The sequence below is a fragment of the Anabrus simplex genome, chromosome 2, assembly GCF_040414725.1.
Source record: "Anabrus simplex isolate iqAnaSimp1 chromosome 2, ASM4041472v1, whole genome shotgun sequence".
In the NCBI taxonomy this organism is placed as follows: domain Eukaryota; kingdom Metazoa; phylum Arthropoda; class Insecta; order Orthoptera; family Tettigoniidae; genus Anabrus; species Anabrus simplex.
The window spans coordinates 1230179998-1230252086 of NC_090266.1; positions in this window are offsets into that span (position 1 = coordinate 1230179998).

The following is a 72089-nucleotide window of genomic DNA, read 5'->3' on the forward strand; positions in this document are numbered from 1 at the left end:
TGCGTTTCGAGCGAGTCATTGTCGAAAGAGCTCACCAATGCAATCAGTAGACTTCTTTACGCACAATTTTACTCCACTATTTGTTTCGTTTGCCTTCCTTGGATTGTGACAAATTGTTTTAAGGGCCCAACCCTCAGAGCCATCACATAATAAAACGCCGACGTCGCTGTTCACGTTGAAGAAAAATGATCGCCATGCATTACAGTCTGGGCTCCAACAGTCTCCTCCCTTCCTTAAGTAATGGGCTCGAGACGAGGACTGGACTGAACTGTCCCGCATGAGTAAATCTACCGACACGAAGCAGGCGTAATTGAACACAGGACTGAGCCAGGATCGAACCTGCGAATTTTAAAACCATTTCGGACATCAACAGTTTTCCTGTTTGTTCCTTTCTCTTTGCGATTCGCTTTACGTCCCACCGACGCAGATAGGTCTTATGACGACGATGAGATAGGAAAGGTCTTGGAGTAGGAGGAAAGCGGCAGTACAGCCCCAGCAATTTCCTGGTATGAAAATGGGAAACCACGGAAAACCATCCTCAGGCCTGCCGAAAGTTTGGTTCGAACCCACTATCTCCCGAATACAAGCTCACAGCTGCGCGACACTAACCGCACAGCCAACTCACTCAGTAATAATAATAATAATAATAATAATAATAATCATAATAATAATAATAATAATAATAATAATAATAATAATAATAATCTCCGCCTCTGTGGTGTAGTGTTTAGTGTGATTAGCTCTCACCCCTGGACGCCCGGGTTCGATTCTCAGCTCTGCCACGAAATTAGAAAAGTGATACGGGGCCTGGAACCGGGCCCACTCAGCCTCGAAAGGTGAAATGAGTAGAGGGATAATTCGATTCCCTCCTCAGCGATGCTCGAAGTGGTTTTCCGTGGTTTCCCACTTATAATCCAGGCAAATGCCGGGATGCTACCTAACTTAAGGTCACGGCCGCTTCCTCCCCTCTTCCTAGTCTATCCCTTCCAATCTTCCCTTCCCCACCACAGGGCCCCTGTTCAGCATAGCAGGTGAGGGCACCTGGGCGAGGTAGTGGTCTTTCTTCTCAGTTGTATCTCCCGGACTCGAAGTCGCACGCTCCAAGACACTGGTCTTTTGGTGGTAGAGGTGGGATCCCTCGCTGAGTCCGATGGAAAAACCATTCCTTGAGGATAAGCGGATTAAGAAAAAAAAGAAATCGTTAATAATAACAATAGTAATAATAATAATAATAATAATAATAATAATAATAATAATAATAATAATAATAATAATAATAATAATAATAATAATAATAATAATAATAATAATAATAATAATACTGTACGTGATTGGCACGGGTGCAAGAACGCTGACCAGAAGTTGGGAGGGTTCGAGAGCGGCCCAGTACGGTGGTGTTCGAAGGGGTTCAATTACGACCATTTTAGGAAGGCACAAATACGACCAGCCCTCTAAGCGCTGCGACTTTGAGTTCATTGTAAAGTTTTATTAATAGCACGGCCCACACACTACAACTCAGCGCCAGGGTCATGACTTCTTAACATTTATTTATTTATTTATTTATTTATTTATTTATTTATTTATTTATTTATTTATTTATTTATTTATTTATTTATTTATTTATTTGGAAGTTATGGTATTAAAATTAACGTAAATAGAATTTCTGTAATTTTATATGGTGGACTTCAAATTCTGACCGTATCATAAGTGTATATGGTATGAAACTCTTCAGAAGATGAAGAGGCATTACCAGTCAGCTGGCCAAATATGAGATGGTTTGGAATCATACAATTTCTTGAGTGAGAATTGCTCGTTTCGTTCATGGCCTATAAAGACTAAGAAGTAGGAGTATAATGTTGCCACACTCGTGACCCAGGCCTTTCTAAATACGGCAGAGCAACACTAAGGTGAGAACACAGAACAACACAGAAAGTAAATACGGTAAACTCTCGCTTATTGGATGAAAAATCGAAAGACACGGATAATCCAATTCAATAAACATTCACGGAAAACTTGAAATGGTACCGGTGATGAAAACTTTTTCCTGGAGAAGTGCGATATCTGAACTTTCACTGTCCTCAAGCTTTACAGATTCACAGAGGGGCTGCGAACCGCGGTCACTTTGATGAGAATCTGACATCACCCGGGGGAGGAAGAGGAGCCTAACAGCGCATGTTTCCTTTACTTTCTCTCAGCAAGTATCCAAAAGGGAACAGGCTCTTCTTCTGATCACATACCAAAGCTATAGTGTGATGGACCTGACTTCGATTAGAGAACGTTATCTTTTTCTCCGCTTCAACGTGTAATGTATTCCGAACACTCAAGCTATGAGCAGGGAGCTTGTTTTCTCACTGACACTTCGTAAATTTCATGCACAGACATTGGTGTCAATGCCACTCATCTACCACGTCCTCCTCGTACGACCAATTAAGGAGCTCCTCGATACGAAAGGCAGCGGACCCGGATATAAAAGGCACGCAAAATAGCTTAAGATATCGTCACGGTACTCATACCTACACACTATCTGACAGTTATCCTGGCAGGTAAAGGCCTGTAATACGACCGTCAGATAAACATCCAGATTAGTAGGCTACAGTTTTGTAATCTGGAAGATATATATTTACGTCAGTGCTCCCAACGGATTTTAACTATGGTATTCTTAACAAAAAGAATGCAGCAACATATTTAATGCATAGGAAATAAGGTTACTGAAAAAGTAGGGAAATTTAGGGCGGTGGTATAGGCTACGTGTTCCCGGGTGTTCCGTTTGTTTAGACTACTAGCGTGCAGTCGCGACTTGACCCGCGTTTGTTAATTTAACCTTTAAATGTTTTAAAACCATTTTAAAGGCAAAATGAAAAATAGCACACATCGGTTCTACATAAATTACATTAAATACATTATTTTAATTAGGATACCGGGTTGGTGGTTCGTTTGTTTCCAACTCTTGAACAACCCATGTACCGGTGCCATGGGATAAGGTCTATGTGGCTTGTAGATGCACATAGCGAAACTCAAACGAATGGGGAAATGCAGATGTCTAAACTGAAACGGTATGCTCGAAGGGATGATTTGAATTCGAAGAATGAATTCTACTTCGCCCGCGGCATGTCCAGTCATCATTGTGGCTTCAGATTTTAACTGACGGAAATGAATATCGGGTAAATACAGGGTGATTAATTTAAAAGTTCAGAGCGGAGTGCCGAGGATTAGGCGCGCTGGGAAGCGGAGACAGTGAGCGCAGTGCCCGCAATGACAAGAAGGCATAGACGGCTCAAAGAAGCGGCATGATTACGCCTATAGGAACTAAACGAAACTGAACTCATCGGCTACATAGATGCTCTGGACTAATAAGTAAATGAATAAAGATCTCCCCATCGGTAAAAATCGTATGTGCTTAAATCAGGCGAACGCGGGGGCCATAAGCCTTTACTGATTATCTGATCATCTAGGAAATTAAACTGAACTCGCCAGTAATAAATAAATAAATAAATAAATAAATAAATAAATAAATAAATAAATAAATAAATAAATAAATAAATAAATAAATAAATAAATCAAATAGGAAATTAAACTGAACTCACCAGTATTTACATACGATGCTGAAAGCGATCTCCTTCAACTGCAATGCAAGCTTCACATCTTGTAATGAGATTTCGAAACACACTTTGTAGTTCATGGACACCGATAGAACGCACAATGTTCCTAATTTCAATTTTTAATTCTTCTGCAGTTCGAGGATTATTCGTGTAAACTTTTCCTTTAAGATTTCCTCATAGATAAAAATCGCATTTGCTTAAATCAGGCGAACGCGGAGGCCATAAGCCTTTACTGATTATCTGATCATCATCGAACACTTCCCGTAACCGTCGCATAGAGCTACGCGCCGTATGGGCCGTTGCACTATCCTGCTGGAATAAGCCGTACCTTTTCTCTTCTTCAGTCAGTTCAGCAAAAAATGGTTCCAGAATGTTGTGAATATAACGGTCAGAAGTAATCGTGTCCTGAAAAAATATTGGACTGATAATTCGTCGGGCACTGATAGCGCACCACACACCCACTTTCACATCGTGCAGAGGTCTCGGCTGTAAAATGTGCGGGTTGTCTGTATCCCAGATTCTATTGTTCTGTGAATTGACATATCCACTCGAATGAAACCAGGCTTCGGCGCTCATAAAAGGAAATTTCGGATCCACAATGCCGTCGTGGACACTATTCATCAGCCAATTGCAAAATCGTATTCTTGCATTGAAATCTGTAGGCAGCATGTTATGGACTGAATGAGTCCGATAGGATCCTAAATGTAACAATTTTGTTGCATTACGTGCTGAAGAAGGTAAAACACCACTTTCCTGAGCTAATCTCCGAAGCGACTTATGTGGACTGACCTGGTGTCTTGCCTGTATATCTTCTAACCTCTCTTGTGTGAGAGCTTCTTGTTCTTATTTATTACGGAACCAGTACTACGCCACTTGTAAACGAGCTGAAGCACGTAACGTTTTGATGGTACTGTCGCACCGGGAAATTGTCTACGGAATTTTCCAAGGCACCTTTTAACTGGTTTTTTCTTTTTGTGCAAATAACACTCGACCAAAAATATTCTTCGCTCTGTAGTGTATTTAACCATCGTGATAACCTCACAACACACCTTAAAAGACCAATAGTTTCTAGCGAACTGAGGGACAGAGTGCTAAACAGCTGCGCGCTGGCAGTGAACACTTCTTATCTAGCCGTGTTGACAGAAGCCATATGGCGCTCGCTAGGGACTTCCCACGGCATGCGAGCAGAAGTCTGAACTCTTAAATTATTTTCCCTGTATATGAAATGACTAAATAAATAATTAGAACGATTAAAAGTGAAATCTATGCATTTAATCCTGGTGACAGCACGTCGGACTATCATATCCTAACACAGATTTTCCGCTGGTTTTGCGTTCGTAACTCACCAACGAAATTGAAAATCAAACATCCAGCGTCAGACCTCTGCGTGCCGCACATTTCTTTGGGCAATGCGCAGAGACAGACAGACACTTCATTTTATTATTTAAGATTATTAGACTATAGTGTAGACATTCCATCCAAGAAAATAATTAGGACCGAAATCTACAGATATGAGGAAACTTTAACATTAATTCAAATTAACTGAATATGTAACGAAATACAGAAACTGTTGTAGAAATTAAAAAGATTGAAAATGTTACATGGACGCAAAGATTAAGATACAATTTTAGTATATATTCAAATAAAACATACCATATGATATAATTTTGGTTATCCTCTAATACTAATACGAAGATGCGCATTATGACGAAAGTAAAATTTATCTTTGTAATCAATGCCGCAAACTTTGTCAACATATAAAATAAATTGGAAAACCTGGATATCACTAGTGTGCGGTGGAGGATCAGCAAGATATTAATTATTCGGTTTATTGTTGCAAATTTAATAAGTACCCTTTTCCAAAGACAGTGTTAAAATAGAAACTGGGAATCATTTATCTCACCTTGAAGTAGTAAGTAGTAGTAGTTTTTAATGAGTTCAAAGAAATATAACCTTCTTAACGTCCCTGTTCGACGAGCGGAGAGGTCTGGAACAGTGATCACCCTGCCGTCTAGCATTTAGATGGTAAAGAAAAAACTCAACCAATGGAACTCGGACCGTCAAATCATGGTGTGACAGCATCAAGAGACGACACCGTAACATCCATAGGTACAAACAAACTCGTCAATGTACTTTATAAGTCCAAATCATATAGGGCCTAGTTAGTGGGAACAACTTGCCGGCTTTCGAAAATTAAAAATTTGCGATAGCTGAACATAACGTGTGATTTATAAATGTGCGCATAGATAGGATTATAAAACGTTATTTTTCGCGTACCATCATGCAGATGCAGATTGATCAGTCACATGTTGTAGAGCCATCTTGATTCTTAAGCCGAGTCTCAGAGACGAGTTTCAACCGCATAGCTAAACTAGAAAATATTCCTCCAAATGCCATGAAAGTCGTAGCACGCGTTTCCAACCCAGCTACCGAAGAAACTGCACATTTATGTGGATGTCGTAGTACAGGCCTTAAGTATCATAATGATCTATATATGGCACGGGCTGTAGGGTTCAGAGTTCGAAAGGGCGTTGGGCGAAACCTAAGTGGCAGATACTACCGGGGCATTCGCCGGGAATGAAGGGGAGAATCCACACCTTGGATTACTGGAAGAGAGGGTTCGAACCCTATTGGCTTGCCCACACTTATGTATTGATTAGGAACATATTTACCGGGCGAGTTAGCCGTGCGGTCAGGAGCGCGCGGCTGTGAGCTTGCACCCAGGAGATAGCGGATTCGAATCCCGCTGTCGGCAGCCCTGAATATGGTTTTCCGTGGTTTACCATTTTCACACCACGCAAATGCTGGAGCTTGAACCGCACCCCACCTGACGTAAATCCCCGATAACAGAAAAAAATCGGCGGAATATAATACGTGAGCACAAAACCGTGAATCGTGACTGGGAAAGGCCGAAAGGCTAAGACCCTGAGCTGGAAATAGGGCTCTCAAAATAGTACTAATAAGAGTCCAAATGCTACTCGAATGAAATGGAAATGTCCCCAAAACAAGGTTTATTCAATCAAAGAAAATCAAATTAAAAAGGACTGAATTAAACTGAAACTAGAATAGAAATTGTGGCAAATACATACATAGCTCAATCGTCGAACTTTGGGTAGTACCCACGACAATTCTCCAGCGAACATTCCAACATATTTCAAAATCGTATTTTTAACTTATCAATGTAATTGCCCTCAGGGTTAGAACATTATTAAAATCAATTTCCTTGTAATTACGGAACAGATCAACGAAGGTCACACTTCCCCGCGGATATGTCATTCCTCAAGAACGTACAATTTCACCCACCCGCATATATTGAGATCAGCAGTATTCTGTAAGAAGGAAGTCAGCTCCCAGACAAAACTATATTTACATCTGTCTGTTTACAGACCAACATTACTTTACGGGAGCAAAAGCTGGGTGGACTCAGGATATCTTATTCATAAGTTAGAAGTAACAGACCTGAAAGTAGCAAGAATGATTGCTGGTACAAACAGGTGGGAACAAAAGCAGGAGGGTACTCGGAATGAGGAGATAAAGGCTAATTTAGGAATGAACTCGATGGATGAAGCTGTACGCATAAACCGGCTTCGGTGGTGGGGTCATGTGAGGCGAATGGAGGAGGATAGGTTACGTAGGAGAATAATGGACTCTGCTATGGAGGGTAAGAGAAGTAGAGGGAAACCAAGACGACGATCGTTAGACTCGGTTTCTAACGATTTAAAGATAAGATGTATAGAACTAAATGAGGCCACAGTACTAGTTGCAAATCGAGGATTGTGGCGACGTTTAGTAAATTCTCAGAGGATTGCAGACTGAACGCTGAAAGGCATAACAGTCTATAATGATAATGTATGTATGTATGCATGTATCTCCTCCCCGTCGTTATCCGCCCACGCGCCAAGGAACAAGCAGAAGTAGTATTTGTTCTGAGAGCGCCAGGAAGTTAAAAAGGGCTAAACGAGCTCGTTCGGCAAAGACAAAAGAAAGTACATGACTGTGCGAACAACGTAGGGACCGAAGGAATTAAACATGTTGACAATGAAAATGAATAATATAGTAAGAGGCCAACACGGGCACGAAACTACAAGCCTCGAACCGGCATCAACACACAGATGAAGTGGAAATGAATAAACGAAACAGGCAATCGCATATGACACATGTTCTGCGCACTCATCCACAGGGTACACAGATCCAATTACCGTACCCCAAGGACTCAAACAGGAAAATGAAGGTAGTTACAGACACACTTCAAACGTCATAAGTCAAAAACGATGCTCAAATGTGCAGGGAAGCCGTATTTTTACAGTCCCCAAAATAACAACCAACAAAACAGTCAAGGAGATAAAAGATTTGCAGGTGGCAGGAAGTTTGACCTTCGGCGATGAACACCGAGATGTCCGCCATCTCTCGTACACACATGGTACTATTAAACTCATATTAAGTGAAGTGGCAAGACGCCATTACAGTAATACTTTGTTCGGAATAAACCGAACTGACAGGTCGACACGATAATAGTCAATGCAAGGTGGCTCAGGCTGTACCTTAATTAAGGCCACGGACGCTTCCTTCCCACTCCTAGCCCTTTCCTATTTCATCGTCGCCATAAGACCTATCTGTGTCGGTGTGACATAAAGCTACTAGCAAGAAAAGGAACACATTTCCTGATAGATACCTCAAGTCTGTGTTGGCTTTGCTCCAAATACAGGAGTCCAGACAAATGTAGGCATAGTCAATATTAAATGGAACAAAATGACATGCGTTGAAATTGACCTCCATTAGCAGCCACACAACTGCTGACCGAACTGCGGTTGTCAGTGTAATAGCCGATGTTTTCTCGTTCAGTCGATAAACTTCATTTTCAAGAGATGTAAGGTCTGGAGACCGTGGTGTGTACTCAAGAGCTCCATCGTCACGGTAGGCTCTGACATCTCTGTGGTAGTGAGGCGAAGCGCCCTCTTATTTTAGGTAAAATCTTTCTTATCCAAACACCTCTTAAATGGCAGGTAAAATCGATGTTTGCAGCATATAATGATACACCTCACCAGTTACGGTACCTTCAAAGAAGAATGGGCGAATCGAAGCTCGCGATGAGGATGTTCAGTTTGAATTGCAACTCGTCAGACCAGATAACCATCCACTCGCCCTCGTTCATGTCGTGCAGCGATCATGGAATATACACTTTCCACTTTGAGGCCTTCAGAATTCAACGTACGGTTGATCGGCTACCCCGCTTTCACGTGTACCCTGATTCACAGATTTTTTAGGTGACCTTGCAAAATGTTGAAACACAATAGCGCTGGATGGTGGCATTTTCTATGTTTTTGGTCGGCCGGACCTTTTCTCTACATCCTGAACAGTACCTACGGCTTCAAATTTATCCTGAATAAGATAAATTGTTGTGTGTTCCGTACACATTACGCCATTACCGTTGTACCTCCATCATTTTTCGTATCTCCAGTTGCTCAAACGACGATCTTACTTCATTCATTGCTGCACTCTTATCTGCTGGGAAACGCGCACCAACATTGTCGCGCCATTCACGTTACCTTCATCATCTGTTGAGAAAACAATGGACTACGCCACTGTGCAAGAATTGCAACGATATGTCTGTCAACTTGTTCCAAAAATATTAAAAATCAAAGAGTGTCTACATTTTTATAGACCCACGTGTATTCCTGTCTTTCTTTACCGTCCAACCTCTACCGCCTCAAGGGAAATGGGGGACCTCCTTGTGTGGTAATGGGAAGATTGGAAGCGATAGACAAGGAAGAGGAAGGAGGCGGCCTTCGACTTAACTTGGTATTATCCCTGCAATTGCCTGGAGGAAACGAGTTCGGGGTTGGCTGAGGTGGGAATCGAACCAACTCTACTCAGTTGACGTCGCGATGCTGTGTGGACATCCCATTCCAGCCCTAGCACCACTTTTCGAATTTCGTGGCAGAGCTGGGAATCGAACCCGTGCCTCAGGGGGTGGCAGATAATCACACTAACAACTACACAGGGATGGACCGCTATTTAAGCATTAGCTATTAACATTAAAAAGTTAAAAATTTCAAAGTTATACACATCGAAAAAAAACGTGACTGCCTCCCAAATCATACAAATGTGTACGTCGTAAATTTATGAAAAGGAAAATTGCGTTAACCTGCAGTAATTGTTTTTTTTACCCTCGGGTATGGAAAGCTTATACAATAATCTTTATTTCTTTGAACGGGAAGCAGGCTCGTACGTCCCGATCTTCAAAACAAGAGAACGAATTTTGAGTTATTTCACTAACGAGATGACTTCGATGTACTCCCCGTTCATGCTGGTTAGAGTCTGAGGCGTGAGGAACTTCCCAAGAAGTAGGTACAGTAGTTAGCTTGCGAGGCGAAACATGAGTACAAAGGTTTCCTTCCCCTGAGTACAGCTCGGACTTTTCAATATACGTATACTTTATTCAGCTTCAGTTTTAAGTATTTATAAATTAAAACACAATTTTTATTCATCTTAATGTACAATAACTCTTTGGACGGTAATATGAAAAAAGTCTCCCTCACATCTTTGCTACAAACGTCACAACTCGTGTAACCTTTTAATTAAAGACGACTTGGAACCTGACACAGACACTCGTGGCAGGGAGTTTGGTTTACAGGTTCTCGACTTTAGATACTGATACTGACAGGTACTGAAAACAAGTCAATAAAAATTGTAATTTCTCGGAATAACTTTAAAGTATTTTTAAATCGATTTAGGGATACAAAAATATGAATTATAGGGAAAAAGACAAATATAGTCAAACCGTACAGTGTTCTGCACAGCTCATTGGCAATACATACATACTTCCCTCTCATTAAAACCAAGCAAAAACTGGCGGTGTTTGTAGCACATTGGGTAAAAGAACGTCCCCGGGATTCGATCAGCCTGTGGCCAGAACCGGGCCCGCGAAAGAGAACTCTCTCACTCTCTCTAATACGCTCAGAGGCGGAGCTAATTTAAAGTGTTACACGCTAAAGGGGGCATCTTCCCAATTTTCCCTCGAGTTTCACTGTGCCAACGTCAAATTTCGGAGCGCAAAATTATGAAATATTCCGATACAGACATAGGAAAGTCATGTAGGGCACATCAATGAATAGAGCTGAATTTTCTGTGTGTTCCAAACTGAAAATATAGAAAACTTTAATCGCGAGGCGAATTTAGGTCACGAGTTGTCCAGGTATAATGGGTGGGAAGCAGATGTGTGGTGACAGCGTCCAGAAGCCAGGAAGTGCGCCCAAAAACTGAGTATACCCACTGAGGAACGCGAATGGTCCAATTAAAGGTGGGAGCGTGATTATATAAAAATTGCCGATCGATTTGAGTTGCATTTAGCTCATGTGAAAGAGGAAGACGAGCTATAAAATGCACCTCATAATGTTTGAACTCCAGTTATTAAAGAAGCCTATTTCCTTAATTAAGCGATATAGTGTCATCAGGTTATCTTTTTCTTTATCTTTATTATCTTTATTCGGGTCTCCTGTTCAAACCCAGTAAGGGTACAATAGGTTCTAACTATATGAGGTCGTCGCCATAAGACCTATCTGTGTCGGTGCGACGTAAAGCCCCTAGCAAAAAAAAAACTATATGAGCACCGTTCTTGTAAAGTAACAAAATATACTTCTTTTTCTCTTCTTTACAATTTCCCTTACAGATAGGTTCTATGGCGACGATGGGATAGGAAAAACCTAGGAGTGGGAAGGAAGTGGCTGCGGATATATTTATGGTACAACTCCAGTATTTGCCTGGTGTGGAAATTGGAAACAACGGAAAACCATCTTCAGGTTTGTCGATGGTGGGACTCGAACCCCGAAACTACCGACAAAGGCCTACCTTCAAATACCACCGGACTGAGCCAGGATTGAACCTGTCAACGAGGGTTCAGAAAGCCAGAGTCTTAACCGTCTGAGCTACTCAGCCCGATAAGACTGGCTTCCACCACACTATAATGGTGAGTACGTGAACAGAGCTTGACTGTTCATCTCCCGATCATTACACCTCAGATTTAAGGCAAAGAAATAAAAATAATACCCGGTGTGTTGGCCGTACAGTTAGGGGTGTTCAGGTGTGAGCTTTTAACAGGAAGATATTGCGGCTCTAGTATGAGTAGGCCTACCGTTCCCAGTTTCAAAACGTCAGGTGACCTGCAGGCGAGATTAAGACGTTATTATGACATGTTAACGTTACCATGCGCACGAACGCTAACCTAACCTCACACAGGCTCTGTACCGGCTCCCATGGAAGTGTGCACATGGTTAGCTGTCATGTAGTCAATGTTACGACATCATGATAACATAACCTCGCTAAGAGGAATGCTAACCTAACCTCACACAGGCTCTGTACCGGCTCCCGTGAAAGTGTGCACATGGTTAGCTGTCATGTAGTCAATGTTACGACATCATGATAACATAACCTCGCTAAGAGGAATGCTAACCTAACCTCACACAAGTTCTTTGCCGCCTCTGCTTGGAGGAGTGACGCAGCTGTTACGTCACAGCGCAGGTGATTTCAAATGCAAACTGCTCGATATGAGTGCATGCTTCAAGGCTTTATAACTTGTTGCTTGTCGTTTAAATGGGCCTAATATCTAGATCATCAGCCTACGTCAAAACCTAACGCTGGCTACCTTTGAAAATATAACCTTACAGGCCCTGGGTTTGACCCCTTTCTCATGCTCAACTTTACAACTTACAGACCTCAAGTTTCATATCGAAGTGTGGAAGCTTAACTTAACAGGCTTAACGTACCTTGACAAGATGGTAACTAGACAGGAGGAACTGTGGAGGTAAATACGCTCAATTTTAAATTTGAACTTTAGAGCTTATATATTTCAACACTTGAGACTTATAGTAGCCGACAGTATTGTTTACGTCACTCTGAGACCAAATTCTTCTTGACTGAAAATATTCGACTTCTATAGGAATGAACACGTTCGACGTTTCATTATGTCTATAAATAGACACAATGGGTACATGGTTGATATCGTTAATATATCCACAGGATTCAAAACCACATTACTCCATTCACTTAAAAAGTCCTACATGCACCGTTCGGAATATCAACCGTGACCACCTTACTGAGAATCCAGTGACGATTGTTGTTATTAAGCTGCGGTGAGTGGCTCAGACCGTAGAGCACTTTCTTTCTAAGCCCAAGCTGACGGGTTTGATTTCCAGTTCAGTGGTCCTCAAATACACCAGCCTCATATCGGCAGATTTACAGGCACATAAAATAACTCATATGATGCAAAATTCTGGCAACGCAGTGTCTCCGAAAGTAGTTAGCGTCTCGTAAAACCAACAATAGTACATTAGTAATAATAATAATAATACTAACAATAATAATAGTAATAGTAATAATAATGTCCGTTAAACGTTACTGGTCTTAAATGCCCAGCTCCATGGTTAAATGGTTTGCATGCTGACCATTGGTAGAAATGGTCCCGGGTTCGTTTGCCGACCGTCTTGGGGATTTTAACCTTAATTGCTAAACTTGTCAAGCCTTGGACTTATGGGAATAAGGGTGTCCCACTCCCATTTGACAGGCTAGGAACTCCTTGAAAGCAACTTGGCGAACGAAATGGAATTCGACGGAGTATTCTCAATATTAATGGGGCTTATGGAAGAAAGAAAGTGTAACTGGCTGAGTCAGCACAGAGAATGAGTCTGGATGTACTAGGAGTAAGTGATATTCGAGTAAGGAGAGATAACGCGGAGCAGCTAGGGTATTACACACTTAAGATAATTGAAATTGCAGCACCATGAAGGCATTGGTTTTTTGTGTTGATTTTCAAGATATGGAACGATGCTGTGTAGGTATGTAAACAATCAAAATTTCAGACCCATTGGATTGTTGCTACAGGTCTCCCCACGTGATTGGTCGCGAAGGAATCAACTCCAGTATACGGACTCTGGTGTAGCGTAGTTGACTTGCAGTCTGTGCAGTGAAGTGTTCCCCGTCAAACATGCCTCGACGACAGAGAAGAGCACGCTATCAACAACTGTCGCGTTTGAGAGGGCTCGGATAATTGGGCTGTGTGAGGCTGGATTATCGCTAAGGACTGTCGCTGCACGTGTTGGCCGACAGGCATATACGGTACAACGTGTATGGCAGCAGTGGTCAAATGAAGGTACCCACACTCGTAGACCTGGAACAGGCCCAGCGTGACGGAAAACTGTGAGAGAGGATCGCCGCATCATCCGGATGGCCCGAATGGAACCCCATTCAACAGCAGCGCAAATTCGAGCAGCTGTGGCACCCCACGTTACACGACAAACAGCTGGTAATCACCTGAGTGCAGCTGGCTTACGAGCCCGTGTCCCTGCAGAAGGTGTTCCATTGACCCCACAACAGCGACGTGTAAGGCTGGCCTGGTGTCGAGAAAGATCGACGTGGGTCGACGAATATCATAGGGTAGTATTTAGTGATGAATCGCGCTTCTGTCTTGCCTGCAGTGATCGCCGGAATCGTGTGCGCCGGCGTACCGGGGAGAGGGGCCGCCCAGATCTTATTGTCGAGAGGCACACAGGGCCAACACCAAGCATTATAGTGTGGGAGCTATTGGCTTTAATGTGAAATCACAATTAGTGCTTGTTGAGGGCACTATGACTGCTCGATAGTACGTTGATAGGGTACTCAATCCAGTGGTTGTCCCTATGATGGCGAACATTCCTAATGAGATGTTTTGGCAGGACAATGCCCGGGTTCACACTGCACGCATCTCCAGAGAAGCTCTCTACGACATCACAACCTTAGAATGGCCCGCCAGATCCCCGGACCTCAGACCTATTGATCATGTGTGGGACATGATGGGTCGACAACTGGCCAACCGTCGTCAGCCACCCACAACTCTGGAACAACTGACCCGTGCAGTGCAGCAAGCATGGGCCACAATTCCTCAGGAAGCGATCCAGGGCCTCATTGACTCCATGCCTCGACGAATTCATCAATGTATTGCAGCTCGTGGAGGGCACATCCCGTATTGATTGTTGTCCAAACTTGCAGTCAGAGGGACCTGAAAGTGTAACCATCGAATCACAATCGAACATTCGTCCTGAATGTTCAATTGCAGAAATGTAGCCCCACTCCTTCTGGGTGTTGCAATTTCCATTTTCTTCAGTGTAAAGTGTACTTGGCGGGTGTTATAAAGGGAAGGGCAGAGTGTGGGGCAGGGCTCCTCATCAGTATTACTATTGCACGCAATATAGTTTCTGTTAGACACGCAAATGAGCGAATGATGTGGGTAGATTTGCAGTTGGAGGAATTAGGACGAGGATTGTCTCAGTGTATTCACCATGTGAGGGTGCAGATGAGGATAAAGTTGACAAGTTTTGTGAAGCATTGAATGACATCGTGGTCAGGGTCAACAGCAAGAATAGAATAGTGCTAATGGGCGATTTCAATGCGAGAATTGGAAATAGAACAGAAGGATAGGAAAGGGTTATTGGTAAATGTGGGGAGGATATGGCAGCTAATATGAATGGGAAGCGCCTTCTGGACTTCTGTGCTTGCATGGGTTTAGCAGGTACGGATACATTCTTCAAGCGTAAGGCTATTCACCGCTAGACGTGGGAGGCTAGGGGTACAGATCCATAGTAGACTATATCTTAACCGACTTCGAATTCAGGAATTCTGGTAGGAACGTACGAGTTTTTCGTGGATTTTTCGATGAAACAGACCACTATCTGATCTGTAGTGAATTAAGTGAACTAAAGAAAGTGAAATCTGCCTGCAAAGGAATAAGGGTAGAAAATCTCCAGGACGAGGAAATTAGACAGAAGTACATGGATATGATTAGTGAGGAGTTTCGAACAGTGGACAGTAAGCAGGTTCAGGATATAGAAAGAGAATGGGTGGCATAAAGGGATGCTGTAGTAGAAACAGGAAGGGAATGCCTAGGAACAGCTGTGTGTAAAGATGGGAAAAGGCGAACTTCTTGGTGGAATGATGATGTGAGAACAGCTTGTAAACGTAAAAAGAAGGCTTATGAGAAATGGCTCCAAATAAGGGCCTAGACAGACAGGGATTTGTACGTAGATGAACGAAACAGAGCGAAACAAAATGTTGTTGAATCCAAAAAGAAGTCGTGGGAAGAGTTTGGTAATAACCTGGAAAGCCTAGGTCAAGCAGCAGGGGAACCTTTCTGGACAGTAATAAAGAATGTTAGGAAGGGAGGGAAAAAGGAAATAACAGCGTTTTGGGTAATTCGGGTGAACTCATAATAGATCCCAGGGAATCACTGGAGAGGTGGAAAAACTTCCCAACTTGAGACGAAACCTTCATGATGGTTTCGCAAACAACCAAGCTCGTGGGGAGGAAGAAAGTTATGTTGGTGAAATTACGCTAGAGGAAGTGCAAAGGATGGCAAATAAGCTCCATTGTCATAAAGCGGCAGGAATAGATGAAATTAGACCTGAAATGTTGAAGTATAGTGGGAAGGCAGGGATGAAATGGCTTCATAGAGTAGTCAGATTAGCATGAAGTGTTGGTAAAGTAACCTTCAGATTGGACAAACGCGGTAACTGCACCTAGATAGGTAGTTAGCGTGTCGTAAAACCAATAATATTACATTAATAATAATAATAATAATAATAATAATAATAATAATAATAATAATAATAATAATAATAATAATAATAATAATAATAATTGTACCGGGAGATACACTTCAACACCGCACATTCAAACGAAGCACCTTAAAGATCTCTATCCATCAAAAAGAAACGTGAAACAGCTACTGCATAAAGTTGGGACATTAAACAGATATCACTACTGAATAACTGAGTTTCCTAAATTGATTGGACTTATCTTGTTCTCTTTTGGTGAACATCAAGAAGTTTGAACATTTTTCCATAGATGTCCCTAAAAAACTGAGATCACGCAGTCTGGTGCAAGGTGAAATAATTTGTTATTGAAAGAAATTTTGTGTTTATCGGTTTTTCTCAAGGAAATTAACTTTAATTAATTTTTTATATACTTCAAGGTTTGCGACACTTCCTTCTCTTCCCGCCAGCTTTGGTGTCTGACAATCAAATATTTTTCTAATTATTTTTCAGCCTATCACAGGCTTTTTTTGTTGGTTTTTGGGTGCAACTTTTGATTCTGCCAATAAAAATTAGAGGGTGTTTCCGGATTTAGTCCAGAATCCTCTCGAACAATCCCTCGGGTATATAAGATGAGGATTTTCTGGCTACCTTGTCTAATTGATCGTCGACTTTCTGAGTGTGGATGTAAAAACAGGAGGCAAGGTGCCTCATTCTTCGGCAGGCATAACAGCCAGGTAATGGCCACCAACTTCTATCTTTGTAGTTGTCTCCGCAAACATATCCGAGGGAAAGTTTCTAAACTTTAACTATGTAACCATCTCATTCTGAAATGTAATAGTCTTCTTTTCTAATGTAAACTTCATAAAAGTCTTTAACTGTAAATCGTGGATAGAAAGTTCATTGCCCTCTCGAGTCCCCTTTCAGCTTGGTTTGAGGTGACTACGATTTTGTAACTGTTTCTCTTTCCTGTAATGCATTAAATTAACATTAATTCTAGTCACCTCAGTAGCTTGGGATTTGCCTCTGTTTCATCGGGCCGAGAGACCATTTGGGTTTGAATTTTAATTTTCTAGGAGCGCAAGTGTACCTCTCCATTCATTTTGTGTTCGGGCCTGAAATCTAACTTGTTTTTCTCTTCCACGAAGGCCCAGTGGTTTGGGTATTAGTTACCCCTGTATACAAATTGTAAAATTGTAGGGTGGGCCCTGAGAGGCCAGAAATTTGTAAACTTTTTGTGTAATGTTGCCTTAAGTGGGCTGTAAGAAATCAGGAACACAGTCTCCTTGGTTAAAGTGGGAGAGTATGTAAGCTCTTTTCTGTGATTACTAATTCAACTGTAATATTGAGGGGTGCCTCTGGAAGGCTGTAGATTTCTTGGAGCAAAGTGCTCTTGTTTTCGGAGATTTCTCCTGGTCTATGTAAGCCATAATTGGCAATATTGTAAACAGGAATTTAAGGACTTGAAGCCCAAAATTGTTAAATTCTCTAATCTTGGGTTTTCCAATTCTTGTTTCAAGATTTCTATTTGTACATGTCACTCTATCATTTCACCAAGTGAAACGTTTTTTAAGTTTGTGATTAAAAAAGAAATATAATCTATGTTAAAGTTTAAACTTAATCTTTGATACAGTAGATAGACCCATTCCCACCAGCACGTTCTTTTAACTCTTTATGTGCCACGGAAAATCCGTAACAAGAACAACAACAATATTAATAATAATTGTTCCGTGAGGTACACCTCAACCCCGTAATTTTTAAAGAAGTGCCTTAATGAACGCTATCTCTCTAACAAAACGTGAGAAAGCTACGGCATGTAGTTAGGACATTGACTAGAAAATGTCACCAGTGAATTATTGATTAATGTGTTATTTTGAAGCTACCTAAACTGACTGGATTTATTTGGGGGTTTTTTGGTTTACGTCAAGAAATTTGAACTTTTCTCCATAGATGTCATTACAAAATATGAGGTAATGCACTCTGGTGCAAGGTAAAAGAATTAGTGATTTAAAGAAGTTTTGTGTTCTCATTTTATCTCAACTAAATTAATGTTAATTTATTTTGTTACTTCAAGGTTTGCAACAATTCCTTCCCGTTCCGCCAGTTTTTGAATCTGGCCAATCATGAATTTTGTGTAATTATTTTTTAGCCAATAATACGTTTCTTGTACCTTGTGAATTTGCAGTTAAAATGAGAGGGCGTGTCCGGATTTCGTCCAGAACACTCTCGAACCGTCCCCTCGGGTATATAAACTGCGGCTTATTCCGGCTACCTTGCCTTTGATCGCCGTATTTCTGAGAGTGTGTGTATTAAGACAGCAGAGGCGCGCCTCATTCTTCGCCAGGCCGTTCAACAGCCAAGGTAATGGCCACGAGTCATATCTCTCTGTAGCTACCTCCGCAGACTTACACGAGGGGAAGGTTCTAATTTCTAACTTATGTAACCTCCTGTTTTCTAAAATATAAACCTTCTTTCGGCTAATGTAAGAATGTCATAAAGACTTTAATTGTAAATCGGGGATAGAGAGTGCTTTACCCTCTCGAGTTCCCCTTCAATTTATCTTGAGGTGACTACGATTGTGTAACCGTCTTTTTCTCCTTTAAATTTCCAAGTAACTTGTTCATTCTAGTCACCTTATTACTTTGGGATTAGCCTATGTATCATCGGACCTCGAGCTCAATTAGGGTTTTGTACTTAATTTTCTAGGGGCGCAAGTATACGCCTCCATAAATTTTGTGTTTGGGCCAGTAATTTAACCTATTCTTCCTTCCACGAAGGCCCAGTAGTTTGGGTAATAGATACCCCTGTGTTAGATTTTGTGTAATGTTGCCTTGAGTAGGCTGTAATAAATTGGGAGCGCAGATTCCTTAGTTAAACGGGAGAGGATATAAGCTCTTTTCTGAAATTGCTTAATTTTACTGCAATATTGATGGGTGCCTCTGGAAAGCTGTAAAATTGGTATCGGTTGGAGCAAGGTGCTCTGTTTGGGGAGATTTCTCTTGTCTATGTAAACGCTAATTGGCGATATCGTAAAGTGGCAAATTAGGAGCTTGTAGCCCAAATGTTTCTACTTTTATATCAAAACTGTCATTGTACCTGATACATTGTCGTTAACTTTGCGATTTGAAAAGAAATATAACCTTCATTTTTAAAATATTATCATTTAGACTTTCACTATTCATGAGGTATATTTTTGGGCTTATGGAAACGCGTTGAGCGTGTTTTATAATTAATTACACGGCATAAGCTAAAGTCTAAGTCTATTACAAACCTCTATGAGGAGGATATTTTTCGATCAACGTCTAAATTTAGTAGATTACGACGCAAGAAGGTGTGTCTTATTTCCTCTCTCACTTTTCTCCTAAGATGCCGGGACCTCGATATACTACCAAATTTTGTTATGTTTAAGCATACCTTCAGAATACCAAAAGCTATGCGAATCTATCGTCGAACAAGCAAGGCGTTATGGATAGAGAGGATACAAGACTCGTCAGGAGTTGGATTTAATCTCGAAGGAGTTGCTTCAGCTGCATCTACATCTCTCAAACTTCGTAAATGAGGAATTATGGAATGCCTTTGATCGTATTACTGCAGTGCAAACCAACAGCATACTAAATCAGGTAAGGGGCAGGCATATTTTCAAATGCGGTATGAAAGGTTATGTCAGATGCAGAAACCACATGCCATTAGACTCGATGCAAACAAAGTTGTTATAAATTTGTCCAGTATGCCTCTGACTGAAATCCAGCAAGCAGTTCTTACTTATTACATTTATTACACTTATTACACCTATAGAATCCTCGGTACATAACCAAACACCTGAAGAAGCTGGGGAAGTTAGACAAGAATGTTCCAGAGTTCTCAAGACCGCTAATCCACCGGTCGAACTTAAAAAGGCAAAATCCAGGAGATAAATGATCTAAGGGACAATTCTGATATAATCGTTCTCCCCGCTGACAAGGGCAACGCGACAGTGATGGATAAGGATGATTATGAAAACAAGATCCTGTCTTTGTTAGTTGATCCTATATACAGGATTAACAGTCGTGATCCCGCAACTCGCTACTCAAATGCGACCCTCAAATTGGTCAAGCAATCTTCTATTCCAGAAGATACAGCGAAGAGTCTCCTTCCAGGGGATGCTATTCCTCCGAGACTATATGGGCTTCCCGAAATACGTAAGGAAGGTGTTCCTGTTAGGCCTATTGTTAGTACGATTGGTTCCCCGACATATGCCCTTTCTAAATATTTGGGCAATCTACTTCAACCACTCCTGGGCAACACCCCTTCCTATATTAAGGGTTACACACATTTCATTGAAAAGTTAAAAACTATATCACTTCAGCCAGGCGATATCTTGATGAGTCTCGACGTGGTGCCTCTGTTTACGAGAGTACCTGTTGATGGTGTTATGTCTCTCATTAATGATATTTTCACTGAAGAGATCGTAAGGCTTTTCTACCACTGCATGACCTCCTCCTACTTTCTATGGAATGGGAAATATTATGAACAGACAGATGGTGTGGACATGGGAAGTCCTCTCTCTCCTGTTGTGGCTAATTTCTTCATGGAAAACTTCGAAGAGAAAGCTTTGTCGTCGGCACCTTGCAAACCGAAGATCTGGTGGCGTTGTGTGGATGATACGTTCGTCGTATGGACGGAAGGTGAAGACAATCTTAGTCACTTTCTGGATCACCTTAATCGCCAGCACCCTTCCATTTGTTTCACCATGGAAATGGAATCTGACGCAAAATACCATTTTTAGATGTTATCGTCATCAAGAAAGAGGATGGATCTTTAGGACACAGCGTTTATCGTAAACCTACACACACCAATAGATATCTCCACGCAGATTCTCACCATCACACTGCCCAGAAACGTGGTATCTTTACAACTCTGACAACCAGGGCCAGGGGGATTTGTGAAGTGTCAGCTCAACAAGAGGAAATTAACACCTTGAGAACCACCTTTGAGAGCAACGGTTACAGCAGAGCTTTGATCTCAACGGTTCTGAAATCGACACATAATCGGACGTCTGTTAAGGAAAAAGATGTAAAAGGAACTATTTATCAACCTTACATACATAACACGATGGATAGAGTTGCTAAAATCTTACATAAGTACCATGTACGAACTGTTTTTGGAACATCAATTACGATTAGGCAACTCCTGCGACCAACTAAGGACAGTTTGCCTAAATTGCAACCACCTGGTGTCTACAGAGTTCCCTGTACTTGTGGCAAGGTTTATATTGGGCAGACTTAAAGAACGGTATGTATTCGCATCAAAGAACATACCAGATGTATCGGACTCAACCAACCTGATAAATCAGCTGTTGCTGATCATGCCTTAACACCTGGTCATGATGTCTTGTTCCAAGAAGTGGATGTTCTTGCAGGCATAAAGCAATATCGCCCAAGAATTATTAGGGAGGTGGTTGAAATACGTAAACACCCAGATAATTTCAACCGCGATACAGGCTACAACCTCAGTGAATCATGGCTACCTATTATCAGAACCATTAGAGAGTAATACTCTACTGTTGCCATTCGTTGTCTCTATCTGGGGCTAAAATGGCGTCCCGTTTACACCTTAGGGCACCATTTCAAGTTCCTTCTTGCTTTCTCCTAGCAACCTGTTATGCGTCGTTTCATTTCTCTCTTGTCTCCTGATGAAGAAAGGCAAGGTTCCTTTCAAAACGCGTTGAGGGTATTTTATAATTCATTTTTAAAGTTTTACAGTAAGTTAATCTTTGATATTGTAAATAGACAAATTCCACCCAGCACCTACTTTCACCTCTTTCTGCTCCAAAAAGAACACGGAACAATATTAATAACGAAGATAATAATAATAACAATGTCCGTTAAACGTTAATGGTCTTAAATGTACAGATGCATGGTCAAATGGTTAGCATGCTGACCATTGGTAGATATGGTCCGGGTTCGTTTCCCGAACGGGTTGGGGATTTTAATATTCATTGCTTACCTTGTCAAGCCTTGGACCTATGGGAGTAAGAGAGTCTCACTCCCATTTGACAGCAAAGGAAAAGGACGAATTGCAACAACTGTCGAGGTATCTCATTGATTATTATATAAGGCAAGGTGTTCACTGGCATCTTGGAAGAGAGTGTGCAATCAGTGGTTGAGGAGAAGTTGGATGAAAACCAGTATGGTATCAGACCACAGAGGGGCTGTCAGAATCAGATTTGCACTATGCGCCAGTTAATTGAAAATGCTACGAGAGTAATTGACAGTTGTGTTTATGTTTCGTAGATCAAGAGAAAGCATATGACAGGGTACCGAGGGAAAAAATCTTCGCCATACTGGGGGACTATGGAATTAAAGGTAGATTATTAAATTCATTCAAAGGCATTCATGTTGACTGTGCCGGGAGGTACACCTCAACTTCGCGCATTCAAAAGAAGGACCTTACTGAAATCTATCTATCCAACAGAACGTGAAACTGCTATTGCATGAAGTTGGGACATTAATCAAAAGATGGCACTACTGCATAATTGAAAAGTTTGGCATTTCTAACTTTCCTAAACTGATTGGAGGTATTTTGTTTTGTTTTTGCTGTACATCAAGAAGTTTGGACATTTCTCCACACATGTCATCACTAAAAACTGTGGCCATGCACCCTGGTGCAATGTAAAGAAGTTGTTAATGAAATAAATTTTGTGTTTATGCGGGTTCTCAGGTAAATTAACTTTCATTTCTTTTCTTTATATATTACAAGGTTTGTAGCACTTCCTTTCCGTTCCGCCAGTTTTGAATCTGGCCAATTGGAATTTTCTGTAATTATTTTCCAGCCTATAACAGGCTTCTTTTTGGTTCTTTGGGTGTAACTTTTGAATTTGCTAATAAAATTGAGAGGGTGTGTCCTGATTGGTTCAGAATCCTCTCGAACAATCCCCTCAGGTATATAATCTGATGCTTTTCTGGCTATATTGTCTCATTAATCGTCGTCTTTCTCTCTCTCTGTGTGTGTGTGTGTGTGTGTGTGTGTGTGTGTGTGTGTGTGTGTGTTAATATACAAGGCGGGGCGCCTCATTCTTCGCCAGGCAGTCCAGCATCCAAGGAAATGTCCACCAGGCTTATTTTTCTGTAGCTACGTGCGCTTACTTACACGAGAGGAAGGTTCAGATCAAGATCAAGATTTCGGCTAATTAAAGTTTCATAAAGTCTCAAAACTGTAAATCGGGGATAGAGAGTTTGTTACTCTCTCGAGCTCCCCTTCAATTTAATTTGAGGTGACTATGATTTTGATTTACAAGTTCCAATCTTGAAGCACGGTTGTGGCAGATATTGAAAAACTCAAATACTTCTTAGAATTGCCTATTTGTATCCCATTCTTTGGGGTAAAGAACATTGATGTGACTCTATCCACTATCACTGACAATACCACCCAGCTAGCATCCGTAGTGAGTTTTTTAAATAAGCAATCCATCTGCTAACCAACGTAATAGAGTACAGGCAGGACTTTTCCATTTCTACAACAGGGCTAGGGACATATTTTCTCTAGAGTTGAAAGAAGATCATCTATCAGAAACGTGGAATACGGTTACATCAGTTGTTGACTGGGGATGCTGCTCCCAAAACGGACCAAGTCCCTTTAATCAACTTGCCTACTGAGGAGGATTCTAGTAAATGTGTAGAAAGTAGAAAATCTGTTGCTACTAAACAAACTTCGGCCCCAATGGATACTGAGTCTGGTCATCCTAGACAAATTCCACCTTTCGTCTTGAACAATGCTGTGTGTGAGACCTTTCCACCCTCTATAACGTCGCCTATTATGTCACCTGTTTTCAGTAGTTTGCCTCATCCATTGACTATGTTGCTTAAGGGAATTTCTAAATTTTCAGTAAACTCCACTAACGAAGTCATTTCATGCCTCAGGTTCTTAGTTGAATTTCAAGATCACGCACTAGTGTTTTCCCTCTCTCATTCTCAAATTCTTCAACTCATGTACCCATACTCCGTAGGCGTCCTCTCAGACAAAATAGTTAAGGCCATAGCCGATAGATCATTCATAGAAGACATCCACGCCCATCTGTTGGCAAACTTTTTTCCGACTAGGGCAATGTCAGCTTTGATACAAAAGTTTTATTTCAGAGTACAGCGATTGGATGAGAATCTTGCGGATTTTATCCTAGACATTAAATTTTACACCCGGGTGTTTGCACTCCATTTTTCGGAAGACCAAATGGTGCAAACTATTATCGAAGGCATCTCTCCGCCCTATAGGTCTTATTTATGTTTCGCGTCTCGTCCTCAAACTTTTGCAGATTTAGCGGCTTTGGCTGTATCAGCTGAAGTTGTAAGGTATGCCGACAGCTTACGAGTTGCGAAAGAGCCCCTCCATCTTCTAAAAATTTTCGGCCTCCACCTCGCCGAACCTTCACCACCCGCAAATGCTCTGCTTGTGGGTCAACGGAACATTTGCGCAATAAGTTCCCATTGATAAAATCGAGTGGGACAAAGAATGGAGCAGGGTCATCCCAAGGTTGTTTCAAATGAGGGCTCATTTACTCACCTCGCCAAGAAATTGCAACAATGTCAATAGCAACCCCTCCTGCTCAACTACTGGTTCAAACTCCGCGAACACCAATAATAGGAAGTGACTCTTGTCATCGGCTGAGTCGGTATGTTCATCTTAACAAGGCTCAGCCCTTGCTGAGCCCAGTGAAAGCTCTGGTAAGGTTAAAGGTTCTTCTAATTTATCGTTTGAAGGCCCCAAAAGATGCTTCAGAATTGCGGCGGAGACACCCGCTTGTGTGCCATTCCTTAAAATCGAAGTGAACAATGAACTCGTCACTGCTCTATTAGACTCAGGGAGCGTGTGTTCTATAATTTCGGCTAAATGGTATTGTAAATTAAAAAGTGTTTGTAAGTTGCCTGACGTTTGTTCGTCTTCTGTCCAATACGTTTCGGCTAACTCTTTTTCATTAGGAATTTTAGGTTTCATTTTTGCAAAAATCCGTATTTCCAAATTTACATGGAGAATAAAATTATTCGTCGCTAAACACTTGTCTTGCCCTGTATTATTGGGGGCTGATTTCATGTCTTCTACTGGTCTGGTGCTCGTCATTCAGAGTAAGTCGTGCACTTTCAAATTTGCTATTAATTGTGATCCTCTTTTAAAGTGTGATTCTGTACCATGTTCATCTGTTTCGCCTACCCAGACTGAAATTATTCGTAAATTGTGTCAGTCTTTCCTGATGTATTTTCTGATACTCTTGGTGATACTGACTTTATCGAATATATGATTGAGGTCACGCATTCAATTCCAGTTAGGTTTCCGTCTTATAGGCTTTCTCCACCTCAAATGAAGGCTCTTAAATACATCATCGATCAAATGTTAAAAGATGGTATTATTCGACCTTCTAAGTCGGCGTATTCATCGCCCATTTTCTTGCGCCGAAACCTCAAGGTGGCTTCAGGCCTGTGATTGACTATAGGGCTTTAAACCGTAAGGTGGTGTTACAATCGGTGCCCCTTCCTGATCTTAATTCTTGTTTTTCGTGGTTTCGGAATGCCAAGTTCTTTACCATTCTTGACCTTAATCAGGCGTACAACCAGATCCTTCTAGCTGAAGAATCGAAACATCTAACAGCTTTTGCACGGATTGGAATTTGTATGAATACAACCGCGTGCCTTTCGGGCTCCCCACGGGGGCAGCTGCACTTACTAGACTGCTAGATAGGGTCTTCTTGGACACCAAATTTGAATACTGTGTCACTACCTTGATGATGTTGTATTTTCCGTGACCTTTGAAGAACACCTAGATCAAATAAAGGAAGTACTTAATCGCCTTCGTAAGGCTGAGTTAACTGTGAAGTTATATAAGGTAGCTTTTGCTAAGCCTTCCTTGTCATTCCTAGGGCATATTGGGTCGCTCGATGTTTCCATTGATCATTCTAGAATACAGGCCATCCGTGATTTCAAACCTCCTAAGGACATCAAAGTTATTGCCATGTTCATAGGCATGGTGTATTTCTTCAGGAAATTTCTTCCTAACTTCGCTAACAGAGCGATGCCCTAGAACTTACTTCGTATGAAAGGCGTCAAATTTGAATGGGGGCCGTCTCAACAAGCTGCTTTCAAGGATCTGATGTTTGCTCTTTGTAACGCCCCTGTACTACCTATGCCTGATTTCTCAAAGAAATTCATTGTCCAAACCGACGCCTCGTCGTCTGCGGTTGCTGCTGTCCTTCTTCAGGAAACGGAACTCGGAAGGCGACCCATCCCCTATGCTTCAAGAACCTTATCGGCTCAAGAGTCCAAATATTCCACCTATGAAATTGAGGGTTTGGAAGTTTTGTTCGCTCTGGAGAAGTTCAGCCTCTATCTGGAACGTGTCAAATTCGACTTGGAAACAGATAACCAAGCTTTGAGTGGGGTATTAGCTAGACCGCGTCGTACTGGTCGTATAGCCCGCTGGCCCATCAGAATTTCTGCCTTCCAATTTGATGTGAGGCATATTCGAGAATCTGAAAATGTAGTTGTGGATGGACTAAGGCGCATGTTTTATCTCAAAGTGGAGACCACCAACCAGGAAGATAGTTCTTCTCCTCCAACGCCCATACTTTCGGGCATTAATGCCATTCTATCTGTTTCCCCCTTGGTATTTCGGAGTATTGAAAAATACCAACGTGAAGATCTTGCGCTTGCTTCTATAATGGAAACCCTTTCTTCTGGGGAACATGTAGTCCCTTATGTGTTGAGAAACGGGGTTTCGTGTTACCCGTCGAGGCATGATCAAATGATGAAAGTAGTAGTTCCAGCTGTGCTTGCGCCTATGATCTTCAAGTACTATCATGAGACCCAATTAGGGGGGCATTTAGGGATCTTCATAACTGGGGAAAAGATCCCAGAAATGTTCATTTGGAAAGGTATGGACGGCGAAATTCGAGAAATGGTGCAAGCATGTAAATCTTGCTTGCTTAGTAAGCCCACCTTGTCCACTAAGCTAGGTCTATTGTCATCTCATCAAGCGTCTCACCCCATGGAACGGCTATATATAGGCTACGTCGGACTTTTCCCACAATCAAAGGGGAACGCAAATAAATTTATTCTGGTGTGTGTAGATGGTTTCACGATATTTTCCTGGTTATTTCCGATTAAGCTGGCAACCATATTTGCTTCTATAGGCCCCTGTCGATATATAGTTTCTGATAATGCTAAGGCATTCACATCCAACTTATTCTGGCTATATCACATATGACTACTTCAACTTATTACCCTCAATCATCTCTGGCTGAGCGGGTGAATCGTAATCTTAGATCTGCTTAATTGCATTTCATCATGAAGATTATTCCAGGTGGGATACTTCCCTGCATTGGCTGTCTTTCACTCTGAATTGAGAGTTCATGAATCCCACAAGTTCACTCCAGCATCTCTTATGTTTAAGTTTGTTCCTAACACGCCCCTCTCTAATCTTTGGTCACTTAATGACATATTACCAGAGACAATAGATCCCGAAAATCTTAGAGATCTATGGAAGAGGGCTAAATACAACTTAAAGGCGTGTCATGAAAAGGCTTGGGAACGATATGATCGTGGACGGAAGCTCAACAATTTAAAAGTCTGAGATCATGTCATAGTTAAAAATTTTGTTCCTGCGGGCAAGCTTGCCCCCAGATTCCATGGGCCATGTTTCATTCTAGATTTTCTGACACCAGTTACATGATAATTCAGTAACCCAGCTACGGAAAGGATATTTAGAGTTCACGTATCTCAGGTGAAACCTGTGTAAATTCAGGGTTGTCTTTAATTCGCCACTAAACTTGTGCAGGATCAGAGGATTTCTATTTCTATTTGTTATTATTGTGAAGCCTTCCCGTCCGAGGAATTTCCTGTTAGCCAGTACCTGGTGGTCATTACAAAACCCCGTCTCCTTCATCCAGGCATTGTTGACACACACTCACCATCTACGCCACCCGCCACTCTACCTCCAAATAATAAAATTGAAATCGCATGCTCCAGCAACACATCTCTGTCGCCCAAATATTATTGTTTCAGTACCCTATCAGACGCCGGCGGCCGTGCTTTAACATCTGGCGAGCGATACCGGAGTGGGGTATGGGCACACTCAACTCTAGTAAAGACTCCTGGTGGACGGCGCGCTGGAGCTCCATCCCTCCGGCAAGGGCTGAGGTGCGGTAACCTTGCAACCCAACCATCTGGGGACTGCACATATACATCTAATCTGCGGCACCACGACTACCCCTCCCATAGTAGCGGGAGAGGTGTATCAGAGGGTACTTGAGGGGTCCGGGCTTCCTCACCCGGGTATCGGCAGCGGCATCAGGTCTTGCCGTCAAACCATATCTGCCTGTAATTAACTTCTACGATCACAAGAAGACTTCAAATATTTTTTTCCAAATTTTCTACAAATGAACTGTCGGAAAATACTCATCACCTTAAACATTTCAATGCATTTTTGTTCTCTTTAATCAAATTTCTTCGGTGTCATCCGACGGAAGGACCTTTGGGGGGGTGGAGGTCTGTACCGGGAGATAAATCTCAACTCCGCGCATTCAAAAGATGCGCCTTAATGAACTGTATCTATCCAACAAACGTGAAACTGCTATTGCATGAAGTTGGGACATTAATCAAAAGATGTCACTACTGCATAATTGAAAAGTTTGGCATTTCTAACTTTCCTAAAGTGATTGGAGGTATTTTATTTTGTTTTTGCTATACATCAAGGAGTTTGGACATTTCTCCATAGATGTCATCACCAAAAACTGTGGTCATGCACTCTGGTGCAAGGTAAAGAAGTTGTTATAAAAATAAATTTTGTGTTTATGGGGTTCTCAGGTAAATTAACTTTCATTTCTGTTTTTTATATATTACATGGTTTGTAACACTTCATTCTCGTTCCGCCAGTTTTGAATCTGGCCAATTGGAATTTTCTGTAATTATTTTCCAGGCTATAACAGGCTTCTTTTTGGTTCTTTGGGTGTAACTTTTGAATTTGCCAGTAAAATTGCTAGGGCGTGTCCTGATTAGTCCAGAATCCTCTCGAACAATCCCCTTGGGTGTATAAGCTGAGACTTTTCTGGCTACATTGTCTCATTGATCGTCGTCTTTCTGAGTGTGTGTGTTAATATAGGAGGCGGGGCGCCTCATTCTTCGCCAGCAGTCCAGCAGCCAAGGTAATATCCACAAGGCTTATTTTTCTGTAGCTACCTGCGCTTACTTACACGAGGGGAAGGTTCAGATTTCTAACTATGTAACCTCCTTTCTCTAAAATGTAAATTTTATTTCGGCTAATGTAAAGTTTCATAAAGTCTTAAAACTGTAAATCGGGGATAGAGATGTTGTTACCCTCTCGAGCTCCCATTCAATTTATTTTGAGGTGACTATGATTTTGTAACTTTTTCTCATTTGGTAAAGTGTTAAAATTAACCTTTACTCTAGTCACCTCCTTAGTTTGGGATTAGACTCTGTACCAACGGGCCGAGAGCCCAATTGGGTTTTTTTAAGTTTCTGGGAGCGCAATTGTACGTCTCCATTCAATTTGTGTTTTGGGCCATTAATATAACCTGTTCCTTTTCCACAAAGGCCCAGTAGGTTTGGTACTAGATACCCCTGTGTACTAAATTTTGTTAAGTGGAAATTGTGCCTAGAGGGGCCAGAGATTGTAAGATTCTGACGTAATGTAGCCTTGAGTAGGCTGTAAGAAATTTATTAATGTTGGAGAGCATGTAGCTCTTTTCTGTGTTTTCTGAATTCAACTGCAATATTGAGGTGCGCTTCTGGAAGGCTGTAACCTTGTTGGAGCAATGTGCTCTTAAATTGGAATATTCCGGTTCTTGTCTAAAAATTGAGATTTTGCAAAGTTTTGTAAACTGGATTCGGTATCTCAGAATTTGTAAACTAAGGGCTTGAAGCCCCAAATCTGTAAAATTCCCTAAACTTGGGTTTTCTTGGGTTTTTTTTCTTCAAGATTGCTATTTGTACCTGTTACTTGATTATTTCTCCGAGTGAAAAGTTTGTTAAGTTTGACATTCTAAAAGAAATAGAACCTATGTTAAAATTTTAGTTTTTGATATCGTAGTTAGACCCATTCCACCCAGCACCTTATTTCACCTCTTTCTTCTCCAAGGATATCTCCGTAACATTGACAACTGGGCTGCAGTGAGGATTGATCGTAGAATGAGTTATTGGTTCAGGGTACTTACAGGGGTTAGACAAGGCTGTAATCTTTCACCTTTGCTGTTCTAAATTTACATGGATCACCTGCTGAAATGTAAAGCTGGAATAGGTAGATCATTTTTAGTATTTAGGTTGTGTGTTCTCCCAGGATGGTGAGATTGAATCAAAGTGTAGTAAAACTAATGCGGTGAGCTCGCAGTTACCATCGACAGTATTTTGTAAGAAGGAAGTCAGCTCCCGGACGGAACTATCTTTACATCAGTGCGTTTTCGGACGAACTTTGCCTTACGGGACCGAAAGCTTGGTGGACTGAGGATATCTAATTAATAAGTTAGAAGAAACAGACATGGAAGTAGCGAGAATGATTGCTGGTACAAACAGAAGGGAACAATGACAGGAGGGTACTTGGAATGGGGAGATAAAGGATAAGTTACGGATGAACTCGATGGATGAAGCTGAACGGATAAACCGGCTTCAGTGTTGGGGTCACGTGAGGCGAATGGAGGAGGATAGGTTACCTAGGAGAATAATGGATTCTGTTATGGAGGGTAAGATAATTAGATGGAGACCAAGTCGACGATGGTTAGGGTCAGTTTCTAACGATTTAAAGATAAGAGGTATAGAATTAAAGGAGGTCACAGCACTAGTTGCAAACAGAAGATTGTGGCGACATTTAGTAAATTCAGAGAGGCTTGCAGACTGAACGCTGAAAGGCATAACGGTCTATAATTATAATATCCGCATGTATGCTTAAGTTTTCTGGCTCGGGGGCTGGGTGTTTGTGATGTCTTCAACTTTAGAAATCATCTTATTCCCCATTCTCACAGGCGCGCACGTCTCCTATAGGCCGTCTACCTGCAACAAGTCTGTCCGGAGTCCAAACGCCGTTATTACTATTTCTGGTTTTAAAATACCATTGACCGAGCGAGTTGGCCGATATTCAGTTCGAATCCCACTGTCGGCAGCACTCAAGATGGTTTTCATTGGTTTCCTATTTTCACATGGAAATGCTGGGGCTGTACCTTAATTAAGGTCACGGGCACTTCCTTACCACTCCTAGCCCTTTCCCATCCCATCGTCGTCATAAGATCTTCTGCGTAAATCAACTTGTTAAAAAACGCCTAACTTGCTGGAAAATTTCCATCAAGAGTTTTATTTATTTATTTATTTATTTGTTTATTTATTTATTTATTTACTTATTTATTTTGCCTTTGCTGCCGGGAAGTAGTGTTCACAGTGCACTGTCTTCTGGTATGGGCTGTATCAAATTTGTTACTTTCATTGACCTGTCTCAGTCTCATCCTTGGCTTTGACAATATGAAAGTGACTGAGGTATAAGTGATGCTAGTAATACCATTCTTTACGCAGCCAGTCCCTGTTATGAATGGTGTGAAAATATCGCTCATAGAGTCAGTTGGTGCATGCATTTCAGTGGGCTTGGCAGACTGATATGTAATAGCAACGGCTTGCTCGGTGAGGAAAGCAATGGGAAACTACCTCACCCCGCATGTCCCTAGTACGCCTCTTCAGTGATGCCTAGGCTATTTTTGACAGCTGTGTCGGAGTTGCAGAGGATCAAACCAGCTTTCAGGCTGAATACCGAACATACATACTTATTTATTTATTTATTTATTTATTTATTTATTTATTTATTTATTTATTTATTTATTTATTTATTTATTTATTTATTTTATGTTAGTGGTTTAATTTATTGTTAACTCATTTCGGTTTTCGGAACCGATGGGGCAGGAAAAGAAACGTTCGTGGCCTTAATTAAGATATAGTCATTTAAGTTTGACTGGTGAGAAGATGTGAAAGCACAGAATACCATCTCCAGCTGTCGACAGTGGGGTTTGAACCCATCCTCTCCCGATTGCAAGTATACAGCTACGTGGCACGCACGTAACTCCGAGGGGCTGGCGCCAATAATATCGGCAACAGCGTAAACAAGAGGAAGAGAGGTTTACGCAAACTCCACAGGTGTACTCCACTAACAAGCACAGGGCTGACTCATGCAGAGGAATGCTGCGGGGAAGGGGACGTTGAGTCATCACCTGAGGACGAGGGATGTTGACCCAGTTGCCCTCCGAATACTTTCTTCTCCTTTTGTCCTTTGTTACAACTTTCTTTCCTGTCTTCTAATACATATTCGAACTTACTATGTTTCTCTGCTTTTCTTACTGTATTAATTCTCGTCCCCTTTTATATCCTTGCCGGCCCCGTGGTGTAGGGGTAGCGTGCCTGCCTCTCACCCGGAGGCCCCGGGTTCGATTCCCGGCCAGGTCAGGGATTTTTACCTGGACCTGAGGGCTGGTTCGAGGTCCACTCAGCCTACGTGATTAGAATTGAGGAGCTATCTGACGGTGAGATAGCGGCCCCGGTCTAGGAAGCCAAGAATAACGGCCGAGAGGATTCGTCGTGCTGACCAGACGACACCTCGTAATCTGCAGGCCTTCGGGCTGAGCAGCGGTCGCTTGGTAGGCCAAGGCCCTTCAAGGGCTGTAGTGCCATGGGGTTCTTTTATATCCTTTCCTTTCCTCCCTCATCACGCTTCCTGTCTCTCTCTTCCTTCTGAATTTCCTTCAGCAGATGACTTGCATTGCATAATTGTCGGCGTGGTGGCCTACAGTTTAGGGTTAAGGATTAAACCTCGACCAAGGCGGGAATTTTAGCTCCATCTGGTATATTACTCTATTTAGGGGACATTCAAAACTCCCAATAGTGAACATATCGCTTTAACCCTGACAGTAACACGTCTATAAATATCGCTTTAGTTACACCACACGTTTCGAAGACGTGTCACTCAAAGCCTATTATTTAAAGTTACATTAAAGTTACCAGATGGAATGAACAAGGAATAGAGGTGGTGGAGGGGATAACTCTCCTCTCCTTAAGAGGAATAGATGGCATTCATTCGCACAACACGTCAGAAAAATGTATGGTGTTACTGTCAGGGTTAAATAGGTCTGGCGTCGGGAAGGGCATCCAGTCATGAAATGGGGAAAAATCCTCGTTCCCACCGATGTCTGCGAAAGGAGATAGACGAAGAACAAACGGTTGTTCCCTATGCATCATTCTACCGTACACTTCCTATTTTGTTCCTACGGTTCTTGCACCCTGCAATATTTTCTCTTCTTTTCATTCTTTCCTACCTGTCCTTTTCCATCTTGTCTTCCATCGCTCAGCCTCTCTCTCCCTCCCTACGTCCCTCAAGGACAACGTGCCACATAGTAGCTTTCCTGAGAAATGTCCAAACTAAGTTATATTTGCTCGCATATTCATTTCCCCATAAAATAATAACGATAATATTTTCAATAAACAATTACTACATTCTTCTTAGTATTTTTCTAGTTTATTGGCATCGGCACTGGATGAATATGTGGCCCAGTTTATGACAAATTGCCCTAAAAACCAAACCAAACCCCATGGCACTACAGCCCTTGAAGGGCCTTGGCCTACCAAGCGACCGCTGCTCAGCCCAAAGGCCTGCAGATTACGAGGTGCCGTGTGGTCAGCACGACGAATCCTCTCGGCCGTTATCCTTGGCTTTCTAGACCGGGGTCGCGATCTCACAGTCAGATAGCTCCTCAATTCTAATCACGTAGGCTGAGTGGACCTCGAACCAGCCCTCAGGTCCAGGTAAAAATCCCTGACCTGGCCGGGAATCGAACCAGGGGCCTCCGGGTAAAAGGCAGGCACGCTACCCCTACACCACGGGGCCGGCATGAAAAGTTGCCCTAGTCACGTCAATTCCAAGCGGAGGAATGTATTCGCTACTGCGTGCTTCTGTTGTGTGCTGTGTTGTATAATAGAAAATTAACACATGAATTACGGAATGAATTATTGACCGAGAGGGGTAACCACGCGTGTTAAAGCGCTACAACCTCTGGATCTGGCAGACAAGTGGGTTCGGACCCCACCGTCGGTTAACCTGAGAATGGTTTTCTGTGGTTTGCGATTTTCACTTCCAGAAACATGTCGGGACAGTTCCTTTGCATAGGCCACAGACATGTGTGTCCGATACGGCGCATCCCACCGGCCGCTTTCGGAAGGGCGAACGGTTCGAACAAGAGTCGAACAGCGACATCTCAGTACGGCAAACAATGCAAAGAGGGAATCATAGATTAAGAATGAAGGTATTCAGTCCCAAGTACTACGGTAGTGTTTTCGTAGAATGTATATTCAGAGAGGTGAAAGTGATCAATGTTCCGTGTGATAAAATATATGAGAATAATATGAATGCATATATGAGAAACCAGAAAGGCGATCCAGTCCTTGAAAGCTTGAAACTATCCAGGGCATGATGAAATGTTAGAAAATACCACAGGATGTTTGTACCGGGTTATCATGAATGAAAGTATTCAAAGAGCAGTAGATGAGAGCCTCAGGGACGCACTGAGCTGCATTCCCTGGAAGGTTAATAAGTGTGAGGTATCAAGATCTATTGAGGGTCAGTGAGTGTAAGTGAACCGGAGAAGGAAGAAAGAAGACGCCTTCAGAAGCACACCCATCTAGGAAGATAAGTATTAACCAAAACAGACTCTCTAAAAGAACTAGGGAACCAAAGACTTCTTAAGTAGTTTGAATGTAATTAGATTAGGAAGTTCCCTTAGTAAGAAGAGAAGCTTAATTTCTGGTGTATATTTGTATATATGCTTGTGTAATCTGCTTCGTGATACTTCAATATAAATTAGATCAGCAATAGGCCATTTAAATTGGTGTTGTTATTGTAGACAACAGTGTGCATTAGAACCCTATCCAGTCCCCAGCCTGATCTATCTTTAGGATACGACATATATTCTCTTCCTTCTCCTTAGACAGTTTAATTCACCATCATTAATTTCACCTCCATTAGCTCTTCTACAAAGGTTGGTGCCAGGAAGGGCATCCGACAGTAAAAACTCTCATCTCTCCTTATCCCCGACCCCGTAACAAGAAACAGGGCTATGGGGTAGATATACAGCACGTGATCAGGTAGCTATAAGCTTGGGTTCGAGAAACGGTGGGTACGAATCCCGTCATCAACAGACCCGTGATTTCCCGCGTTCATAACAGAAATTACAATCACGGCAGTTAATTTACTACAGCCAGCCAGATACGACTTTCCTTTGGGGGATATGAATAATAATAATACTAATAATAATAATAATAACAATAATACATAAAACACATTTTAAATGCAAAGGGCTCCGTTTAAATGCAATTTACGAGGGGGGGGGGGAAGAAAAATAAAAATCCACAGCCTGTTTCCCGTTTCAACCGGATCAGGAATGGAATGAATGAAATCGCCATTTAGCGACGAACATAGGAACTGCACTGGCTGCACAGGCCTGTCGCACTCCTCTGGGGCAATGATTAATGAATGACGAAATGAAATTATATTCGAGAGTGTTGCTGGAATGAAAGATGACAGGGAAAAATGGAGTACCCGGAGTAAAACCTGTCTCGCCTCGGCTTTGTCCAGCATAAACCCCACATTGAGCGACCGGGATTTAAACCACGCAAACCAGCGGTGAGAGGTCGGTGCGCTGTTGCCTGAGCCACGGAAGCTCTTATGGGGGGATATGAATAGCGATTGCACGGGCTCCCCATAGAGAAATAAGCAAGAGGCCCTTCACAGGGGCGTAATGAATGTGATACGGGCTCCCTCAAATGAAATGTAAAACCTATGAATAACTTAATATAAAGCAGATAGAAGTAATGCAGTATATTGCACCCCAACCCTGTATCCGACACTGATGTCTCAGTTATAATAATTTATTCGATTACAGCACAGAAATTTGTCTCTGTTGTGTAGTGGTTAGTGTGATTAGCTGCCACCTCCGGAGACCCGGGTTCGATTCGGGGCTCCGCCATGAAATTTGAAAAGTGGTATGAGGGCTGGAACGGAGTCCACTCACCCTCGTCAAGTCAACTGAGTATATGAGAGTTCTATTCCCTTCTCAGCCATCCTCGAAGTGGTTTTCCCACTTCTAATCCAGGAAAATGCCGGGATGGTACCTAACTTTAGGCAACGGCTGATTTCTTTCCTCCTCCCCGCATGGCCCCTAGATGTCCTTCCCAGTTGTATCTCTCGATCGAATATCTCACGCTCCAGGACACTGCCCTTGAGGCGGTGGAGGTGGGATCCTTCGCTGAGCCCGAGGGAAAAGCCAGTCCCCGAGGGTAATCATATTAAGAAAGGAACAAAGAAAGCTGAAGATGGTTTTCCGTGGTTTCCCAATTTCACATCGGGCAAATGCTGGGGCTGTACCTTAATTAAGGCCACGGCTGCTTCCTTCCCATTCATAGGCCTTTCCTGTCCCATCGTCGCCATAAGACCTATCTGTGTCGGTGCGACGTAAAGCAACTGGCAAAAAAAAATAAAAGAAAGAACAACACAGAAAAATGTACGAACAAAATGAAATCAAAAACTGCTCAAATAGCGTATGAAAAAGTTTAAACCGCACAACTGATAAACGTATTATTAACTTCCCGCAAGGAGAGCTCGTTCTTAACCTGTTTACCCTCCAGGGTTGGTTTTTCCCTCGGACTCATCGAGGGATTCCACCTTTACCGCCTCAAGAGCAGTGCCCTGGAGCCTGAGACATTCGGTCGGGAGGAGACAGGCGGCCTGCCCCGCTATGCTGAACAAGGGCCTTGTGGGTTAATGGGAAAATTGGAAGGGACAGACAAGGAAGAGGGAAGGAAGCGGCCGTGGCCTTAAGTTATGTACCATCCCGGCATTTGCCTGGCGGAGAAGTGGGCAACCACGGAAAACCACTTCGAAGATGGCCGAGGTGGGAATCGAACACACCTCTACTCACTTGACCTCGCGAGGCTAAGTGGACTCCGTTCCAGCCCTCGCACCACGTTTTAAATTTCATGGCAGAGCCGGGAATCGAACCCGGGCCTCTAGGGGTGGCAGCTAATCACAACAGAGGCGGACTGACTGATTCTTACTACACTAAGTTATTGAAAAGATGTGTGCCAACAGTTAAATACTCTGCACTGCTGCATGATGGGTGCTACGCTCTGGCGCCAAGTCTCACTTGAGTGCCTGTGTTTGTACTGTTCTCGAAGTTCTGTGGTTGATTGCAACTTTACGTATATTAACTGTCCTCCTGGCACTAAGTTTTTTTGTGTTTCCAAATAAAGAGCAGCATGAAATGCCTGGATTGCGGCACTGGCGTGTTTGTAGTCGGCCTGACAGTCCTGGTTATGTGCCGAGATTGTTTATAAAACCGTTTGTTTTGATCGAACGTCAGCACCGAGTGACGACTAGATACAAGAGGCGGAAATGCTGAAACTAGTACCACGGAAGATTTTTTAAAATCATACAGTGATTCAAGCACGCAGACTGAAGTAAACACCACCAATGGTAACAAAACCAGTGTGAACGTGTTATTTTCTGCTCTGAAAAATAATTGTGAAGCGGAAGTTCAAACAAATTTTCCAATGCCTCGAGTGAATATACAGGCGACGACTGGCACTTATTTTAAGAGAGATTGTGGTCTTCACGTGGACTTCGTGGACACCAAATATACATTTCATGGATACAAGCCAGTGAAAGACAAGGAACAGCATCATCTTGAAATAGCAGGTTGTTAAATTTGCAGTGTTTCATATTCTCTTATCCTTGTTACCCTCTGTTCATCAGAACTGTACATTTACCGAAGAAAACATGCTGCTTCTCCTGCTAATGAAATGTAAACTCGGAATTAGTTTCGCCACTCTAGGCGCAATTTTTAACTGTCATAGGACTACAGCATCTGCTATTTTTAAATTCGCTCTCCATTATATTTTTGAGAAAACAAAAGAGTGGATTTTCTGGCCACAATGATCCACTATCAAAAGCACAAACGTTTCAAAATTGCACGTGCATTATAGATTGCAGTGATGTGCCCTAACAGTGCTAATCAAAGAATGTTAATGTTTTCTCATTATAAGAATTTATTTATAGTCAAATTTCTTGTTTTCATTACTCCATCAGGTTACATTCTTTTATAAGCAGTACTTCTCAAGTGCCTTCCGTTCATTATCTCTGCCATATCTCACTGCAGGAGTGTTTAAATTCTTAGATAAAAGAAACGCTAATGTCAGCCTTTCGTAATCTCCATTCTGTAGGGTTTTGATCTGGTGTACATTCTGGCTGGCCGAAATGCTCAACTTCCTTTGCTGGAATCAGGAAGGACATAAAGATTGTTCCCCTGCCTCAATTGCAATTGCACGCTTCTGTCAATTTGTTACTTTAACATTTTCACAACAAAATTTAAATATATTATTTGGCAACATGCACTCATAATTTGTGGAAGCTAGTGATATGTTCCCTCCAGGCAAATTTTTCACAAGATAGCATCTTAATAGTGTATTAACTGTTTATTAACTGGTTAAAACACTGAAATAAGAAGTCCATTAGCTCTACGACGCTTTCAACGATGTTTTGAACTATGCAAGTAGAGGTACAGAAAGATTCACCTTCACACTCTGCTTTCAAGATTTTCGAGAAAGCACAGTCTATGACCTAAACTTTTACTTAAGTATTCAACATTTTCACTTTCCGACGCGTAATAAATTGGCCGCTTATTTGATGGTCCGTTTAGTATTTCTTTTGCATTTCCTCCTTTAAAATACCGATACTCAGCAAAAATGTTTTAAGGTTCCTCCCATTGTTGCAGAGAGGAAGTCTGGGAAGAATCTCTCTCAGTATTGATATAAATACACAATGCAGCAATATGTTTACAGCATTGTGAAAGTCCAACTTTGCAATCGCACTCATCTGATTTAACCTTTCTGCCGCAATCAATCTGTAAAAAGATTAATCTTGTGTAAATTAATGGTAAAAACAATTAAAACTGCAACAGATACAAATACTGTGCTACGTTATTATATAGAAACAGAAGACATATGCTTACTTTAATTTTAACAGCATAAGGCGGCTGATAAATGTTTGTCTCTCTCAAACACAAGCAGGTTATTTCTTCTCCAAACGCTTCCCTTGTTTGTAGTATGCGATGACAGTCACAGTTTTTTTTCCACCCTTCTTTAAAGTAGCTCTGAAATACGATGCATCCCACTGAACTTAACGAAATTCTACACAAGTATCTAGAGACGACATCTAAACATTCAATTCTTCCCTGCGCTTGTAGTTGCACAAGCTACTACCGTCCTCCTGAAAGACTACACAAGTCACCGCTACGAGCGCCAGCAACTAAAATCACATGATGCGCACGAGCTCTATATGGTAAAAGAAAAAACTATTTCGACTAAACGGTCTGACGATTTCTGTGCAGAGTGACCTTGGCTCTTTATCTGACAAACTCACGATAAGATGTTTGCGAGTTTTCCACATTTTGTGAAGGTTTAACACTGGTTGCCTTTCCAGCCCTCTGCTCCGAACTTCGCATCCCTGTACATTTAACACCGGCCGAGTTGGGGAGTGCGCAGCTCTCAGCTTGCAATCTCAAGATAGTGGGTTCGAACCCTACTGTTGGCAGCACTGAAAGTGCTTTTCCGTGGTTTTCCATTTTCACAACAGGCTGGCGCTCTACCTTAATTAAGGACACGGCCTCCTCCTAGGACTTTCCTGTCCCATCGTCACCATTAGACATATTTGTGTCGGTGCGAAGTAAAGCCGGTTGTAAAAAGACAAGGAACCGAAATTATTATTATTATTATTATTATTATTATTATTATTATTATTATTATTATTATTATTACAATCCAATAAAGGGAAATCAAAACTCTGACATTCTGTCATGATAGATTTTTTTACGTCACACCGGCACAGTGATATCGTATGGCGACGATGGGATAGTAGAGGCATAGGAGTGGGAAGGAAGTGGCCAAGGCCGTAATTATTAAGGTACAGCTCCGTTTGGCTGGTGTGAAAATGGGAAACCACGGTAGATCATCTTTAGGGCTTCCGAGAGTGCGGTTCGAATCCTTTATCTGACGAATGCAAGCCCATAACCGCCTACGTTAGTGATATTTTATCAGAGTCAGCAGATCAGGATAAAGTGCTGAATGGTATGAACAACGACTTGGAGAAATAATTAAAGAACAAAGTAAATAAGTCCAAAAGGAAAGTGCAGTCGAAGTCGCGTGATGCTAGAAATATTCGATTAGGGCATGAAATCTTAAAGGAAGTAGATGAAATTCTTTTTTAAAATTTGCATTACGTCGCACCAAGACAGATATGTGTTATGTCGACGATGGGATAGGAAAGGCCTAGGAGTCTGAAGGAAGGGGCCATGGCCTTAATTAAGGTACTGCGCCCGCCTTCTATTGTCTAGTATGAAAATGTGAAACCACTGAAAACCATCTTCATGGCTGCCGACGCTATCTTTCGAATGCAAGTTGACAGCTACGCGTCCCTGACCGCACGGCCACCTCGGTCGGTATGCATTATATTATAACATAAGTTCCTAAGTTCCTTATGACAGGCTGATCATATAAGACTGCAATTTTTTATGTTAATTATGAGCTGTTGATGATCTTGTTATTATTTATGAGATCTCATACTTATCGGCAATGACGTGTTTTGTCTTAAATGCTGAAATTATTAACACGACCTTAGGAACAGGTCAAAGTTTATTGAATTCCATTAAGCCTGCAAATGTTTTTGAATAATGAGCCTGTCGTCGCGCCTGTAGGAGGAACCCTGATCTGCAGCACTGAGCGGGAATTCTTTCACAACGGGGTCCAATGTGTTTCTACATGATCTATAAAATATCATTTTTGAATCAGTTCTCGAATTTCAGCGATATCTATAATATTGTGTAGGACCGTCACACCAGTTTGTCGCTCGTTTTCGAAGTTGTTTAACTCCCGGAGTCAGTGAAAGTGAACTGAAACTCTGTCTTTTCAAGTTTAATTTTTAAAAGTATTTGCGGTGGAAATTTGAACAACATTCTTGTTCTTAAGAGAATCGATAAAAATATTAATGCTTAAAATAATTCACTTATTCTACTAGGGCTTGCAGATACAACATGAAAAGTAGATTTAAAAAAGGAATATTTGAAAAATATTGGTATTCATAAATGTTACAAGGAAATGTGTGTACAGCCACCATTTTACATGCCTAATGACGTGTATTACTTATATGATCATGTCGGGAAAGATTTGTATATTTTTCTCATCAAATTTCATATTAGCCACCCTTTTCGCCGATGTGTCTTTAAGTATTCTCTTTAGTAGTTAAAGTTTTTGTCCCCATTTAAATGGGAGAACATTACCGAACGAAGTTCTAAGCTGAAAAATTTCACATAGCGGTTTTCGTAACTATGAGAACGCAGTACGCCGATCAAATGTCAAAATCCGCCAGTCATAGGCCCAAACATCATGTCTTTCTTTATTCAGTTAGACAGGTGAGGAGCTATGCTGCTCGGGGGTCCAACAGCTTCACTCCTTCTGCAAGCATAGCACATGATTGATTAAGAAGAATAAGGACCAAGTTAGAGTGTAATTACTAGAGCCCGGCAGTTAGGCATTTATTTCTGGTTAAAATAGGCAGGCAAAACCGCACTTACAATACTGAAAATAGACAGTACTGTAATTAAAATTCGCATTTATTAGGAGTGAAAGCAAAGAGGAATCTCACTCATTATTAATTAAACTGTGTATTTGAAAAACTCATTTTCTTTATTATCAATTTATCACATAAATAGCGTACTTACTCTTACTTTCCTTGGTTACAAGCAACAATAAGGTGCTTTTTCAGAGTATCAACTGTCATAGATAGACGCTTGTCAGAAAGAATGTTTTTCATCATGGAAAAGGAACTTTCTACTTCCACTGAAGTGATTGGCGCAAATTTGAAACAAGCTATTTCGGGAGGACACATGCCAGTTAAAACAGAATTTTCACCTTTCAGAACATCACGAATGTTCAATGTCCACATTAGCTCTCACACTTTTCACTAACCCTGCTTCCTTTTTCTCCTGGTGCTTGCAGCAGTTGATTTACTGCATCTTCGAAGATCGCCATAGATGATACCAGCGAATCATCTCTTTTCCCCAACTTCAAGATTGCTTCCGGTATCACACTATAATGTGCTGTTATAAATGCCAGATCATTGCTGAGCTATTCATGGTCCAACCACTTCTTTACCTCGCGCACTGAAGCAACTCGCCTACTGATACGGCATGAAGTACCTCACGTACCTTGTCCATATTGTTGCTGTAATATATGACTGCAGAGATCCAGGTTCCCTATCTGGTGAGAACTGGCTGTGCCAGCTCTGGTGCCACGTCCTCGAAAACCCAGATTCGGGAGGGTGATTTTAGGAAGATTTTCTTGGTATTCGAAACTAACTTATCCACGTGAGGATACAAACTTCAGCAATTCTGTGCAGTCCATGGGCTAGACATGTGACGTGGAATATTTCACGGCTGTAGCTGCTTTCTTCACGTAAGGTGCCGCATCTGTGACAAAAAGTAGGACATCATTATGCCGTATTTCATCCGGCCAGAGTAACATTAATGAATTTGTGAACTGTGCCACTGTGGAACCATTTGCTCTCTTCATCTCTTCTCTCGTCAAAAGAAATACTGATGATAGGTCAGTTTGCTTTGCTTCCAATGATGACGTTGGCCACGTAACGTCCCATTGCATCCGTAGTTTCATCAATGGATATCCAGATCTTCTTTTCTGCAACTTTACTTCGAATCCTCTGGAGGGTCTCTTCAAAGGAGATATTCAAATACGTTTTTCTTAATGTGGATTCTTCTTCTTTAGTGTACTTGTACAGAAACGTCCTGTACGCAGCTGTATTATAGGTCAATCCTTTACGTACAATTTGCTTTACGTAGCACCGACACAGATAGGTTTTACGGCGACGATGGGCTACGAGTTGGCAGTAACCGGCCGTTTCTAATTAAAGTACAGCCCCGGAATTTGCCTGATGTACAAATATTAAACCGCGGAAAACCACGCTACGGACTGCCGACAGCGGTGTTCGGATCCTCTATCACCCAAATGCAAGCTCACACCCGCACGGCTAACTCACTCTGTCTTTCCTCACACTGAAACGTGTGGCTAAGAGAATATTTAGCATAAAAAGGCATTCGTATGTTGGTAGAGGGGAGAAATTCCCAGGCTTTTTCTTGCTTTACTGGATTCGGTACTTATAGCAATTTCGACTAGTTTTACAGTTGATGCCCTTCCTGACGCCAACCGTATTTGAATGGATATATTCACATTTTCTTGTCTACGTTCGAGTTGGTTGTGTTGCATGTAGATGAAAACAGATGTATTAAGACGGACGAAATGCCCAGTCCCCAAGTCAGAAGAATCAACGCTACGGAGTGAAAATACCCGAAATCAAACCTGAGGCCCTCTGAAGCCAAAGCCAGTACGCTGAGCATTCAGTCAAGGATCCGGACAGGTGGATAAAGGAAGTAAAATTACTTAATTTACTAACGAAGTTTTTTTTATAGAGCACATTCCACAAATATAGGAAGAACGGGTAGTATACCGGACCGAGGTACGTACCTTGAACTACTTTTATACTTTTCCGGAATCTTGTCAGGCTGCCTACTTTCTGCCCCGCTGGCGTACAGCTCAACGCAACAGGTCTCAGTGCGAAATGAACCGCTTTATATCCATGTTAGAACTCATTACGTCCCACTAACTACATTTCCGGTTTTCGGAGACGTCGAGGTGCTGGAATTTTGTCCAGCGGGAGTTCTTTCAAGTTAAATCTCAGCTGACTTATTCGAACACTGAACCAGAGTCTAGAAACACTTTCTTATTCATTCGTTATTGCAATTTGCTTCACGGCGCATAGGTCTTATAGCGATGATGAGATAGGAAAGGGCTACGAGTAAAAAATGAAGCAACTGTGGTCTAAAGTGTGGTTCATCCCCGGAAATTACCTGGTGTCAAAATGGGAAACCACGGAAACACTGTTCAGTGCTGCCGACAGTCGGGTTCGAACAGAATGCATGCCGCGGCCATTCGCTCGTCGCACTGAATCCCCTTTGGGCTCATGTGCTAACGTTCTGTTTCCCATCATTAGACCTGTAGAAGATGAATTGTTATGCAGAATTGAACCGTTTCTGGAATGTGCCTCTAACACATTTCCTCTTCTTCTACATGTGAGAAAAGCTTGGCCTGCCTTGTATTATTACACGCTGTGTTCCGGGGGTGGTAGTGGTGGAGGTGGTGGTAGTGGTGGTGGTAGTGGTGGTGGTGGTAGTGATGGTGGTGGTGGCGGTGGTAATGGTGGTGGTGGTATTGGTGGTGGTAGTGGTGGTGGTGGTGGTGGTATTGGTGGTGGTAGTGGTGGTGGTGGTGGTGGTGGTGGTAGTGGTTGTGGTAGTGGTAGTGGTAGTGGTGGAGGTAGTAGTGGTAGTGGTTGGGGTAGTGGTGGTAATGGTAGTGGTGGTGGTGGTAGTGGTGGTGGTGGTATTGGTGGTGGTAGTGGTGGTGGTGGTGGTGGTGGTAGTGGTAGTGGTAGTGGTAGTGGTGGAGGTAGTAGTGGTAGTGGTTGGGGTAGTGGTGGTAATGGTGGTGGTGGTACTGTTTATTGTTTTAAGAGGAAGTACTGCAACCATCATTTGAGCCTGATAGGTAACTTAATCAATTGTATCTGATATTGGATGGGAGATATTTATATATGTCATCAAAATTATAAAATTATGGGACTCTCAGGAGGCTACTGTATATGAACAAAGAATTAGAAGAAGCTCAAGCTTTCTTTCTGGAAGAAAATGCTATCTTTGTAAGATAAACTGTCAACATCCGGTCTGTTGCATCAGAATAGAAATTGTGCAGTAATAGCGGAAAATTCCACTGGATGAGTAAGACAAAACAATGAACATTACTACCTGAAATCCCTTGGTCTGAAATGAACTCGTCCATACAAGTAACTCGCGAATATATCTGGTCCAATCAGGTTTCACCATTCAAATAATTTAAAATTTAACGGGACGGAATATTTAATCTAACTGCAATAAAGGCGAATAATTAAGATGGACTTTATAACAGCAGGATATTGATATTGGTCAAGTAATTTTACGACCAAGCAAATACATTAATGGTAATGGAAAATACTAATTTCGCACTGAATTCCCAGTTAGTAACAGAAATGTGCAGTTCCCGATACTAGGGAGTTGGTTCGACAGCGCAAGAGGAGAATTAATCCGACTAACGCTATCAAGATTATAAAAAATATTACGAACAATTTTGGATCACGCTATACCAGTATATTGGCACTCATTGTATATAAGTAATTGAGTAATCAATTTAATCTCCTGAACATTTAATTAGGAGACGCACTCCAAAGGGGATTTTTGTGTGACAAAAGTATGGATCCTTCCGCCGAGAAGTAACTCCACCACTGCAAAACCCGCAATTCGCAATAGCAGTTCCTCAGAAGGGGTCATGATGATAAGACGCGTGTTGAGTATTGCTCCGTATTCGTAATTATTTACAATGAACAAAGTGTATCTGTCTATGTATATATACAAAGTTAAGTCACAGAAACACCCAGTGCCAATAAGGGTGTTTTTCAGAATATCGGGGAGCGAAAATGATGGAAAAACGTATTCTATGAGTCAATATACATATTGCAGACACGAAATTTTGAGTTGCGTAATAATTACTACACAATTGTAATACGAGTTTGTTATGCTCAATAGTGACGGAATTTTCACATTGTAACATGCAAGGAGATCACACATTCCTTGTTCTGCTGCACTTTCACCAGCGGTTTCTCTCAAGGCTAAACATCACCCTCGCATCATTTGTCAGGACCGTAGAGAAGGTATTTGACGGCATGTGTATGAAACGAAAAGACGTCTAAGACGAAGAATGTTATTAACAGTCTTTCGCGGTTGAGCACGAGATAGGATGTATACATTATTAAATGACTAGTGTTCTGATATCTTATACAACAAGTACAGTGATAATATCGTGTGAAAGTGTAAATCATCAAATATAATATTTTCTGTGTTAAATACTGTAATAAGTAGTGATTAAGCAATATGGATACATCAAGAAAAATTAAGAATAATAATAATAACGGAAATACCATGGAAAACTAACTTCTTATGGCGGGATTCTCTGACGGGTGGAGTAGTTGCTATATGTAGTACTAGCAAGATACCCGTGCTTCGCTACGGTATTATACTGAAATTTATAATTGAATGCTTATTGTTTTAGATATATAATCCGCCGAAATTCGCGATCTGACTCATTTTCTGCGAGAATCCTCCAAAATTCCCGATCTGACTCGTTTTCTATTATTTTACAGCACGTTTCCTCCCATTTTTCAATATTCCTTTCCAACAATCGATTTCGTACTTCCCGGGCTAGGCTCAGGTATTCCTCCTGGTCAGTTGGGTCCGTAAATCTTTGCCATCTTTTCCGTTAATCATTTTTAATATGGATAAAATCCTTCAGGAGATCCGGTGTGGTGTCATATTGGGTGATTTGGCGGCACTGAACCCGCGGCCGGACTGCATTCTTAGTCATTACCCGTCCAGGACCCGTTTCCAGCGCGGTCCGCACATTTGACGACGGTCCGGAACATTATTATTATTATTATTATGTATTGCTGGAGTGGCTCATGACAGGGAAACCGGAGTATCCGGAGAAAAACCTGTCCCGCCTCCGTATTGTCCAGCACGAATGTCACATGGAGTGACCGGGATTCGAACCACGGAACCCAGCTGTGAGAGGCCGGCGCTCTGCCGCCTGAGCAACGGAGGATCCTTATAAGTACATTATGAACAGTAATATCAATTGGTCTCACCTCCTCCTACACCGCACCGCCGTTAAGTTTATTTACCGCCACCCTCCCCCACCCCAAAAAAATTAAAAGAAGGCTTGTTTCTTTATGTTTAAGGGAGATTCCAAACACCAATGTTCACGTCTATTACCTTCAGTTTTGAGATATAAGTATCCCCATAAAAATAATTTACTTTTTTCACTTCAGGTCACACTATCCCCCCCCCCCACCTAAGTGAATTTTCCCGCAAAAATACTTGTTTCTTTAATAGTAAAGGATAATCTAAATACCAATTATCACGACTCTAACTTCTTCAGTTTTTGATTTATGTGTCCTCATGAAAGGAATTCAACTCCTTTACACTCCCACCCTCCAAGATGCCCACCCCTCCAAACGCGTTTTTCTTTGTTTTTAAAATAGATCCAAATACGAATTTTCACGTCTGTAACAACTTTAGTTTTTATTAGATGTATGTATTCTCATACAATTAAGTCAATTAATTTTTCAATTCTTTCACCACCCCTCCCTTCATTGGATTTTCCGAGAATACGTGTTTCTTTACTTTTAAAGCAGATTGCAAATATCGGTTTTCACGTCTGTAACATCTTCATTTTTGAGATATCAGTAGCCTAATTAAAAGAATTCAACACTATTTTCAGTCACTTTTACCCCCCCCCCCCTCCACTCAAGTGGTATTTCCGAAAACTAAAAATACACGTTTCTTTATGTTTAATAGAGATAAAAATACCATTTTTCACTTCTGTAACATGTTAAGTTTTTGTAGATATACTGTAAAAATTCTCATTTTAAAATTTCACCCCTTTTGAGTTCCCCTTAAGTGGAGTTTCCAAAAAAAAAAAATCACCTGTGTTTCTTTACATTTACAGGAGATTCCAAACACCCACTTTTTACGTCTGTAACATTTTACGTTTCCAAGAGATTCTGTAGATATAGTCTTTCAAAAAATTCACCCCCTTTTGTCACTCATGTTTAACCGCCATTAATGGATTTTCCAAAAACTAAAAAATACGTGTTTCTTTATTTTTAAAGGAGATCCCATATACAAATTTTCAGTTCTGTAATATATTTCGTTTCTGAGATATATGTATCCTCATTAAAGGCATTCAACCAATTTTTCACCCTTTTACACCCCTCCTATTGGGATTTACAGGAAACAAAAAATACGTGTTCCTTTATTTTTAGAGGAGATTCTAACTACCGTACCAATTTTTACATCTGTAAACTTTAAACTTTTAAGATGTAGACGCACTCATTTTAAAAAATTCAGCCCCCCCCCTTTTCACTCCCCAATATTTGGATTTTCCAAAAACGAAAAAATACGTGTTTCTTTATTTTTAAAGTAGATCCCAAATACCAATTTTCAGGTCTGTAATATCTTCAGGTTCTGAAATATAAGTAGACTCATGAAAGGCAATCGACCCCTTTTTCAACCTCTTCCACCCTTCCTATTAGGATTTTCCGAAAAAAATATACGTGTTTCTTTATTTTTAAAGGAAATTCTAAATACCAATTTTCACATCTATAACTTTTAAAAGTTTTGAGATATAGATACACTCATTTTAAAATTTTCCCCCCTTTTCACCCCCCCCCCTTATTTGGATTTTCCAGAAATAAAAAAATACGTGCTTCTTTATTTTTAAAGGAGATCCCAAACACCAATTTTCAGGTCTGTAATATCTTCAGTTTCTGAGATATAAGTAGCCTCATTAAAGGCATTCAACCCCTTTTTCACCCCTTTCCACTCCTCCTATTGCGATTTTCCGAAAACAAAAAAATACGTGTTTCCTTATTTTTAAAGAAGATTCTAAATACCAATTTTTACATCTGCAAACTTTAAAAGTTTGGCGATATAGATTCACTCATTTTAAAAATTCACCCACTTTTCACCCTCCCATTATTTGATTTTTCCAAAAACAAAAAAATACGTGTTTCTTTATTTTTCACAGCGCTCAAAAGTACCAATTTTGAGGTCTGTAATATCTTCAGTTTCTGAGATATACGTAGCGCATCCGGATTAAAGGCATTCAACCCCTTTTTCACCCTTTTTCACCCCTCCTATTGGGATTGTCTGAAAACAAAAAAATACGTGTTTCCTTATTTTTAAAGAAGATTCTAAATACCAATTTTCACATGTGTAAACTTTTAAAGTTTTGAGATATAGACACACTCATTTTAAAATTTCACCCCCCTTTTCACCCCCTTAGCGACGGAATATCAAAAAATCCTCTCTTAGCGAGCACCAACATCTTAATATGAATCTATGCCCAAAATTTCATTTCTTTATGTCCAGTACTTTTGGCTCGGCGATGATGAATCAGTCAGTCAGTCAGGACAAGCTACTTTATATATATATAGACTAGCAAGATACCCGTGCTTCGCTACGGTATTGTACTGAAATTTATAATTGAATGCTTATTGTTTTATATATAATCCGCCGAAATTCGCGATTTGACTGGTTATCTGAGAGAATCCACCAAAATTCACGATCTGACACGTTTTCTAATAGATTAAGGCAAGTTTCCTACCATTTTTCAATCTTTCTTTCCAGCAATCGATTTCATACTTCCCGGGCTAGGTCCAGGTATTCCACCCGGTCAGTAGGGTCAATTGGACGGTTAATCTCATTCCTATCGCTTATTTCAAAGGTGTTTAAATTTTTATTTATATGCCAGGAGAATCTACTGTAATCTAAGAACGTTCTCCGAAGGAAAATATGGCTCTTGAAAACGAACCCAGGAGAGATAAGAAATGATCGGTTTATGATCAGAATAAGTACATCAGAAATCTACAGCCTGTTTCCAGTCATTCGACAGGGTCAGGAATGGAATGAATAAAGCCCCATCTGGCGGCGGCAATAGGAATTGTGCCGGCTGTCGAAGCCTGTCACACTCCTCTGGGGCAATGGATAATGAATGACAAATGAAATGAAATGATATTGGACAGTGTTGCTGGAATGAATGATGACAGGGAAAACCGGAGTATCCGGAGAAAACCCTGTCCCGCCTCCGTTTTGTCCAGCACGAATGTCTCATGGAGTGACCGGGATTTGAACCACATAACCCAGCTGTGAGAGGCAGGCGCGCTGCCACCTGAGCAACGGAGGCTCCTTATAAGTACATTATGAACAGTAAAATCAACTATTCTCACCTCCTTTTACACCCCACCGCCGTAAAGTTTATTTACCCCCCCCCCACACACACACACACACAAAAATAACAGAAAGGCATGTTTCTTTATGTTTAAAGGAGATTCCAAACACCAATGTTCACGTCTATTTCCTTCAGTTTTGAGATATAAGTGTCCCCATAAAAATAATTCACTTTTTTCACTTCCTTTCACACTCCTCTCCCCCCCCCCCCCCCCCGAATTGAATTTTCCGGCAAAAACTTTGTTTCTTTAATAGTGAAGGATCTTCTAAATACCAATTATCACGACTCTAACTTCCTCAGATTTTGATTTGTGTGACCTCATGAAAGGAATTCAACTCCTTTTCAAACCCGCCCACCAAGATGATTCCCCCCCCCCCCCCCGCCAAAAACGCGTTTTCTTTGTTTGTAAAAGAGATCCAAATACCAATTTTCACGTCTGTAACAACTTTAGTTTTTATTAGACGTAAGTATTCTCATACAATTAAGTCAATTAATTTTTCAATTCTATCTACCTCCCCCTCCTTCATTGGATTTTTCGAGAATACGTGTTTCTTTACTTTAAAGCAGAATCCAAATATCAAATTTCACTTCTGTAACATCTTCATTTTTGAGATATCAGAAGCTTAATTAAAATAATGGCATTCAACCCATTATTCACCCTTTTACACCCCTCCTATTGGGATTTTCCGAAAACAAAAAATACATGTTTCTTTATTTTTGAAGGAGGTTTTAAATACCAATTTTTACATCTGTAAACTTTTCAAGTTTTAAGATGTAGATACACTCATTTTAAAAATTCACCCCTCTTTTCACCCCCCATATTTCGATTTTCCAAAAACGAAAAAATACCTGTTTCTTTATTTTTAAAGTAGATCCCAAATATCAATTTTCAGGTCTGTAATATCTTCAGGTTCTGAAATAAAAGTAGCCTCATTAATGACATTCAACCCATTTTTCACCCTTTTCCGCATTTCCTGTTGGGATTTTCCGAAAACAAAAATATACGTGTTTCTTTATTTTTAAAGGAGATTCTAAAAACTAATTTTTTATATCTATAAACTTTAAAAGTTTTGTGATATAGATACAATCATTTTAAATATTCACCCCCTCTCACCCCCCATTAATTGGATTTTCCAAAAACAAAAAAATACGTGTTTCTTTATTTTTAAAGGAGATGCAAAACACCAATTTTCAGGTCTGTAATATATTCAGTTTCTGAGATATAAGTATCCTCATTAAATGCATTCAACCCTTTTTTCACCCCTTTCCACCTTTCCTACAGGGGATTTTCCGAAAGCAAAAAAATACGTGTTTCTTTATTTTTAATCAAGTTTCTAAATATCAATTTTTACAACTGTAAACTTTCAAAGTTTTGAGATATAGATACACTGATTTTAAAAATTCACCCCCCTTTTCACACCCCATTAATTGGATTTTCCAAAAACAAAAAAATACGGGTTTGTTTATTTTTAAAAGAGATCAAAAGTACCAATTTTCAGGTCTGTAATACCTTCATTTTTTGAGATATAAGTACTGGTATCCTGATTAAAGGCATTCAACCACTTTTTCTCCCTTTTTCACCCCTCCTATTGGGATTTTCTGAAAACAAAAAAATACGTATTTCCTTATTTTTCAAGAAGATTCTAAATATCAATTTTTACATTTGTAAACTTTTAAAGTTTTGAGATATAGATTCACTCATTTTAAAATTTCACCCCCCCTTTTCACCCCCTTAGCGACGGAATATCCAAAAATCCTCTCTTAGCGAGCACCTACATCTTAATATGAATATATCCCCAAAATTTCATTTCATTATGTCCAGTAGTTTTGGCTCGGCGATGATGAATCAGTCAGTCAGTCAGTCAGTCAGTCAGGACAAGCTATTTTATATATATAGATTATTCTCATATTATTATGTAGAGTCTAAAACATACCTTTATTGTGATTAAGATGTAGGTACGCGAGTCGTAGATTTGGACACGAGGGCGCAGTCAAATTATTTAGGGTACTTTTTATATCGTGTAAATGTGCTTAGATATAATAATTAAAAAAATAATAATAAGTATAATAATAATATATTAATGTTATCACTATGATTTACCTAGTATTTTGGAATGACTAATATAATTATGGAGGCATGTTATCAATCTTTTGAAGCGGTTAATTATGCTTTTTTAGAATTAATTATAATTTTAATTAATCACAATATTAACATATTTATTTATTTTTAGGTAACTTCTGAGAAATATTATTACCGTTTTAATTGAGTTTGGTGGATGATTGTTAGCACTTCTGATGCTTGACTTTGGTTAGCCACTGGAAAGTCATTTCGATAACATTATTATTATTTTTGTTATTATTATTAATATTAATGTCCACTTATTATTAATGCATTGATACATGGTTACTATCACAATATTACCGTGCAAGTGTGTACATTTGCACAAGTATTTAATGAATTTAAGTAACAGATTTGGTAATTAATTATAAAAATATTTCGATTTAATTAACAAATTACTTATCTTAAGAATTAATCAGTGATGTAATAACATATTTTATTTTATAAACATTATTCTTGGATATTGTGTTAACGTAACATAAAAGGTTTGAGTTTAAATTTACATCACATTCTCTAATTAAGGATTAATTACATTTCTTCATTTTTTCTTAATTATGATTAATAAAATTTATTTACATTTTTCAAAATCAGTCTGTCATGATTTTATTTAGTTATATGACTATCCTTGGTTGAGTTATACCTTATGCCTCCCTAAAATCGACGAGAGGAACTGATCGCGACTGAGATGGATCTCACAGCTTCGGTAAATATATTCTTTTCAGGGGCAGCAGTGGCAATAGTGATCTTCAAGTTAACACCAAAGCAAGTAGGCAATCGACGTTTATGAACAATAATTAGAGGGATAAATGTAAAGACGTCAGACACTTTTAAAAATGGAGGTGTCGGCCAAAGGTCAAAGGCCGCGATGGGCATTAAAAAGTTACTTCCTATTCCTCGTAAACCTAATATCTTCGGGTTCGGAAAAGAACAAGTGTTAACCAAGAGACGTCAGACGGCATACATGTAAGTGAGAAGCCTGGCACAATTAAGTGGAAACAATCATAGGACTCAGCTAAGTTTGCCGTGGTCCCCAACCCACGTTCTCAATTTAAGAGCCTCAGGGGAACTTTTAGTCACCTCTTATGATGGGTAGGGGATACTGTGGATTTTATTCTACCGCCCCCACCCACATGTTTCTTTTTTTCGTTTTTCTACCCCGTGTTCCCGTTTTCCAATATGGGGTCGTGAATGAGGTGAGATATGGCATGCTTTTTACGGCCGCTGAGTAGCTGATGAAGATGAAATGAATGAAACAGTGCAAGGATGAAGAAGTACTGGCAGAATGTGAAGTCAGGGCTGGTGAAAAATAACGTAAAGACTGTAAAACGTGGTCCATAGATGGCCTGGACGATAATAAAAAAAGAAACAGAGTAAGGAGGTCACCTGCCCGCCGACCCACTAGTCTCCATAGCCATTCCGCTCTTAATTTCGTGTGACTATTACAGCTGGATGCAGTCCTAGGAGGCCATCGTCATGAGTTGGTGTCCTCCTCGATATATGGCGCATCAGCTCATTAAAGGTTTGGACCTGCTAAGATAACTGCTACCCATTCACATGGCCTGAAGGTATTAGAGTGATACATGGTCAGCTAGTCGCCATTCTAGGTCTGTTGCCAGGTTTCCGCGACTGAGTTCGCTGTTTCACATATCAGAGAAGTTTCCAGTTGGCCCCTGAGTAAACCTCGTTCCAGCTTTAAGCCCATAAATAAAATTACTGAACTGCTGGGAATCGACCGTGTACGGGAAACTGATACTGCATGACGGTGAGTGTTTTGCAGGAGTGTTAGTGCCAGCACAAACACCCAGTCCCCGAGCCAAAGGAATTAACCGCTTGCGATGAAAGTCCCACAACTCAGCTGAGAATCAAACCTGACACCTGAAGGCAAACACGCTCACCACTCAGCCATGGAGCTGAAATGTTTTAACATTTTTGTGATAATGGATTTAAGTTTCTTAATCAAACGAAATGAGCATAATTTCATAATGTAGAGAGAAAACGTCATCGTAATTTATGGAGAAGATTTAACTAGTTCTCGAGCCTTCCTTGTCAATATCATCGGTTATGTAGTCACGCCGATATCTTATAGCCACTGTGACTACATAACAGTCCTTGCTTGAGTCAGGTAACTTCATCAAACTATATTTCTCCAAAATTACATCATAACTGTGCTCAACAATTGAAGAACCACGTTGTACTTCTGGAATGGATATTATCTCAAATGAAGTGGAAAGGGTGTTTCAGATCTCGTACGCTGTGGGTGAGAGAGGAAATCATTTTATTTCTACATTTCATCTTATATTACTCTATTCCTGGAATTAGTGCCGCCACCCTGGTCCAATTCAGCTTTTGGTTAGTGGTTCAGGGCCAGATAGCTTTCCTGACGACATATAATTTTTTCAAGTGTAAACTTTACTCCAGGATCCACTGAAATTTCGACCCCGGCCACTGCGGTAATTACACAGAGAGGAAAGCAGGTAACTTACCAATATCCCAGTAAGGACCATCGCAGGCAAATTATGTTCATTAAACGTACTTGAAGGTACTGAAAATGTCCTCGTGCTGTGAATGATTGCGTTACTTACACTTACATGAATATATTGAAAGTTTCTTGTTCTGAGAATACTTATAAATCTAGATTCAAGCCTACTAGCTGAAATGGAAAATGTTTCACCATGAAGACCTTTACGCAATGTAGCGTAATTTGTTGTATGTGGTTCTTAAGCCGGTTTGGTGATCTCATTACGATTTGATTTGTGCGAGCATATTCGCAGAAACACTAAAGCTGTTCTCATAAGCTACCTACGGTATGAATAAGTATAGCTTTTGCTGCTGCTGCTGCTGCTGCTGATGATGATGATGATGATGGTGTTTGCATCCTAGACGCCATACCACAAACAGCAGAGACCAACATGGTGTAGAGCCGGAGAAAACTGGGCTGATATGTGCATTATGTGGTATTTAGTGATGAGTCTGGCTTCAATCTTTGGTTGTCAGGCAAGACGACACCATGTTCGTATGTCCGTAGAAGGACTTGTGATACGGCAAATCCACCTCCGAATCTTGAGAGTCATACTTGTCGTACCCCTGGAAATGTAGTATGGGGCGCTCTTGCATATGCCATTAGGACTTATTTGGTTGTTGTTCAGGGAACAGTGCTTGCCCACCAGTATGTAGAAAGAGCGTTATGCCCCCTTGCCATCACCTTTATGGCCATCATCCAGAATGGCATATTCCAGCACAACACTGCAAAATAAGACCAGAGAAGCTTAAAGTGATACAGGGATCCCAGACTGATCTGCCTGCTCCCTCGTCTCCGATAGAGAGCGTGTTCGGGATGCGTTTGTTGTCCTTCCAGCCTCGAGGTACAAATCTTCGAGAACAAACGCAGTATGTGCTTCAGACAAGGATAGACGTCCCTCGGATGATTTTCGAAGACTTTCTGATCCAATGCCATCACTAACAGTCACACCCCTGCCCCTTTCAAGAAACTGTTTTACTACCTGGCAACGGACATTCTGTCCTCCTCCATAACACTGTAAAATGGGGATGGTGGCACGCCAGTAGGCTTATTTCGGTGAAGGTGAGGGGTTTGGTGGTCGTGGCCTATGCTAGGAATTGTCTCGGCATTGGCCTTGGTGCAGGAGAATGGAAAACGATTGTGAAGGCAGCCGACGGCGGGGCACCTACTCTGCAACCACCCACGGAAGAGATGTTTTAGTAGGGAAAGCAGAGGCTATATAGAACTTTCATTGATAGGCTAGTGTAAGAACATCATTAGAACGGAGTGTCCAAATGGTTCGGACCCATCTTCTTTCTCTGCCTATTCGAAAGTTCGTCTTTTTTTTTTTACTAGCTCTTCACGTTGTAAGTTGAAGTCATCAGCTGATCAACAGCCACTAGAATTGCTGCTGTCTCTATCACAATGTATAACAAACCCGTTCTGGAACAATACTTAATTTATAGAGTGATTTAGAAATGTAGTCTGAATTTCCGTTAGTAACCTATGGTGAGCTGGACTCGAGATGAATAAAGTGTGAGAATAAGGATAGAACCAACAACCTTGTAGTTCCCAGTGATTGTTGATAACGTGATCATTCATATATACGGAACATCCCGTTTTACCTTGAATCCGAACCACAAGGACGTGTTTTTTTAAATATTCTATGTGTATTGGCAGGGTTAAAACCGTGGCCGCATAGTCAGTGTCTGTATTAATCGACTTTCACTTCCCAGTAAGATTAAAGCAAAAATAGCAAGAATAATAAGAAATATGTAGGTAATTACACTCCGCAAGGTGAAGTTTAGCACCGTTAAAATACTACACAATCACAACTCGTGTCCTCACCCTGAGGAACACCTCCTATAAAACAAATATTGCAAAGGACGTAGGTTGATCTTAGATGACATCTAAAAATTGGTGTTTTTTTCACCACCTCCAGCATCCGAGTCGTTGCCTGAATGGTCAGCGTACTGTCATTTGGTTCAGAGGGGCCCGGGTTCGATTCCCGGCCGGGTTGGGGATTTTAACCTTCATCGGTTAATTACACTGGCTCGGGGACTGGATGTTTGTGCCGTCCCCAACTCACACATCACACATAACACTATCCTCTACCACAATAACACATAGCAAGAGCTGCACTTGGCTAGAAATAGCCACACGAAATTAATTACCACCTCTAGAGTAACCGCTTATCAATCAACTGAGTGTAGTGGGAGTGAGTGGTTGTATGTCATTGTAACTGTACTGGCCTTCGGTTCAGAGGGTCCCGGGTCGGCGATTTTTACCTTAATTGTTTAATTCCAATTGCTCGGGGGCTGGATGTGTGTGGCGTATTCAACATTAGAAATCATCCTAGGTAGCATCATCACAGACATGCAGGTCGCCTAATAGGCCGTCTACTAGAAAAAGACTTGCACCAGGCCTCTCCGGAGGCCATACGCCATTATTTATTATTATTGTAACTGTACATACTCTTTAATGAAAATAGGCAGTGCTGTGAAACTTACGTGCTGCCAAAGTTTCTTTACATGTTTCTAGGAGATACTTTCATATTTTCGAAAAAGTATTTAATCCCAGAAATATACTTGATATGATTTCGTCTGCTAGAACCTTCTACTCTCATGTATTTATTTATTCTCTAGGGAGGTGTCGCGAAGAGTTTTTATATCATATTACTTACTATTTCCTGTGGTTACGACATTCAAGAAATTGCAAAGAAACCGCTCCGTTATACGTTTCTTTTGCATAACTGGTACCCAATGCCAGCAGCTGATCACAAAGTTTTGATACATGTGCCTTGTTTAAACATATTTTACTGCCAATGAGGATGTCGAGGAGTCTAGACACAAATAATTCAGAACATTTTGATCGGTATATTCACTGAAGACCGTCTCTGTGCTGTAGTGGTTAGTGTGGTTAGCTTCCACCCCTACAGGTCCGGCTCTGCCACGAAATTTAAAAAGTGGTATGAGGGCTGGAACGGGGTCCACTCAACCTCGGGAGGTGAAATGAGTAGAGGTGGGTTCGATTCCCACCTCAACCATCCTAGAAGTGGATTTCCGTGGCAAATGCCGGGATGGTACCTAACTTAAGGCCACGGCCGCTTCCTTCCCTCTTCCTTGCCTGTCCCATCCAATCTTCCCATCCCTCTGCAAGGCCCCTGTTCAGCATAGCAGGTTAGGCCGCCTGGGCGAGGTACTGGTCATTCTCCCCAGTCGTATTCCCCGACCCAAAGTCTGAAGCTCCAGGGCACTGCCCTTGAGGAGGTAGAGGTGGGATCCCTCGCTGAGTCCGAGGGAAAAACCGACCCTGGAGGGTAAACAGATGAAGAAGAAGAAGATATTCACTGAAAAGTTTAAGAGTAAATATAAACACCTATATAGTCCATGGTTTATTAGTATCTTCAGATCCTGTAATTACTTCGGAAAAGCTACATCATGAAAGTAAGGGATTGTTACGGGTATCTTCGAAACGTAGCTAAGATGTTAGGACTTCAGACTTCCAGTGACCGTGAATGTGATTATACTGACCAGAACTAGAAACTGGACACCGTCAATTAATTCTGCAAGAATCGACATGTACCGTCTTACTAATAAAAAGTCCTTATACAGTTGTTTAACACTTGTATAGTTAAACAGTGAATAAACCCTGTATAAGCGTTTTATATTTTTCTTACTAATAAACGTGGTATACGCATTGTATTACTATACAGCACGTATACTCTCGTTCCAAGGCGTAGGAATCTCTTCCTGCAGTTCACTGGCGTTTTTCGCACGTTCACCGCCTTTATGATCGCTTCTGCTGGTTATCTACGGGCAAAACTTTCCGGAAAGTCGCGCAGTAGCACGGCATATCGGAAAGGCAGTGGCAACACAAAGTGAGTCAGCTGGAAATGGGCTTATATTGATATCAACATTTCTTCAGCTTGCTTGTGTAATGAACGCCAAAAAATAAATGGAAAAGCTTAAGGAAAGATCAATAGCTCCTAACTGGGATAGTACGGAAAACGTAGGCAATTGTGATTGAATCGGCGAGTTGAAAAGTGTACACATTCCAGTATCCTTACTTTTCAGGAGAAAGGAAAACCTGTTTTGTAGCTAAAAGAAAGGTTTGATCAAAAAAGTTTCTATTAGGCATTTATACATCATATCTCTGCGTATTCAAGTACAAGTGTGGAAATCATATTACGTACGGTTTTCAAGTTATACCATTTTTTATGTCGAGGAATATGTCCCTATTTAGGGTACTCAAATTTGATAAAGATCTTTGTAGAGGCAGATAGTGTATAATAAACTCGCAATTTCAAAAGTCTATTAAGCAGTAACACATTATTACCCAAAAATACGCCCAACCATAATTTATTTTATAGTTATTCATTGTCATTCCGTGAGACAGCTGGAAATGGGCTTATATTGATATCAACATTTCTTCAGCTTGCTTGTGTAATGAACGCCAAAAAAGAAATCAAAAAGCTTAAGAAAATATCAAAAGCTCCTAACTGGGATATTTCGGAAAACGTAAGCAATTGTAATTTTACCGGCAAGTTGAAAATGGTACGGTACACATTCCAAAATCCTTACTTTTCAGGGGAAAGGAAAAACTGTTTTGTAGCTTAAAAGAAAGCTTTGATCAAAAATGTTTCTGCTAGGCATTTACACATCATATTTCTGCGTATTCAACTACAAAGTATGGAAATAATATTACGTACGGTTTTCAAGTTATACCATTTTTTTGTCGAGGAATATGTCCCTATTTAGGGTACTCAAATTTGATAAAGATCTTTGTAGAGGAAGATAATGTATAATAAACTCGCAATTTCAAAAGTCAATTAAGCAGTAACACATTCTTACCCAAAAATACGCCCAACCATCATTTCTTTTATAGTCATTCATTGTCATTCCGTCTCTTTAAAGTGTTTTACTTTACGAAGATATCTAGCCTCCATAACCTCTGAATGGTGTATGTCTTCTTTGTATAAATACCGTGAAGATCATCAACGTTAACGTCCATTCTTTCAATGTGTGTTCAATGTTATATGGATAAGTCGAATATTTCACCACGATTATATTACTGTAGACAATAAATACCACGAAAATAAACTGCTCACTCGTTTCTTTTTCTGCTACTCGCTGCTATACAACGCTTATACAAGGGTCCTGGACTGTATAAGCAATTCAATGAATAACTATAACACTATAACAGATGTATACACAGGAGGCTTATGCGCGGTTTATTAGTAACGAATTTCACATAAACGGTGTATAAACCTTGTATAAATGTTATACACCGTTTATTAGTAAGACTGCTAGGCTCAAGATTTTTTTTTGCTATTGGCTTTACGTCGCACCGACACAGATAGGTCTTACGGCGACGATGGGACAGGAAGGGGCTAGGACTGGGAAGGAAGCGGCCGTGGCCTTAATTAAGCCTCAGCATTTGCTTGGTGTGAAAATTGGAAACCACAGAAAACCATCTTCAGGGCTGCCGACAGTGGGGTTCGAACCTACTGTCTCCTGAATACTGGATACTGACCGCACTTAAGCGACTGCAGCTATCGAGCTCGGTAGGCTCAAGATTAATGTATTCCTACTTTAGTTTAGACGGAGATACTCTAATTGTGTGCTATTCCATTGACCCATGTTATTGTATAAAAGAATTTTGCCGCGCTAGATTGCGATACGTTATAACTGCGATTGGAACAAGACAATTACGATAGTATGTTGGGAAAAAATTACAAGGCCTTCAATATAATTTTAAAAATACAAGTTTTGGTATGAATTAGAAAAGTCGTTTGTAACAAATAATTCGTTCAGAGAATTAAGTGTTGAATAATTTGAATGGTAACTGTACCGGGTGGTACACCTCTACGACGCAAGTTCAAATCTTGCGCCAATTTAATCTACTCTACAGGAGAAACGCTGAACTTTAAAAACCGAACTAACTCTACGGTTTATCAGAAGATATCACTGAGTGTTTCTGATTTACTTTTGTTTTTCAGTGATCAGGAAGTGTGGACATTCTCTAAAAGATGTCTCTACCAAAAACTATGGTAATACACTCTGGTGCAATGGATTGAACTCTCTTGAAGAAATGTTGTATTCATATGTTTTGTCCTTACTCAATTTTGTTCTGTGGCCTGTGGGTTGGCAATATTAATCCTTCCTTTCCGCCTATTTTGAATTCAGCCAATCCGTAATTTCTGTAATTAATTTTCCTCCAATCATTGCTTTCTTCTTCGAATTTCCATGTGTAATTATTAGTGAACCAATAAAATTGAGGGGGGGTGTCTACTCATTCCTGAAAGGTCTCGAATTTTCCACGAGGGTATAAACACTGCTGATTTTCTTGTCTCCGCGCCACTTCAGTAACATCTAGCTTAGTGTGTGGATATGTAGCAGGGGGCGGGAAGCGCCCCGTTCTTCAGGCAGCAGTTCTTCATCAAGGTAATGGCCTCTTAACATCTTTATCTCTTGCTAACTCAGCAGTTTAACTCTCGGGGAAGGTTCGAAACCTTTAATATGTAACCTACCACTTTAAAATGTAAATTTATTTTCAGTCTATGTAAAAACTACAAATCTCTTTTACTGTAAAGCGGGGATAGAGAGTGATTTACCTTCTCGAGGTCCCCTTCATTTTGAAATTGAGGTGACTACGTTTTCATAACCGTTTCTACGCTTCCTTAATGTGTTAAGTTTCCTCATACGAGTCACCTCCATAGATTGGGATTAGCCCCTGTATTATGAACCTAGTACCTCTTAGGTTTTAATATGTGTATTTAGGAGTGCAAGTTCTCGCCTCCATCCCCCTTATATTTAGGGCCGTTTAAATTAATCTATTATTTTTTCATTTGAAGCCCAGTAGAATGGGTACAAGTTGCCCCTGTTTATTTATAAGTATGCCTTAAGGGCAGTTGAGTGTAAGGTCTGCTTATAGCCTCCTGATAGGCTTGAACTATTGAGAGCAGGTCTGCTCTTTCCTAAATTTGATCTCTGTGTGCCTCTAGGAGGCTTCACATTGTAATTAGGAGCAAGTGCTCCTTGGCATGATGGGGTTTTCTGCCCCTTTGTTCAATTTTGTACCTTGGTAAAGTTAGGCTAATAGCTCAAGGATTGTGACTGTGCAGCTCGAAGCCCAAAACCTTGTAAAAAAAACCCTGAACGGGTAAAATTATTTTGTACCTGCCTTTCGTTGTTATTTCACCTAGTGGAAATTGTTAAATGTTGTTATCTGTTATTTGTTGATTTTGAAAAGAAAATATAACCTTTGTTAAAGTTTTAAATTAACTTTTATTTTGTAGTTGAGACCTATTCCAGCCCGCACCTTCTTTCACCTCTGACTACCACGGATATCTCCGTAACAGTAACATTTGAAGTTACTATACGGACGGTTTTTAACTCTTCCCACTGTATGGTGCTTCTTCGTACCGCCGAGTAAAATCTTAATTTAATTAATTAATTAATTAAATTAAATAATGTGTCGTATCGTGAAGATGACGACATGTGTTCCGCGGGCAGCGGAAGGCCCATGTATCAGATTGCAAAGCATAGCCTCGTATGTTCATAAATGGGCGTGCAGACTCTCAGAAGTTAACCATCAAACTGTGAAGTGCCGTCTGTGAGTCCAAATACATGTTCTGCGTTAGCTGATTTCCGCACATTCACCTCGCCTACCTTTCTAACTACGTAGATTTGAAATGCTCCACCTGTTTGAAAACGTAATTAGTCCCATTTAACATCACTGTTAAACTTTCATTGTTGTGTGTTTGAGTCATTAGTCCATAGACTGGTATGATGCAGCACTCCATTCCGCCCTATACTATGCTAACCTTTTCATTTCTACGTAACTATTGCATCCTACATCTGCTCTAATCTGCTTGTCATATTCATACCTTGGTCTACCCCTACCGTTCTTACCACCTACACTACCTTCAAAAACTAACTGAACAAGTCCTGGGTGTCTTAAGATGTGTCCTATCATTCTATCTCTCCTTCTCGTCAAATTTAGCCAAATCGATCTCCTCTCACCAATTCGATTCAGTATCTCTTTATTCGTGATTCGATCTATCCTTCTTACCTTCAGCATTCTTCTGTAACACCACATTTCAAAAGCTTCTATTCTCTTTCTTTCTAAGCTAGTTATCGCCACGCTCCACACGAAAGTCTTCAAAAACATCTTTCTAATTCCGATATCAATGTTTGAAGTGAGCCAATTTATTTTTCTAAGGAAGCTCTTCCTTGCTTGTGCTAGTCTACATTTTATGTCCTCCTTACTTCTGCCATCGGTAGTTATTTTACTACCCAAGGAACAATATTCATCTACTTCCTTTAAGACTTCATTTCCTAATCTAATATTTCCTGCATCACCTGCCTTCGTTCGACTGCACTCCATTACTTTTGTTTTCGACTTATTTATTTTCATCTCGTACTCCTTACCCAAGACTTCATCCATACTATTCAGCAACTTCTCGAGATCTTCTGCAGTCTCAGATAAAATAACAATATCATCGGCAAATCTCAAGGTTTTGATTTCCTCTCCTTGGACTGTGTTTCCCTTTCCAAATTTCTCCTTGATTTCCTTTACTGCCTGTTCTATGTACACATTTAAAGGAGGAGGGACAAACTGCAGCCTTGCCTCACTCCTTTCTGGATTGCTGCTTCGTTTTCAAAGCCCTCGATTCTTATCCCTGCAGGCTGATTTTTATACAGATTGTAGATAATTCTTCGTTCTCGGTATCTGATCCCAATCATCTTCAGAATCTTAAATAACTTGGTCGATTCAACATTGTCGAATGCCTTTTCTAGATCTACGAATGCCATGTACGTGGGCTTGTCCTTCTTGATTCGATCCTCTAAGATCAGACGTAAAGTCAGGATTGCTTCACGTGTTCCTACATTTCTTCTGAAGCCAAATTGATCTTCTCCCAACTCAGCTTCAACTTGTTTTTTCATTCTTCTGTAAATAATACGTGTTAAAATTTTGCAGGCATGAGATACTAAACTAATGGTGCGGTAGTTTTCACACCTGTCAGCACCGGCTTTCTTGGGAATAGGTATAACAACATTCTGCCGAAAATCGGATGGGACTTCTCCTGTCTCATACATCTTACACACTAAATGGAATAACCTTACCATGCTGGTTTCTCCTAAGGCAGTCAGTAATTCAGAGGGAATGTCATCAATTCCAGGTGCCCTATTCCTATTTAGGTCAGTCACAGCTCTCTCAAACTCTGACCTCAAAATTGGGTCTCCCATTTCATCAGCATCAACAGCCTCTTCATGTTCCAGAACCAAATTATCTACATCTTTACCTTGATACAACTGTTGGATATGTTCCTGCCATCTTTCTGCTTTTTCTTCCTTCCCTAGAAGAGGTTTCCCATCTGAGCAGTTAATATTCATACACCTATATTTCCTTTCTCCAAAGGTTTCCTTGATTTTCCTGTATGCAGCATCTACCTTTCCCAGAACCATACAACCTTCGACATCCTTGCACTTCTCTTTCAGCCATTCTTCCTTAGCTACCTTGCACTTTCTATCCACTTCATTCTTTAATCGCCTGTACTCTTTTCTGCCCTCTTCATTTCGAGCATTCTTGTATTTTCGTCGTTCATCAATCAGGTCTAGTATCTCCTGAGTTATCCACTGATTCTTAGTTGATCTTTTCTTCCTTCCTAACATCTCTTCAGCTGCCCTTCTGAGTTCATTTTTCATGACTATCCACTCTTCCTCTATTGTGTTTCCTGCAGCCTTTTCATTTAGCCCTTGTGCAACATGTTCCTTGAAACACTCCCTCACACTCTTTTCTTTCAACTTGTCTAGATCCCATCTTTTCGCATTCTTTCCTGGAATATATTTACGTCCCAGTATATCTACCGACACGAGGTTGACGTATTTGAGCACCCTCAAATAACACCAGACTGAGCAAGGATCGTACCTACCAAGTTGGGGTCGAAAGGCCAGTGCCTCAACAGTCTGAGACACTCAGCCCGTCTATATTGGTTTCATGCAGCTCTCCATGTCACCCTATCCTGTGCAAATTTTTCCTTTCTACGTAACTACTACATCCTACATCTACTCGAATCTTTTCGGCATATTTATACCTTGGGCTAACTCTACACTTCCCTCAAAAACGAACTGAACAAGTCCTCGGGGTCGTAAGATGTGTGCTATCTCTTCTTCTCGTCAAATTTAGCCAAATCATTCTCCTCTCAGTATCTCCTCATTCGTGATCTCACCTTCAGTAACACCACATTTCAAAAGCTTCTACTCTCCCCCTTTCTGAGCCAGTTATCGTCCATGCTATGATTCCATACAATGCCACGCTCAAGACGGAAGTCTTCAAAAACATCTAATTCCCGTATCAATTTTCGAAGCGAGCAAATTTGAATTTCTTAACAAAGGCCTTCCTTGCTTGTTCTAGTCCGCATTTTATGTCCTCTTTACTTCTGCCATCGTTAGTTATTTTACTATCCAAGTAACAATGTTCATGTACTTCCTTTGAGACACCATTTCCTGCATTACCTGACTTCGTTTGACTGCACTCCATTACATTTGTTTTGGACTTCATTATTTTAACCTTATACCCCTCCCCTAAGGCTGTATATACACTGTGCCCGACAGGGATATGAAGCAAGGACTAGGGATCAAGAGAACACGCATTTGATTATCTGGAAGCAAGTACGCGGGAACTGGAAGCGTGAAGCTAGGGTGTGTCTCCCCCGAGCTGAGCGAGGGAATCCCAGAATGAAAAAAGGGGCATGGTTATCGTCTAAGAATGGGAGAGGTAAAACTTTTCGCAATCGTAATCTCGAACCCACCTTTATATCAAGGAAATCAATGATTGTAATAATAATATTGCATTGTACAGAGATCCAAATGAGCTGTTCGTCATCAGTGGATTTTGTTAGCGTTTTTGACATCCTTTATGACGATAATTTCCTGCGAATAAGTGGTTATATAAGAGAAGAATATTACAGGGGCCTTATGTTTACTCTCTCGACAACCACTTGATAGCATGGAAGTCCCGTGAGTTATTTGAAAATGAGGACAGATATTTATTTACTACTATGGACTGTGCGAATAGATTTCGTCCGGGAGAGTCTTAACCATGTTATGAGATCACTGGTCACCTGATTATCGCACTATTGCGTCTCTAATACCATGTGAATATGGCGTATGCAAATTTTGAGAGGGGGAGTCTTCCTAGTTAATGTAATAAGCGGGAAGCGTTACCTTGTATCATTCTGCCCTTTTATCTCGTACGGGACAGACGTGTGAAGTCCAGAGCGTCAATTCAATGTATGGGTTTACCTCTAAAAGTGAATAAATAGGAGAAAGGCCCTAACGCATGTGACGTAGGAATAGAACTAAGAACGTTGATATAATTGAGTGCTTGGTCGAACTATTTTGACAATATTTGAACAATAAGATTGTACTAATAGAATTATTATTATTATTATTATTATTATTATTATTATTATTATTATTATTATTATTATTATTATTATTATTATTATTATTATTATTATTATTACCTCCGTCGCCAGAGTCAAAGAAGGGGGAATGGTAATATTATAAGCATCACTATGCAGGGGATAGAGAGGATAATTCGGAGGCGTGCTCTCAGTAAGCTGTATGGATACGATTAAAAATATCCTGTTTGATTCCGAGACATTGAATCAGAAATCGGGTCGGTTAGCGCGCTCTGACGCATGGAACGGGTATGTGTATGTGTATCTGCGCCATAGATACTGAAGGTTTCCAGTGCCTAGGACTATGGAGTTTGCAGTAGCATTCGCAGCTAGCAGATGGTATCTACAGCCACCAACGTGGACATGAGTCAACACTAAAACCAGGATGGAAGTCCCCATAGCTGACCAAGGTGTTATCGAGGAACAAAAAGGCCATTCTATTACGCATGACGCGAAAGGTACGGAGAATGCATGTTAAAATGCTGTAGCTAGTAATTGATAGGAATTCTTATTTTGTTACATTGTAAATGTGCAAAGAAGTTTGAATCACTGTATTTTTAGATACGGGAAAATTTATTATTACAAGATATTAGAATCATTCCGTATTGACGGTTTTCGCTTTACAAAGGTGAAAATTTGAGTGTATCCTCCAAATTCAATACATCATATATTCCATCATTAGACGGATTAATCAAATTCAAACTTGTTTCGATTTGTTGGAGCCATCTTCAGTGAAAAGGGAAGGGGGTTGAAATAATTTACATAATACAAGCTAAAAAATGCCAAAAACATGATGAAGGATCAAATGAAAAACAAACGAGAGCCTAGACGGAAACAAAATTAGAGAAATGAAAACAAATTCTCTTCTTCTTAGGTTAACACAGTTTTTAGTTTCAATTATGTTTTATATTAACCCATGTTTCACTGAATTTTATCGCAGTGGGTTGTTTTCTGCTCCACATGATGATATTGTGCTAATTTGTTTACGTACTTCTTATTTCTCAATTTAATAAGCGTTCACGTGTGTCCATCCAAATATTTGACTTCCAAAATTTGCACCGTGAGTCCTGATTTCAATTCCATTCTGGCATCGTCACCTGACGCACTTTTCAGTAGATTACTCCTTTTTTTTCAACACAACCTGAGTGTATTGTTATGTGAAGCGAATTGATGTTTGAAAGGAGAGTCAATAGGTTTTCCATTGGCAGCGTAAAGTTATTTTCCGTCCCTCTCCGTCGGACAAGAGTCGGAGTGTCTGTGGCCCCACACCGTGAAATCGTGGTCCGTGTGTGACATTAAATTAAAACCCAGTTAACGACCCCGTAGATACATCGCCTGGGACCCATATGGGTAGGGGGCGGATGCAACGCCATTCAGTAATTCCTCCAGATCTTCTGCAGTCGCAGATAAAATAACAATATCATCGGCAAATCCCGGGGTTTTTATTTTCTCTATTAGGATTTGATTTTTCTTTCGGAACTTCGCTGTGATATCTTTATCGCCCGTTCTATATACATATTGTAAATATACCTATACCCAACATCCATTTTCAGTAGGCACTTTTCGAATGAAAATACAACGCGTAATATTCCAAGAATTTGTCTTTAATTTGCCATCAAATGAAGCAGACACGAACCCTCTCCTTTGACCATTGCACTTACGAAACAAGGTGATGCTAATGGAGGGTTAAGCGAACATTGAAGAATAACCAACGACCGACCGACCGACCGACCGACCGACCGACCGACCGACCGACCGACCGACCGACCGACCGACCAACCAACCAACCAACCAACCAACCAACCAACCAACCAACCAACCAACCAACCAACCAACCAACCAACCAACCAACCAACCAACCAACCAACCAACCAACCGAAAATTAACAAGCACATGAACAAACACAAAACACACAAACTCACAAACACAAAAGCAAACACTCAATCACATAAATAAACACACACAGCAAACACACACTCGACGCACAAAGAAACAAGCAAACTCACACAAACACACAAACAAAGAAACTTGCAAACAACCGAGCGAGTTGGCTGTGTAGTTAGGGCTGCGCAGCCGTTAGCTTGCATCAGAGAAATAATGGGTTCGAACTCTACTGTCGGCAGCCCTGAAGATGGTCTTCCATGGTTTCTCACTTTCACACCACGCAAATGCTGGGGCTGTACCTTAATTAATATCACGGTCGATTCCTTCCCATTTCCAGCCCTCTCTCATCCCAGCATCGCCATAAGGCCTACCCGTGTCGGTGCAAAGTAAAGAAAATTGAAAAACCTACAAACAAACAAACAACGCACAAATACAAAAAATTACAAGCTTACAAACAAGCACATAAACAATCACACACACAAACAAAACTTGCAAACAAACAGACTAACTAAGAAACAAACACACAAACTTACCAACAAACACACTATCTCACAAACGCACAAACAAACACACAAACGTACAAACAAACAAAGAAGCAGACAAATTCACAAGACACAAATAATCTCACACAAAGAAACACACAAACAAACTTACAATTAAACACACACCATTACAAACACACAAACAGACATACTTAATCTAAAGAAGAAACAAACAAACTCACAACACACAGAAATACAACGCACAAACAAACACATCAACTTACAAACGCACAAACAAAGACACAGACTTACAAACAAACGAACAGACTTACAAACACACAAACAAACACAAAACCTTATAAACAAACATATCACACACACTTAAAAACAAACACACAACACACAAACTCACAAAAAACACAAACTTGCAACCACACGACGCACAAACAAACAAACAGACAAACAACCCCACAAACATACAAACACACACAATGCACAAACAAACTTTCATTAAATTTACACACAAACGCAGAATGCATAAACAAATAATCAAACACCCAAACAAGAAAACACATGAACAAGCAAAGAAACACACACAAGCTCACAAACACAAACTCACAGCACAGAAAGAAGCTCACACAAACAAAGATACAAATAAACACACAAACAATCACACAAATAGAAAGACAAGCAAATCCTGAGGCTCGTAGCCTGCCAAGACGACTGCTGCCCAGTAGATATTTTATGCCACGTGTTCTGGATGACTACATTCTCAGCCAAATAGCTCAGTATAGTCCCCAACCCAGTATTGGGACCACTCCACAGTTTTGTTGAGAAAAGGGATATGGAATATCTGTGGTGACATGGCAAAACTGGCATGCCTAAAATTTAGAGATTTCTTTGTTGGAATGTTGCTGAATTTTCATTCGATGTTGTCTGCTGTGCTAATTTTTACACCTTTAGATATCTTTGCATATTCCCTTTTTTATCTCTCAAGTGGAAATACAACCAGATTTGCCAACAGTAGTTACATGAATTCGTTAAATTTGAGATGAAGTAGCCTATCTCTGGAAGAGGGGTTTCCATCCATCGGCCAGCGGGTCACACGAGGCTCGCCATTCTGGAAATAAAGAAGAAACATGAAAAATATTCCATATTTCGTACCCATTAGGCCCTACAGACCCGAGTGAGAACTAATTCATTCCTTAATATTAGCGTATTCACTTGACACAAATAGAGAACATTTGATTGATGTTTTAAATACAAATATATAAATCAAAAATGGGAGTCTTCACAAATGTCAGTGTTAGGTACTAACCATTATAAAAATTTCAGATCTTGAACTCGTTGTCAACATAGAGAAGTCTTACAACAGAGCTGGAGGCAATCGACGACAGTACTGCACGAAATAATCATCATCATTATCATCATCTGTTTAACCTCCAGGTTCGGTTTTTCCCTCGGACTCAGCGAGGGATCCCACCTCTACCGCCTCAAAGGCAGTGTCCTGGAGCTTCAGACTCTTGGTCGGGGGATACAACTGGGGAGAATGACCAGTACCTTGCCCAGGCGGCCTCACCTGCTATGCTGAAAAGGGGCCTTGCGGGGGATGGGGAAGATTGGAAGGGATAGACAAGGAAGAGGGAAGGGAGCGGCCGTGGCCTTAAGTTAGGTACCATCACGGCATTTGCCTGGAGGAGAAGTGGGAAACCACGGAAAACCACTTGTAGGATGGCTGAGGTGGGAATCGAACCCACCTGTACTCAATTGACCTCCCGAGGCTGAGTGGACCCCGTTCCAGCCCTCGTACCACTTTTCAAATTTCGTGGCAGAGTTGGGAATCGAACCCGGACCTCCGTGGATGGCAGCTAATCACGCTAACCACTACACCACAGAGGCGGACCTGCACGAAATAATACTGTTCGAAATTTCGTTACTACAATATTAATTTCAGTTTGTCTTTAGATTATTTTTCCCTTTCTGTCATTTGCCAAATATTATTTCAAATAAACTGGCACTATTGAGTGCTCTCCTTCAAAACTAAATTGTACTTGTTTTTGTTTACTTCACTATTTTAGGCAATTGTTAAAAAAGTATTTTAAGCAATTAAAATTGTCAAACTTTCGTTTCAACTGAACTAGCCTATGACCGAGCTCGATAGCTGCAGTCGCTTATTTGCGGTCAGTATCCAGTATACTGGAGATAGTGGGTTCGAACCCCACTGTCGGCACCCCTGAAGATGGTTTTCCGTGTATTCCCACTTTTACATCAGACAAATGCTGGAGCTGTACCTAAGTTAAGGCCACGGCCGCTTTTTTCCCATTCCTGGGCCTGTCCTTTCCCACCTCTGCCATGAGACCTATCGGTGTCGGTGCGACGCACAGCAAGTTGCATATATATATTGCATAATATATTTCTTACGCCATACATCTTCATTATTGAGTGATATAATTTCACCAAGACTGTGCACTTTTTCTTGTAACTGGGTCTGTGACCTCGTTGAGTTCCACGTCCCTTACCATCAGATCGTCTTGGTCTCAATCAATTTATCTTGCCCTCCATAGTCGAAGGTAATCTATCCTCCTCCAGTCCACAACACACGAATCATTCACAGGAGACAGTTTATGCGTACGGACAGCTTCATATTCTCATTCCAATCATGCCCCTGCCAATGTTCCCACCTGCAAACATTCACGTTCCCTTAATACACATTCCTGAGACCACCCAGCTTGGTAATACTGCCCCCATTTTTGCCGAGCAAAGCCAGCCAGTGAGCGAGAGATCCCATGGTGGACCATTCGTTCCTGGATTTCCATTTTTTGAGGCATTTAAGGGAAAAAAGGGGTGACGACCAAGCAAAAAATTTAAAATCAACACTCTTGCATTTATTAACATTAGCATAAAAACACAAAAATATCCTTGCTGGGATTTAATTACAATGAGCTTTCATAATGTCTGGTCTTCCTGTAGCAATTAACAACCAAAATATAATCCACGTCCTCCATCTTTACTGTTCTGGAATGAAAATTAACAAAAGATTAGGCCTTCACTGCCTTCAAAAATAAAAATATTTAAATGAATGTATCCAGAGACGTCATTGTGAATTTACACAAAATTAGTAAGCAGCTATCTCGCTTATTATTCCACAATAACATTGACTTAAGATTCCATTAATTTACTGCAATCTCAGCACGTGTTCAATGTTGAATTCTGATGAATTGCAATAACTACAGCGTATAACGTCCATTAATAACACCAGTAGAAACTCTGATGGAAAATGAAAATCAATTCCAAAATTACAATTGATTAATTATTATTAATGATACGGGGATACCCGCGGAGCAGAAAGAGGATAAAGAAGGTGCTGGGGTGAATGGGTCTAACTACAATGTCAAAATTAATTAAAAGCTTAAACTGAAGGTTATAATT